The sequence below is a fragment of the Mercenaria mercenaria genome, chromosome 5 (genome assembly GCF_021730395.1).
Source record: "Mercenaria mercenaria strain notata chromosome 5, MADL_Memer_1, whole genome shotgun sequence".
NCBI lineage: Eukaryota > Metazoa > Mollusca > Bivalvia > Venerida > Veneridae > Mercenaria > Mercenaria mercenaria.
In genome coordinates this window covers 21,295,209-21,367,297 of record NC_069365.1, presented here as the reverse complement: position 1 = coordinate 21,367,297, position 72,089 = coordinate 21,295,209, and the positions used below count along the sequence as shown (strand labels likewise).

Sequence of the window (72,089 nt, the reverse complement as noted above, 5' to 3'; positions counted from 1 at the left end):
TCTACAACCATTGATAGAATCTTTTCTTGCATGTAATGTCTAACAAAAATAGTTCAGATCGAATCCAACAAATCATTTACTTACAGTACTACTTTCCTTACATTAGTGAATTAAAGCGATTAAACTTTAGGTTCGTAAACAGGTAGTAGGTAATGTCGTTGCAGAGACAAAAACGACGCAATAGTTGCGGTTTTTGTTTGCCATTTACAGTGAAATGTTATGATTCATTTGTAAATTTACCTTCTGTGAATTGAGAAATATATTATAAGGGACAAAGAAGAGCTATCAAGGTATTTGGTTAGTATCCAATTTTACGTATAAAATAATGCACGAAATTATTTTTTAAACGTCATTTACAGCATGATAGCCATCTTATAGCCCATAGTGTAATATGGAGTTTTCCAGCACTGGCAAAATCTATGGAAATTCCAGTCCGGTATGTAAGAAACTACTGTCTGTAGCGTTTTCTGTGAGTTGGCTTTTCTAAGACAACCCATACCGACCTCCAAAAACACACAGAACGTGTAATTAGGTAAACGTTCTTAAAGATTTCGTACATAATATGCCATATACATTTGCTTCTTGTGTATCAAAAAAAATTATAAGAAGATATTTTGGGAACAAAGAATGCAACAAAAAATGAAAGCAGACTTGGTTTGACCGAATCTGTTCATGACAGGCAATGGAAAGTGAAAGTGCTTTTAGAGGAATTTTATTACAAAGATACTAAATAGACTCCATGATCACAAAGGATCCGAAAACATAAAAGCACTAAATCCAAGTATGGGGAGACATTTTACGGCTTCAACTTGTAACTTAAGAGACTGTTGTTGTGATCATTAATATAATATATTAAACGATCCTTTGGAAGCATAAATTGCTACCAAGAAAATATTGGTGGATTTGGTTTAATTGAGTCTATTGATTAGATGTAATAGAAAGTGCTACACGTAAGAAATAGAATCACATGACCATACAGTCAGTGTTGATGGTATCATTGTTTGGACATCTAATTATACAAAAAAGCCGACGTCGCCTTCACACAATGAAATGCTGTGTGATTTATAAAAAGGAAGATGAATACCATAAACGTGTTATTGAATTGCATAGGGATCATGTAAGATCTTTCTGTCAAACTTGATGCAAAAAGTAAGATTTTCGCCATCTTCGGACAGGCTTTGATAATCCAAGAAAAATACAATTTCAATTGGTTAAAGTATCAGAATTTCTCATTTATGTAAGCAACAGTAGGCAAAAAGAGTGGGCTTTCTTTTAAGTAATAGGGAATTATCATTGAAAGATTGATTCCAGTTAATAATAAACCAGAAATAGTCATTTGAATTGATACCGTCGAATCTTTGCTAGGTACAAATATTTGAAAAAGTTGATTCCAAAATTTTACAAAAGTGATATCAAATTTCCGAATGGTTCAAGCGGCTAGGGTATTTCAACACTTTTATGAAAATGAATTTGGATCAACACATCAAAATTCAGAAAAACTAGAAATGAATTAAGAAATACGTTTACCTGTAAAATAGTTACTGGGTCTTTACTCCAAAATAAATCATCAATGTAAGTTACATTCAAATACTGAAATATTTCAAATACTATATGAAGCAGATTAGATAATTTTCTCATTTGAGATAAATGTGTTACTTTAGAATGGGCACGGCTGCATACCAGGTGATTGCCTTGTTGATATCAATATACAATTCATAGATAACAAAGGAGGTCAACAGTGTTTTTAAATAAGAGCGTTGCATGCAAATACTAATCCCCAATGATAACGTGATTCCCGCCGAAACGCGAGGACGAGTCTAAATCATGATAACTGATGAAATAACCATTCATAATGCTTGCACATTACTTGACAAGCAAATATTAGTATTTCTTTCATTTCAAATATCCACTAAGTATATGGCAACATAGCTCAGTTGGCTAAAATGCAGACAATAATTGGGTGTAAGCAGATCGTTTCGTGGGTTCGAATCCTCACAAGGGTTGTTCTTTTTTCCATATTTTTTTTTTGTTTTCCCTATTCGTTTTTATTTTTGCTTCCGTATTTTTGTTTCTTTCTTTGATGGTTTGTTGTCGAGCACGCTTGCGGTGAGCTCGATATAGTCGCCACTTTCGGTGTATGTGCGTGCGTGCGTGCGTCCGATTTTGCCCGGACCATAACTTTGACATGCATGGGCCAATCTTGTTTATATTTCGCATTAATGTTTAACTCAATGAGAAGGCGTGTCATGCACAAACCCCATGTTCCTATCTCAAAGGTCAAATTGAAGTTTGTCCGGAGCATTTCTCCTTCATGCATGGTAGGATTTTGATGTAACTTGGCATGAATGTTCACCATTATAAGACGGAGTGTCATGCGTAAGAAGCAGGTCCCTAGGTTCAAGGTCAAGGTCACACTTAGAGGTCAAAGGTGCTGTTAGGCTCGACATTCTGCTCGTGGGCATACTTGTATTTGTATATATGTCTTTTATATAACACACTGGTATGTTCATTATTTGCATGGCTAAGTGCATGCATTTAATCAATATCATCTTTGTTATGTAATAAACTATTCTGATCTGCCATATCGCCTTTAGATACCTCTCTGTTGTGTTGTCACGGAGCTCATGAAAGAATCTTGATTTTTATGCAATTTAAAGTGAAATAAAAATTAAAAGAAAAATTAAATGTCGATGCCGAGTTTCGAACCCACACGGCAAAAGATCTGTTGAACTTGGACTGTATGCTTTACCACTGAGCTAATTCGTAATTAGTATAAAACTTGGAAATATTTAGATTGTAACATGTTAGGAAAATGTTGAATTCCCTATGTTCCATTATAATCTATTTATAGTCATGTTTGTAAATATCAAGTTATCGTTGGGGCATAGTACTTTAACAATCTTTACATTTTGCGGGCCGTTGGTTCGAATCGAGACAAGTGTTTTTTTCCAGTTTCTCTTCAGGGTAACCACCATAATCATTCATTTTTCCTGGAATATATTAATACATTTAGATAGAAATATTATTAAATTAATTTCTGTTTAAAGATGACTAGGCATCAACTCTATGTAAACACATCGTATTATGAATGCATAGTCACGAAAACACTCCGAAATTTCGTGCAGGTTAAATTCCTCTCTGGTATATTGCAAGTATTAGTGTTGTCAACATGTCCGAGTCGTCCACGTCTTTTATTGCAAAGAAAACATCGTTCAGTATAAGAATGATGCTAAATGCGTACTACAAAATGTTCTGAAGGTTATATCAAGCATCATCATTTTTCCATATTTCAGTTCGTTATTGTATACCGTAGTGCTATTGCTAGTAGTATTATTGCATTTCGATTATTTTCAATTGTCTTTGAAAAAAATGTAATTAAAACATACAGAAAAAAAAACAAAGATTTAAAATGTTTAAATCACGGTGGGAATCGAACCAACGCGACAATGGAAATAAAAATATCGCACATGTAAGGCTAACGCTCTAAGGCTAGTACTAATCTTCTACTTCAAAGTGCGCGTTCCTACGGTGGTATGTTTAGGACATGCAATTGTTTTTTTTTTTTAGGATTAAATTATCTTGAGCGATCAACATCTTATCTTGTGCGTACGACATCTTATCTCGAGCGATCAACATATTATCTTGAGCGATCAACATCTTATCTCGACCGATCAACATCTTATCTCGAGCGATCAACATATTATATCGAGCGATCAACATATTATCTTAAGCGATCAACATCTTATCTCGAGCCATCAACATCTTATTTCGTGCACACAACATCTTATCTTGAGCGATCAACATCGTATCTCGAGCAATCAACATATTATCTTGAGCGATCAACATCTTATCTCGAGCAATCAACACATTATCTTGAGCGATCAACATCTTATCTCGTGCGCACGACATCTTATCTTGAGCAAGCAACAATTACATCTTACCTTGAGCGATCAACATATTATCTTGAGCGATCACAATCTTATCTCGAGCGATCAACATCTTATTTCGTGCGCACGACATCTTATCTCGAGCGATCAACATATCATCTTGAGCGATCAACATAAAAATTATTATCTTGAGCGAGCAACATATTACCTTGAGCGATCAACATATTATCTCGAACGATCACCATCTTATCTCGAGCGATCAACATATTATCTTGAGCGATCAACATCTTATCTCGAGCGATCAACATCTATTTCGTGCGCACGACATCTTATCTTGGGCGATCATCATATTATCTTGAGCGATCAACATCTTATCTTGAGCGATCAACATCATGTCTCGAGCGATCAACATATTATCTTGAGCGATCGACATATTATTTTCAACGATTAACATCTTACCGTTTCACATGTTTCCAGGTTTAGAAATTTAAATGCACAAACTGATAAAAAGGCAGCAAAAAATCAGTGATGACGCAAAGAAATAAATTTAAGTCCTTGACAAAAAAAAATTAGTATGTAGGCTTCGCCTATATATTAAAGAATTTCCTTGTTTTCATTTAATTCATGCAGGCAACTTTTCTGCGTGAATTTATCAATCGAACTGAAATTTGTTGCTTTTCTAACATGCAGTATGTATCATTGGTTATGTTCATTTGATTTGGAAGGAAGGATGACCAATTATATGCATTGCTCTCCCAAATGATGTGATAAACTTGTACATATACTTGTGGGAGGTTTAAATAACAGCGAAATAGGCGGGACCTTAATTAACAACGTGTCCGTATGTTTTACTGATGACCTTATATATACAAGATGTCGTGCGCTCAAAATAAGATGTTGATCGCACATGATAAGATGTTGATCGCTCAAGATAATATGTCGATCGCTCGTGATAATATGTTGATCGCTCGAGATAATATGTTGATTGCTCGAGATAAGATGTTGATCGCTCAAGATAATATGTTGATCGCTCAAGATAATATGTTGATCGCTCCAGATAAGATGTTGATCGCTCGAGATAATATGTTGATTGCTAAAGATAATATGTTGATCGCTCGAGATAAGATGTTGATCGCTCAAAATAAGATGTTGATTGCTCGAGATAAGATGTTGATCGCTCAAGATAGTATGTTGATCGCTCGAGATAAGATGTTGATCCCTCAAGATAACATGTCGTACGCACGAGATAAGATGTTGATCGCTCAAGATAAGATGTCGTACGCACGAGATAATTTAATCTTAAACAAAAAATAACATATGTCCTAACACATACCACCGTACGTTCCAGTTAGTAGTATAATATAAAAGTGTGTACTTAGATAATGATAATTATCGATTACCCTCCTGACTTGGACTCGTCCAAATAGTCACTCCGAAGATATCAGACACGGACTATACATATATTTAATTGGTGTTTGTTGCAAAATTATTGGAGCGTGTCGAACTTAATTGATTTAAGCAATTCTGCATGTAAAACATGTATACATTGACTTATTTTGTAAATATGCGTGTTAAGGTGATGTCACTTTTTGAATTTCCGGTGAATAACAAAAAACCAAAAAATATTCAGTTCTTTCCAAAACCTGTTATATTATGATTCAACAAAATAGTTTCCATTGTCTACCAGAAAGGAACAATTCTTATATCTTAATATTGAGATTTGATACCTTTATAACAGACAGTAAACTAAAACAATAGACATTCATATGTGACGTCGGTGAGCTCAACAAAGCAATTTCAAGCACAAATATTAATGTGGAATGTAAAGTAAGTTACACACTACAATATCCGTCCAAGATACTTTCAAAAACAATGCATTTGCAGAATTGAGAGATAAAAGTAATTTTGACAGCTCGTGAAAACTAATGACAAATTTTGACAGGTATGTGATGACTCGTGACCTAATTAATTTTTTTCTGTTATTTCTAAATTCCAGTTTGATTTTCATAAAATGGGTATTCTTTATTGTAGCTTACAACTCGTACATTAAAACAATAAAAGAATATATTGTTACCTCACTGTCGTTTTGTCTATCCATCTCTCGTACGAATTCCTATTGTTTCAGTCATTTGTCAGTAATTAGAGCAACTCACAGTGTTGCAATCATACAAAACACATCCCTTATTTTCACATAGATATTGAGGATTTATCTAATGAGCACATGTATTGGAAACACAATTTCAATACCGACTGTGTATTGTAATAATGCTAAACTATCTCAGCCGTGACATCTCCTTAAGTACAAGGTTGAAGCCCTGACAACAATACAAAAGTGGATAGAATGCCCAAGTAAACAGGTAGATTTTTCTTAAACAATTATAGTTGACGATTTCATTCCAGTTTTCTCATACAATGTTTTGAAGCTTATGGCAGAAAACGCTGGACCGTAACAAATTGTATTCATTGCTTATATGCTCGTATTCATTTGTAAATACTTTTTAAAACATGCAGATGTTAGCCAGTAAGACGTTCATATGAAATAAGGCAAAGCGTCAGAACGAATTTGTTGCAACGAAACTATTTACTTCTCAAAAGAAGTTGGGAGATTCGTGAGAAAGTATTTAAATAAGGAACGAAGGTAGTAATTCAGTGATCATGCCTCTTAGTCACACTGAAAGTAGTCCATATCAGTATACAATATATCATCATGCTATTTTCCCGCCTAGTAAAGGTCATTGTCTTGCCATATATAAGCTTTATTGATACTTTAATGAAAAGAAGATTTTTGTGTATGTTTTTAAAGCTTCATAATGTTATATCATTCCAAGTTTGTGTAGAACCAGCTGGGTATCCCAGTCACGTGACCATGGTTTCACTGATTACTGAAATCCTAATGTATTTTGTTATTTATTGATTTTCTATAGACAGACCTATAATAGGAATAAGAAAACATCGGTCGAAAATAAGTTCCCATTATTTGCGAAAATTCGTGTAGAACGAGTGCTTTAATCACATTTCCTTCACTGCTAGAATACATTCTGCATGAAATGGGACGGTTTTCATGTTTGTAAACCCCAGATGACAAGTTTTGCAAATCGAAACTGTAAATGGGTGTTTATTGTGCGAACAAGACCAACTATGCACCATTTTGGGGTAATACGCCACAACTGACTGGCATTTCACTAGGAACTATTCAACCCCCTATTTTCTTTGCATTTTTCGTTTATTTATGACAGAACTTTCATGAAAACTAGGTGTAGGAAAAAGTGATGTTCTCTGAAGGTATGTAAAGACGACCTGAAGTTGTCGTTTTTTTATATGAAACAAAGAAGGATTTGAATTACTGACCTTTAACCTTCAAGACAAAGACTATCTCGCAAGAAGTTAAAGGCTGGAGATGCTTTGCATTGCCATTTTACATTGAAAATAGTGGTACCGTTCTGTCCATTTTTTTTGCTAAACCGCTGACAATCGACTTATGTACAATAATTTACTGTAACCAAAATTTTAATGATATTTAAACCTTTGGCATTTCTTGCAGGTACGAATGTAGTAATTTTCTAGATATGCCTCTGAAGAGCCGATTACACCGTGACGTTATCTGCCTTACTTCGTGTTTGCTTAAGAATATTACTGGCATGAATTTTCAATTTTTTTCAAGATTTTTTCTTTACAAATGTTTTCATTTTTCCCATCTAGCTGGAAACATTTCTTTAGGGTCTTATAATTTATAAGTAACTTAGAGCAACCGGATGACGTTCTCTCTTCACTGCAAAGAAAACACTTTCTCAACGATAGCTGCTGCTTTCTATCTTTCAGTGAAAGTTTTAAAATGAAAGTTTTCATATTACTCATTGTTCTCTGTTAAATGCATTACTTCTCAGATGACACAGACCTTTTTTCTGTCAACAAAAAGAAACACTAAAATTGTGTTCATCTACAAAGTTTATAGAATATTAAAATAGTTGATATAGAAATTATTTGATATTAAAGTATCTAATGTGTCATTGTTTTCAAAATTGGTGACATGACCTTTGACGTGGAAAGAACAAAATCGTATTACAACGGCTCTAAGCAACCATAAAATCAAATTTCAAACGTTACAACGCGATTATATTGTACGCATGTAGATCGATAGAGAAATGTTTCAACATCTTTTTTATAATAAAACCTTTCAGAGTTTGCGATTGCGGATACTACAAGGTTATTTTTGTCTTTGACTCCCGATTAACTTGAATCTGAAACGTTACGTGTATAATATTGTTTTATTGTATGGTTAAATCTTAATAAAATAATGTTGTCCTGTAAATAATAAGCTTACATTAACGGAACATCTTAAAGCTTACGAAATGATAAAAGCTTATAGCTGATAATTATGATTATATAACTCATTGACCTTTAATCACATCTGACCTGGACCTGTTCTTTATTCTGAAGAAAACTGTTGGATATTTCTGTACTGTCAAATGAAATGATAATTACGCAAATTTAAACAAATATGAAATAACGGTGCGGAAGACAAGAATCTGATAAATGTGTTAGGACATTTACACGTATAGTGAGGACTGAAAGACGGACTGAAATATTGAACAAGAGCTCGTCGAGTCGAGGAGCACTAAATGCGCCCCATCTCCATTGCTTTAACCAAAAACAAAAAGAAAAAAATTCTTACAAGGTACAGATATGTCAAAATACACCTAAAAAATTGGAGGTACCATCAATGTTGTACCACAGAAGAGTGGTCTCAGTTTTTCCCTACGGCCAATAATAAAAAAGTTACTAAATAAGCTATTTATAGTAACATAAAAGGGAAGTAATAAAAAAAACTATTGTAAGCAAACAAAAGAAGGATCTGCCAAATAAAAACAAGAGCACTGCAATGCAACGCAAATGCAGAGCAATATTCACATAAGACATAGTCATATGACCTTTGACCCCTAAGTGTGACCTTGACATTGAATTTAGCCATCCGAAACATGCGTTCTGCACATCCTTTCAATGAGTGAACACTTGTGTCAGGTTTCTTTGAAATCCATCAAGGGGTTCAAGAGTTACAGAGCGGAAGGGAAATTGCTAACCAACACACAGACAGACAGACGGACACCGAGGCATAATACATCCCTGGGGCGTATAAAAAGAATCGAGATCTTATGGTGATACAGGCTGTGTGCAAGTCTGGTTAAAATCAAATCATAAATGAAGCTGCTATTGTGCAGACAAGGTCAAAATAGCCAATTTTGGCCCTTTCAGGGGCCATAACTATGGAACCCATTATGGGATCGGGCCAGTTCAAGAAAAGAACCAAGATCTTATAGTGACACAAGTTTTGTGCAAGTTTGGTTAAAATTAAATCATAAATGAAACTGCAATTGTGCAGACAAGGTCAAAATAGCTAATTTTGACCTTTTCAGGGGCCATCACTCTGGAACCCATTAAGGGATCTGGCCGGTTCAAGAAAGGAATCTAGATCTTATGGTGACACAAGTTTTGTGCAAGTTTGATAAAATTCAAATCATAAATGAAGCTGCTATTGTGCAGACAAGGTCAAAATAGCTAATTCTGACCCTTTCAGGGGCCATCACTCTGGAACCCATAATGAGATCTGGCCAGTTCAAGAAATGAATCAAGATCTTATGGTTATATAGGTTGTGTGCAAGTCTAGTTAATATAAAATCATAAATGAAGCTGCTATTGTGCAGACATGTCAAAATAGGTAATTTTGGCCCTTTCAGGGGCCGTAACTCTGGAACCCGTTATGGAATCTGGCCAGTTTAAGAAAGAATCAAGATCTTTTGGTGATACAAGTTGTGTGCAAGTTTGGTAACAAGAGGACCATGATGGTCCTGAATCGCTCACCTCTTCCCACATGACCCAGTATTGAGTATGACGTCGTTTTTTCTATTATTTGACATAGTGACCTAGTTTTTGAGCTCATGTGACCCAGTTTTGAACTTGACCTAGATATTATCAAGATAAAAATTCTGACCAATTTTCAAGAAGATCCATTGAAAAATATGGTCTGTAGAGAGGTCACAAGGTTTTTCTATTATTTGACCTACTGACCTAGTTTTCGAAGGTACGTGACCCTGTATTGAATTTTACCTAGATATCATCAAGGTGAACATTCTCACTAATTTTCATGAAGATCTCATGAAAAATATGGCCTCTAGAGAGGTCACAAGGTTTTTCTATTTTTATACCTACTGGCCTAGTTTTGACCGCACGTGACCCAGTTTCGAACCTGACCTAGATATCATCAAGGTGAACATTCAGATCAATTTTCATGAAGATCCATTGAAAAATATGGCCTCTAGAGAGGTCAAAAGATCTTAATAATTTTAGACCTACTGACCTAGTTTTTGACCGCAGTTGACCCAGTTTCAAACTTGATCTAGATATGATCAAGATGAACATTCAGACCAACTTTCATACAGATCCCATGAAAAGTATGGCCTCTAGAGAGGTCACAAGGTCTTTTTATTATTTAACCTACTGACCTAGTTTTTGACCGCACATGACCCTGTTTCGAACTTGACCTAGATATCATCAAGGTGAACATTCTGACCAATTTTTATGGAGATCAATTCACAAGTATGGCCTCTAGAGAGGTCACAAGGTTTTTCTATTTTTAGACCTACTGACCTAGTTTTTGACCGCACATGACCCTGTTTCGAACTTGGCCTAGATATCATTAAGATGAACATTCAGACCAACTTTCATACAGATCCCATGAAAAATATTGCCTTAGGAGAGGTCACAACGTTTTTCTATTATTTGACCTACTGACCTAGTTTTTGACGGCACCTGACCCACTTTCGAAACTGACCTAGATATCATCAAGATGAACATTCAGACCAACTTTCATACAGATCCCATGAAAAATATGGCCTCTAGAGAGGTCACAAGGTTTTTCTATTATTTGACCTACTGACCTAGTTTTTGAAGGCACGTGACCCACTTTCAAACTTGACCTAGATATCATCAAGGTGAACATTCTGACCAATTTTCATGAAGATCTCATGAAATATATGGCCTTTAGAGAGGTCTCAAGGTTTTTCTATTTTTAGACCTACTGACCTAGTTTTTGACCGCACATGACCCTGTTTCGAACTTGACCTAGATATCATCAAGATGAACATTTAGACCAATTTTCATACAGATCCCATAAAAAATATGGCCTTAAGAGAGGTCACAAGGTTTTTCTATTATTTGACCTACTGACCTAGTTTTTGAGGACACATGACCCACTTTCGAAACTGACCTAGATATCATCAAGATGAACATTCAGACCAACTTTCATACAGATCCCACGAAAAATATGGCCTCTAGAGAGGTCACAAGGTTTTTCTATTATTTGACCTACTGACCTAGTTTTTGAAGGCACGTGACCCAGTTTCGAACTTGACCTAGATATCATCAAGATGAACGTTCTGACCAATTTTCATGAAGATCTTGTGAAATATATGGCCTCTAGAGAGGTCACAAGGTTTTTCTATTTTTAGACCTACTGACCTAGTTTTTGAAGGCACGTGACCCAGTTTCGAACTTGACCTAGATATCTTCAAGGTGAGCATTCTGACCAATTTTCATTAAGATCTTGTGAAATATATGGCCTCTAGAGAGGTCACAAGGTTTTTCTATTTTTAGACCTACTAACCTAGTTTTTGAAGGCACGTGACCCAGTTTCGAACCTGACCTACATATCATCAAGATGAACATTCTGACCAACTTTCATAAAGATCCCATGAAAAATGTGACCTCTAGAGTGGTCACAAGCAAAAGTTTACGGATGCACGGACGCACAGACGACGGACACCGCGCGATCACAAAAGCTCACCTTGTCACTTTGTGACAGGTGAGCTAAAAATTAAATCATAAATAATGCTGCTATTGTGCAGACAAGGTCAAAATAGCTAATTTTGGCCCTTTCAGGGGCCACATCTCTATAACCCATAATGGGACTTGGCCAGTTCAACAAAGGAACCAAGATCTTATGGTGTTACAAGTTGTGTGAAAGTTTGGTTAAAATAAAATCATAAATGAAACCACTATCGTGCAGACAAGAAATTGTGGATGGACAACGGACGAAGGACAGTCACAAAAGCTCACCCTGTCACTATGTGACAGGTGAGGTAAAAGGTAGGTCAGTAGGTCATGATTAAGACTATTCAAGATGAGTTTTGAAATCTGTATTAAACATTATACTTTTTGTCAAAATTTCTTTGTAGTTGCTTCAAAATCAAATGCCTATGTAAAACAATAGACCTCACGGGTGAGCTAAACAACTGACTGAGGCTAAACATTACATAAAGAATAGACAGACGGACACAAAGACAATGCCCACTTTTGCAGGGATACAAATCAAAGACAAAAAAACATTAAATACATATGAGCCGTGCCATGGGAAAACTAACATAGTGGGTGTGCGACCAGCATGGATCCAGACCAGCCTGCGCATCCACGCAGTCTGGTCAGGCTCCATGCTGTTCGCTTTTAAAGCCTATTGGAATTGGAGAAACTGTTAGCGAACAGCATGGATCCTGACCAGACTGCGCGGATGCGCAGGCTGGTCTGGATCCATGCTGGTCGCACACCCACTATGCTGGTTTTCCCATGGCACGGCTCATATATATGAAGCGTTCCATGAGGAAATCTGTTTTAGTGACATGATAATTATAATTACTGCCTAATTAGTAGTTCAAAATACTGGAAAATTATTGTTTTTCTTATGTTCATACAGAAACTAGAAACAGGTATATTGTAATAGAGCTATCTAAGGCAAATCAAATTCTACCATGTTTTACAAATAAATGTAATTTATGTTGTCATAGCAAAGGAAATTCCAGAGCACCCATGCATCTTGAAAATATAGAGGTGTATCGGGATATTATTAAAGCCCGTGATGAATCCAAAAATATACGGTCAAGTTATTTTTCAGTAAAAGTTCATAAATATTCAAATACATTTTGATTACCGGTAGTAAGTGATAATAATTTGTTGCATTAATTAATGACTTGAAAAATACATGTCATGCACGACGTCATACAGCTTTCATGACGTTCTTAATGTCATGTCTCAAAATGCCTTCGATGACCTACTTAAAAGCATTGTAACTCTTGAAATAGTGAAAGTAATTACATCAAATTTTAAGATTTGAAAAGAAAAAGAATGTTTTTCATGAATATTTTGTAATCTTAATTTTGAATTTTTTGTCACTAATACAGGTTTTCTCACGGAACAGCCCATATATATATATTGACTGCATTTCAATTATTTGTAGATTTCTGGTATTTCCACGTAAATGCTTGTTTGATAAGAACATATCTTATCATTTAAATAATCAAGTGTCCACTTCATACCGCAAATCACTGAGGTTCAGAACTGATTAAAAGACTATATTATACACAAAAGGTTATTCAAATATGAATCCATCCATTAATTTACAAAACTTTTAATACAATGAATCAATTGTATGGCACGGGCACCATGGAATATCTTATTATCAGACTGGAGAGAAAAAATAATAAGTATGAGATAAACATACTATTTTATTTCTTTTATATTACATTTCTTAGAAAATGTGTTGAGCAAAATCTTTTTTTTTACTGGAATTGTAAAGTGAAAAAAATGGAAATTATATGTAGGAAGTCTTTAAAATAATGTAAACTCAAACTTGTAAAACAAATAAATCTTTTGTACTATCTTATAGCAATAGGTACAAAGTTTGGTTGAAATCTAACAAGTGATCAATGAAAATGTCTAAAGTTCCATACAGATAAATCAATCTGAATTAAAGGCTTTTTTTCTGTCAAAAGTATTAATGTCCAACTTTCATTTGATGAGTCATGTTGACACTATTTTTATATGAGGGACTGCAAAGAAATGAACTAAAAATGTATTTGTCTGTTTCCTTCACTATGGAGAGATACAATTTCAAAAAAGTTTTTTTTTAAAGTGTAAGTGTTAAAGATTATTCTTTCCTGTATTTTTTCTTTGTCACTTCAATCACTCATTCTGTATTAGGATATACCTTTGTCAGTTCTGTATTCATTAAAAGATAATGCATAATCATAATCCTTGAAAACTAACACATCCAGTCACATATGTTATAAACGCCTGCAGGAGTGGAACACCTTCACCATTCACTGAGCTGCAATGAAGAAACAAAATCTACAGGAATCTCCTTTGGAAACATGTAAGTGGACTTGGTTAGCAGGTGCTGTTGATTAAGAAATAATAAGTTCCCAAAACATGGTTTATCGTAGAATAACCTGTGTTTTGAGTTCTTATGCATAAGAATATATCACAAAGTCCATAAGCCTGAGTGATATATTATTTTGCATAAAACAAAAAACTCGAGTTATTCTACGATAAAACACACTTGGGAACTCGTTATTTCAATTCTAACACGACATACTAGTTTCAACAGTTAGAAAACAAGAGCTGTCACTAATGGTGACAAATGCCCCCACAGTGCCTTGACCTTTAACCTAGTGACCTTGACATTTGACCTGGTGACCCCAAAGTCAGTCGGGGTTGTGTACTCAATAAGTACTATCAGCATGCGAAGTTTGAAGGTCCTGGGTGCAGTGGTCCGCGAGTAAAGTGCCTTCATGCAAAAAGTTAACGATGGCCCCTGTGACCTTGACCTTTGACCAGGTGACCCCAAAGTCAGTAGAGGTCGTGTACTCAATAAGTACTATCAGCATGTGAAGTTTGAAGGTCCTGGGTGCAGTGGTTCGCGAGTAAAGTGCCTTCATGCAAAAAGTTAACGTTGGCCCCTGTGACCTTGACCTTTGACCTGGTGACCCCAAAGTCAGTAGGGGTCGTGTACTCAATAAGTACTATCAGCATGTGAAGTTTGAAGGTCCTGGGTGCAGTGGTTCGCGAGTAAAGTGCCTTCATGCAAAAAGTTAACATTGTGACAAACAAACGAACTAACGGACGGACAGTTGAAAACTAATATGTCTCCCTTTGGGGGCATAAAAATAGTAACTGCTTTTTACGACCATGCTACGCCCCTGGATCGGATGACGTCATTGCCACGAGTGGTTTATTGCAGAATAACCCGAGATAGATTTTGCTCTACATGTATGTAGGTTATTTGCTGGTCGTGTTAGAATGAGAGGTAATGACTTGGATGCACAAATAAAGTGTAACAGATTCTTTCATTCTTTTCCACTGTTTCAATTACATTTTCAGAATTTTCAATATGATGTAATAAAATACCAATATTATATTTCTTTCTAATGAAATTAATAAGGGTTAAAAGAAACCTTTATACTTATCAGTTTGAATGATCAAGAATAATTCATTCTAAAGGAATATTTTTCAACATTAATTTTAGGACTGCATTTTTGGTGTTCTCTTTAATTTTGACTTACATGTACATGTACTAAGAAAGAATATGGAGTAAGACATCATACACACCTGACAAGAAAAGGCTGTGGAAAACAGTGATGCGTTTTATTTCTGTATTTTAAAACTGTCATAAAGCTCTTCAACAGCGTGCCTGGTTTAGCTTTATCAATCTTTGTCATTACAATCTAAAACAAGCAATAAACACAACATGGCTTTATGTTAACATCTTACCACAGTGATATTGAGTTGTCCCTCATCAAAATATAGTAATGATCTCCCAAAGAAGCCCTGCATATTGCAGGTGTAAAACATTTGTTTTTATTGCTTTCATATTGGATTTATCTTCTATTATTAGAAACATTTTACTAAAATTTAGTAAGGCCTTAAAATACTCATGAAATATTTTCTTTGAATGAAGGTGTTCAACTTGACAGCCTAGGAAACTGCCATGTAAGGAAACATTGTCATAATTTACATACACAATAATCTATATTCATGGAGTTAATCATTTCAAATCTTTCTGCATCTACTGTGTTTGGCCCATAACCATCAATGAGTAAGAATGTCATCTTCAAACTAAAATGAAAATGCAAAACAACTGTTTGGACAAAAATAAACCTTTTCCTTTACCACTAGCAGATCTAGGTGGCAAAATATATGCAGTATTACTGTTTTCTAAACAATCTTTAAATAAACTTTAAATAAACATCCTAAACATTTTGTCATTTCACTTTAAAATTGCAGTACTTAGAACTGCCAGTGCCAGGCACTACTTTTTTTAAAGGTTACACAAACTGCACATACAGCCCTGGATCTACCGTGATGAAAGCCCAGTATGGCTTTTTCATACTTGGAGTACCACAAAGTCTGACCATAGTTCTCCACTAGTCTTAGAGCTATATGAAACTGCATTGATCAATCTATTATTAATTTTTCAAAAATCCAGTTATACTTTGGAGCAGAAACATTTTTGCATGCCATATTTTCACCTGTGGGAAAAGGAAGTTTTGATTCAAAGTGATGAAACACAAATACAGTGTAACTTCCGAAAACCGAACAACCTCCGGACCAGCCTAAAAGTTCGGTTTTTGGAAGTTTCCGGAATTCAGAAGTTTGAAAGTTTGTAGGCAAAGTGGACGTGGTGCATAAGAGTTATGTTTTCTTACACATAGGATGAAGGATATTTTTATCCTTTTTAATTTTACAATTTCATATTAATTAATTAGATAATTAATCAATTATTTACAAACATTAAGGATAATAAATACATAAATAACAAGTATAAAAAGAAACAACAGAACTTTACATTAACGCAAACATTTTCCATTTACATTTTACCATCTTTGGAGTCCCGAGTTCGTCAGCATTAAATTTTAATTAATGTTGATATTGCATAGTTTAATCGATGTAACTAATCATTTAAAAATCTATCTTTCTTTAGTTCAAACATTAAGAAAGTTTTTAACACATGAGATATTTAATTCATCACATTTTCATAAATTGAATACAAATGAAAGTAATCGCTAATTACTTCCTTACTTTTGCATCAAATGATCATTGTGATTATATAGCGTGTCAAAATAAACGCGCACCGCTAATAAATAAACAAAAGAACATGTTGACAGCGTTTCTGGATTATCAGGTTGTACTTTTAATCCAGCAAATATTTTGCTGTTCGGTTTTCAGAAGTCAATTTTAGTGTTGAAATATAAACGGAGCTTCAAAAATCGTCCGGTTTTCAGAATTCGGAAGTTCCTGTTTTCAGAGGTTAAAAATATATAGAAATAAGAACAAAATAAAACGGGACATTGGCTTTCATGCGGTTTTCAAAGGTTTCCGGTTTTTAGGCGGTCCGGTTTTCGGAAGTTACACTGTACTGTGAAATCATTATTTTCTGTGGTGGGGACTATTCTTTGTGGTGGGGACTATTTTTTGTGGATTTTATTGCTACATCAATCCACAAAAATAAATCCCAACAAACAAGTAAGGTTCCCCCTTCTTTTACCTGTTAATGGGAAATCAATCAATTCAGATCTCAATGAAATAGCTGTTTGGAGTAAAACAACCGTGCAGTTTCATATTCCTGTTTCTAAAATCAGTTCCCTAAGTCTAGATAACACATTATGTGGTACTCAAAGCACTTTCAAAATATCATGGCCCATTTATAAACTCACAACATAAGGTATATGAAATTCTTCCAGCATATTCAGTCCAATCACATCAGTTTCTGTTACCCCAACAGTACTATCTACCAAGATGAATGTCCGACTCAGTCTGAATAAAACAAAATCTAACTCAGTTACAATGTAAATATTTAGGCTTTTGTTTACTTGGCATGCAGATGCATTCTAAAGACAGTAAGCTGTTAAAAGAAGACAAATCACAGTAAGCCATTAAAAGAAGACAAATCATACATTTGTCACAGCCCAAAAAATGTTTCTGCTGGCATGTTGTAATTTCATGTTTGCACAGATAAAGGCTAAGGTGGCCTATTTTAAAACTGAGACTGGTCCGTGTACATGTACTCGAGTAGTCTTAAATTACTCTAAAATCATAAATTTTTGTGGTGGAATATTTTTTGTGAATTTCGTTGTTGCAATAATCCATGAATAAGTAAATTTTCCATTTGTTTCATCTTCAAAATTTGAAATCCCACATTCATGTCTCTATAAAATTGTTGTTTTTGTTGAACTTTGCCCACAAAATTAAATTTCATGCTCATGAAATGCAAAATGATTTCAGTTTAACATGTAACAGGATTATTTATAACAATGATAGCACTATTGATAGATCTTACTTTCAAAATTCCATAACTGATAACCCAAGTAAGTAGTTTGGGGATGAGGAGGTATATCTTAAAAGATGTTTAATTTCCAAATGTACAAGAGGACAGTGCAGTAGTTTGTTGGTTCCTAGTTTTTACATAATTATTGGGAAAAGTCTGCTCTATAGTGATCTATAAGTTTCATGAAGATCCATCAATTGATTACTTTGTCTTCTAGGACTTTTGGAATTTTAAAACAATTAAAGGGAAATAACTCAGCAGTCATTGAAGAAAGAAACGCATGTACCATTGCCCTAAAGTTATCCATACTTGTTCTAAATTTCAAGACGATCCAACAGGGTTTACATGTACTTTGTTATGTGGGAATTTATGGATTGTAAAGTAAAATCAAAGGCCTGAAGGGCCTGAGTCGGCTAATGATTGATGTACTGACAGTATAGTCTACCAGTTTCAGTTTGTTTTTAGTTTTTTTCTTAAAATTTCATAACACAGCTCGATATTTACCCAAAATATTATATCCGGATACGATTACACTTTTCTCCAGTTTCAACAATATATTTTACAAATTGTGATGATACGAAGACATTTAGCAGCAATTGGCAGTATCTGACATTGAAGTTTATGGTTAGATTACCTCTTATTTAAATCTTTTCATAAAAAAGTTGTTTCGTTTCATGAAAGCACCCTTACAGAAGCAAGCCTCTGTGGCGTACATGCTGCGTATTTGCTGTGTATATGCCGCGAACAAAGTAGTACGCCAGAGGAGTACATTTTACATACACCGCATGCCGCGTACATGCCGCATACTATTTCGACGAGTACACAACATGTACGCAGGAGGTCACTAGTACACTTCAAGTACGCAGCACAGACTCTGAAAATTTAAGGAGTACACTGCATGTACGCAGGAGGGACTTGTACAAGAAAATAGTACACTGCATGTACACCTCAGATACTTTGAAATTTGTGCAGTACACTTCATATACGCGGGAAAGACTTGTACAATTTCTTTTGGCATTTATACTCAGTTTTTTTTTTATAAGTTAAAGTCTGAAGTAAACTTCATATATGCGGGAGGGACTTGTTCATTTTCTTTTGGTGTTTATACTTTGAATTTTTTTAGGTAAAAATCTGAAGTACACTTCATGCAGGAAGGATTTGGACATTTTTTTTTTTTTTTGGAAGCAAGAACTTGATTTCCGAGTAACTTTTATCTTAATAGCATAGAATAGTTCAGATTACCGGTATTCTGAACAATGAAAATTTGCCATTTACTATTTGCAATGTTCATTTGTGAAGCTTACATCTTAGTGATTTCTGAGCTGCACCTTGCATGCAGTGTAAAAATGTATATTCTTTTTCATTTTGAATTAATCCTGGAGCTTTCTAACTTGGATAATTGAAAAGCCTTATTTGAACTTCATTGCATTACAATTTGTAATACATGAAATAATTACCAAGATAATGCCTCAACAGCGCCCGAATGAGAAGAATTAATAGCTCTCACTGTTATTTGAATACTCTTAAGCAAAACACCATTCTATCATGTTTTATAAAGGCTTTAATGCTCATTATGTTAACTCATTAAGGCCTCACCAGATTAAAAAGTTGTTCATCGGATTTGCCGCTCGTATATTTTCAGAACGTTTTTGGCTAATTGCGCTCGCCCCATTGAAAAAAATCAATCCAAAATTTTTTGGTGCGCTACTTTTTACGGACGTAAAAGTGTATAAATGCTTATATAATTCCAGTCCTAGATTGTTCTCAGATGGATTTTAATCAAAATAAATACATACTACGCACACATCGTCTATAATAAATCATAACACTTATATTTAGTTGCATTAAAGTTGTTTCCCCTTGATGCAGTTACGCCATTTTCTTCAAATGTTTACCAAATTACATGCTACAAAAATTGATTTATTTCATTGAAAAGTGGATGAAGAAAAGCATACTAATTTATTTGATAACATCAATCTACATTATTTTGGTAAGGGTAAATACTTATTGAAGCATGTCACTTATCTTTTTTCTGTTTTTTTCTGTCCAAATGATCAGCATTTGCATACAAAAGTTGGTGGGGTAAGGAATTTACATTATCACAGCAGTTTCGCCACAAGAGTACACAGCATGTATGCAGCAGGAGTACACAGCATGTACGCCGCAGGACTCTGGCCAGGAGTACACAGCATGTACACCGCAGGAGTACACAGCATGTACGCCACAGGAGTACACAGCATGTACGCCGCAGGGGTAGTACACCGCAGGCTCATTTGCATGTGAAAAGTGTATGTGCCACGTACATTTGCGTACTATTTCCCGCATACTAAAATCCTCCAGCATACATCCTGTGTACTATGTAGTCCACAGCATGTACGCAGCAAGTAGTACGCGGCAGAGCTCATTTGCATGTCAAAAGTGTACTACAAACGTACAATCGGTGTATGTGCGGTGTATATCCTGCGTACTATTTAAAGCCCTTGATTTCAGTACACATCATGTATGCATCATATACGCTGTATGTACACAGCAAGAGTACGCAGCAGGCCTTTTTCTTCTGTAAGGGCAGCCAAACATAGACGATCCACTTTCGATTTCAAAAACTACAAGAAAATACAATTTAAAGTTTCGCCGATCTGTTTATTTCTCGAAAAATAAGAATTAAAATCATTTTTAATATCAGTAGTAACTAAACAAACCAGTAAGAGCTTCTTCTTCCGATAATTTATCCGTTTAATGACTGCAAAATTCAACCCACGCAAAGTTTATAGAAATCATACGATGCGTGTTTACGTTCAATGTGGGAGAATTAAGGCTGATGGGCTATGTTACCTAACGCATCCGGACGATTCAGATTTTGTTTTTAAAAAAGCACTGTGTGCGTCTCTGTAATTTTATATACGTTTTTACACGCTTAGAAATTATTAGACATGCGTATTTGCATTATTTCTATACGTAATTTACGCTAATACACATCTTATCTGGAGCCCTGTGGAACTATTTTTTGTCTTTCGCTGGATGTTACCCAAGCTTTGTAAGCCTGCGCAATTCTTGAAATGCACATTTATGCTTAATGAGTTACATTCAAGTATTGCACAATTACAAGTCATAAATATGACAGATTACATCGTATATTGGTCATAGCAAAGGGAATTGACACAACTTAACTTCATTCATGCAGTGAACTGTTTGAAGTTTGAGAAATCTAATGGAACTACATCCCTTCACATGTTATTCAGTCCATTTAGAGAATCGCTGAACAGCAAGGACTCGTCAAAAGGCTTTCAGCCTTTAGCCGACTCAAAAAGGGCAAAAAAGAAGAGATCCTGATGAAAATATATGTGCATGTATGCCCTATAGTGGTCTATATTTATGTAGTTTCATGAAGATCCATCAATAGATTACTTAGATACAGTCAAAAATCCGTATCTTTACCAAATCAAAGGGGAAGCTCTGCTTTTAATTGGTAAAGAGGGATAATACTACATGTGAGCAAATGTCAGGGCATCAAACTTTATTAAAGTATTTGTAAAATCTGCATTTTGAGTATCTTCAAGGACATTAAACTGTATAAAAGTCTTTGTAAAATCTTTTCACTAGACAACTATAATCCGTCTTTTCAGTTTTTAAGTATTTCATGACATTATCTGGTGTGTGTGTTTTAGGGGGCCTTTTTCAATCTCCAAAAAGTGTTTCCCCCCCATTTTTGACAAAAATTCCCCTCCAAAAGAGTTTATCCTCTTTTTACATTTTGAAACCAAACCTATTACCAGGTAGAATATATGTAAACCATACCATTTAAAACAAAAACAATGAACTTTAAAGCCATTTTCATCTTATTATATATAAGTGTAACATATTTAAGATAAATACTATTTTCATTACAACATGAATTTTCCACTTTTTTAATCGTTAAGGCACGATTTCCCCTCCAAAGAGCCCATCAACCATTACCCAAGAACTGGAAAAACAAGAGCTGTCACTAATGGTGACATATGCCCCTGCAGCGCCTTGACCTTTGACCTGGTGACCTTGACCTTTGATCTGGTGACCCCAAAGTCAATAGGGGCCGTGTGTACTCATTAAGTACTATCAGCATGTGAAGTCTGAAGGTCCTGGGTGCAGTGGTTCGCGAGTAAGTGCCTTCATGCAAAAAGTTAACGTTGTGACAAACGAACTAACGAACGGACGGACAGTTGAAAACTAATATGCCTCCCTTCGGGGGCATAAAAAACACACTGACATTGTTTACTTATATGCAAAGATTCCCCTATTTGACAAATAGCTGAAAGTGTGCACCTTCAATATTCAAACAAGATACAAACTTTTTTCTTGTTGAGAGGAAATTTTCAACAGATGATGCGTAGTGCTCTGGCATATTGTATCCATACCCAGGCATATCAACTAGCGTAAACCTCTTCCCAACTTGGAAAAAGTTCAGTAACTTTGTGCTGCCCTGAAAAAAAAACATACAAAGGTAATACATCATTTAAAATTATCAAAAACAAACATTTTTAAGAATCTCTCCCATTTACAAGTTAAATGGTAATTCCTATGTAACAGTTCCTTAACTGTAAGTGCAAATTAAACTTACTTTGATGTAAAAAAATATTTAGGGTGAAGTTTTAGTCATTCACTTGGAAAAGTTTATCTCATGTCTATAAGTGCCTTGTTCTAGGTGAATCATTTTAAAGGACAAAAATTGAGCTGCAAGAACAGTGTGATTTTAGTAAACATTTAAGAAGCAAAGTAGCAGCAGAGAATATGACAGCTATCTCAATGATCATGGGTCAAAATCTAATCACAAGTGAAGTTTAAAAATAATTCTATGGTCCTCCCCTGACTAAGGTATTCATTTGAAGGAAACAACATCAAATTCTATGTTGGAGATCTTACTCAACAGTGGTATCGTGTGAAATAAATTGGAAATCAAGAAACCATCAAGTAAACATCTGTGGCAGACCAATTCATGGTTGCACCAATCAACTAAACTGAATCACACAGAAAATAAAACTCCGATTCATTTTCTGTTCAAATCTTAAATTCCACAAATTCCTATCTCCACAAAATAATGTAAAAGCACTATTTTGACTGTGTCAAAATTTTGCGAATTTGAAATTTTTAATATGTTCACGAGGCCTAATATTTGCCAAATAGTAACAAGAGCTCAACACTCGACTATTAAACTGCCTTGTCAGATGAATGAAGACAAAAGTTGAAAAAGGGGAATAATTTTGTAAAATTATAAAACAGGGTTATGGAACCTGTAAAAATGCATATTAGTTCATGACAGTGGACAACTGTGTTAAGTTTCAATCCATTCCCATTTGTGGGTACTATTTGTTTGTTTTTGGGTTTAATGCCATTTTTCAACAGTATTTCAGTCATGTAACGGCAGGCAGTTAACCTAGCCAGTGTTTCATGATTCTGTACCAGTACAAACCTGTTCTCTGCAAGTAACTGCCAGCTTCCCCACATGAAATATCAGAGGTGGAGGACAAATGATTTCAGACACAATGTCTTTTATCAAATCGTCACAGATAACATACACCCCGCCCCGGGATCAAACTCGCGACCCCATGATCTGTAGACCAATGCTCTCCCTACTGAGCTAAGCGGGTGGGCTCTTGTGTGTACTGAGATACCAGCTTACATACAAAAACTTAACCAAAATTGCTAAGTCGAAAAAGGGGCATAACTCTGTAAAAATGCTAAGCAGAGTTATGAAACCTGTGCACGGCATGTCAGATCATGACAGTGAACAAGTGTGTGAAGTTTCAATCCATTCTCATTAGTGAGTACTGAGATACCAGTTTACATACAAAAACCTAAACAAACACAGCTGTTGAAAAAAGGGGCATAATTTTGTAAAAAAGCAAAACAGTGTTATGGAATCTGTGCAATATAAGTCAGTTTATCACAGTGCGTAAGTGTGTGAAGTTTCAATCCATTCCCATTAGTGGTTACTAAGATACCAGCTTACATACAAAAACCTAATCAAATCGGGACGCTGAGGCTGATGCGGACACGGACACTGATGCCGACCCATGAGTGAGTCCAATAGCTCTACCTACTCTTTGAATAGTGGAGCTAAAAATAGTATCCTACTTTAATTGAATATTACTAATGGGGAATATTTATGCTAGGATTAGTTTTCACGACATGTAGGGCCTCGTGTATATAGCGAATCCCCGCGAAAAATTCTGCTTTTACAGTAGTCAGTCTGAACAAAGCCAGAAAAATGACACACCCACAAAATTAAACAATTTCATAGTAATTGTTGATAACAACAAACTTACAGGTTTTTTGGAGACCCTGACCAGAGCATCCGTATGACTTAGCAGCATTTGTATCAAAGATGATTTTCCGACATTGCTTCTGCCAATAAATGCCACCTGAAAAGCATAGGTTTCTAAATCTAATTGCTAGGAGATCAAACAAGAATTTAAGATCATGGAAAAAGATAAGTTATGTGAAATGACGTAACAAGTACTATATGGCAGGTTTGTTTCTTGAACACTTAATACAAGGTCTTAAAAGTCCTAAACTGTAACTATGGCAAATTATATCAGGCTTCAAGAAACTGATAGACAGCCACCAGACTTTTGGTCAGAGAAACTTAAAATCATTATCTGTTTCGGACTGAAACTGATCTGACAGACATTTTCATGATTTAAAAAAATGTATTTGAAATACAGTAGTATTATAGTATTGGACGCTTAACAGCAACTGATAGGTCATCAAAATATTTTTGCACTTCTTGTCCTGGTAAACCACTCTTCAACAATTTTGAACTAAATGACTGATTGTGTATGTGTCCGACATCTGGTATGAAACAGATGTTAGTTTTGCCTGCTTTGTTGGCAAATAAAACACGTTTTTTCGTTCACCTTCGGCCTTTGTGATTAGATTACTATATATATATGCATCTGAACTAAAAACCATGTTTTATTGCAAACAAAACACGCAAAACTAAAATCTGTTTCCCAAATTTAACATTTTAAAATGTAGACTTGAATTCAAAAATGAATGGAGGTAGGGAGACTGTTTCCAATATGAAGTACAATCGCTCTTTAATACAATTGTTTCCAGACTGTAATCTAAAAATAGATGATAAGTCATTCATAAGATTTATGCAACTGCATTTCAACGAAGCTGAAAAAAAAATCCACATGTGGTGTAAGGGGTTTCTACCTTAAGTAGCTGTTCTACCAATTTCCACAATTAGCTGCTTCAAACATGTTTGACTGTGCAATTCATAAACAAAATTCATGCAATATATTTAAGTGAAATGAAACAATTTAAAGCTGATTTCTCTAAATAAACCTCCACTTGAATGGTTGCCATGTAGTCTAACCTTTCATGTTTTTACTGCTCCTTTTTTGTAAGTCAGAATTAAAAGGCTATTTGAGAAGGAACAAATACCACAAAATCAATTTCTTACCTCTGGAAGTTCATAATCTGGCAGATGTTCCTCAAACACTGCAGACTTCAGGAACTTTATATCATGTTTGGGGCCAGATATAAACAACTGCTGTGCTTCAGCTACCTCCTCTTCCGATGGTCTAAACATGTAATCCTTCTCTGGCAGTAGAGGTACAGCTGTAATAAGGTATTGTATATATCAAACAAAATGTTAAAAAAAGAAAAAAAGTTTACATCTGAGTTAATTTGAAGGCTTAAATCTTAATGGGATGGCTTTCCCCTTGATTACTGTACAGGGTATCATCTCGATTACAATGAATGCTTTAATCTTGATTACAGGATGGCTTTAATCTTGGTTATGGCAAAGGCTTTAATCTTGATTACAGACTAATGAGATATATTTTCCAAAAGAAAGACTGTGTCTGAATTAAGTAGTGGACCCACACTGACACTAGGCAAGTTATGTATTATCTCTGCACCATTTTGGCATTCTCTGGTTTTCACAGACAGCCATGTGCATGTTGAGCTACTATACATCCAAAGAGTATCAAACTGCGTAACAATAGTACATTTATAATTCAACAAAAATTGCCCATTGGCATTGTATTACCAGTCCATTATCCGCAGAGAAAACTGTAACATTTTTTTTTTTTCAAAAATGGTCTAATTTACAAATAGTTGGCTTTAGAATGACTGTTATAAAGAATAATTAAATGCTTTTTGCAAGACAGACTGCCTTATTTTGGGCAGTACTTTTGTAAAGTATTATTAATACTCTCTTGACAGATGGCAGAGTTGTGGACTGGACAAGAAAGCATACACTGACTGACTGATTGACAGTAAGAGACCGAGGGACAGTAGGGAACTACTAATTAATATTTACTAAGTATTCAGTCTGATAAAGAGAACAAGTATATTTTTAGTTAAGGCTAACTGATACTAGAATGAAAGTTTCCTTACCAACAAACTGCTGGAGCCTGTCTATAGGGTTAAGAATTTCATCAACAGTCTGGCCTACTTTATCACGTCCGCTTTTCATTCCTCGACTCTCCATGTGCTGCCATACTGAACTATTTCCACAACTAAGCAAATCTGCTGAACAATATTTCCTACACTGTCCATGATATGTGTAGTTATTTAGCCATCTATTCTGAACTTTGTTCAATTCTTTCACCCCTGTATGTTGGCAATGAACTCTTCTATTAATGATAACAGAGTGATCTTTATATGAAAGAAGGGATGAATCAGTAAACAATTTTGATGAATGTTCATGCAGGTTTCGTCTATGTATATTTAAATCCTGAGAATATAGTTCTGAAACTGGAGTCCTTCTTCTGCATAAAGAGCTATAACATTTCTGACACAGTGATCTCCTTTGACAAAGCTCTGATACCCGCCTTGCATTAACAGTTAAGTATCCTATGGCTTGGAAAACTGACTTCAGTCTCAAGTCTAGGCAACTTTTCTGTAGCAAGTTCATACTTGGTCCTGAGAATCTGAATCTAAATAATCCAATCCATTATTTTAATATTTTCATTTCAAAGTTTAGAAAGCTGTAATTTTAAAATTTGTTCATCATAACCATGCCAAAGAGTTGAGAAAAGTGATATTGGCAGAGAGATTATTTGTGTAATGTTTCTGTGAAGAATTTTTTTTTTTTAGAAAACACGATTTATAGGATCTTTCAAAACTTAATCACTGGCAAAATGAAATTCTACAACGTGTTTCGCTATGATTTTATCCAAGAATTCAATAAATTATTCATAAACGACAAATCTACTGAAAATTTAACAGAAGCCAATGAAAAATAGCTTTCAGAAGGTTAAAAATTGCCTGGTACAGGAGTACTTAAAAAAAAAAAAACACTAATACTTTGTTTAACTTTTAAATTAACTATATATGCAAAAAGGAGACTGATGGGACCTTTTAATTAAACAGTTCATGAACTAAATCAACAAGAGATACAGAAATTCTATGAAAATTAAGGAAGGGGGTTAAACATTTTCTCTATATATTTTTCATAACAGTGGCCTTGACTTAACAGTGACCTTGTCCATAAGTGGCTACAAAGACAGACCCACAAACTTTCTGGTCTATTAAAGGCGTACGCTAGAATTCAATGTATATGAGATGGGCGAAAATTTTCCCCAATAACAGAATTTCTTTAAACTTTGGATATTGAAGGACAATCATCTAAGAAATAAAAACAAGAGCTGTCAGAGGACAGCAACGCTCTACTATTCAACAGCCTTGTCGATTGAATGAATACGAGTCGAAAAAGGGACATAATTTAGTAAAAAAGCAAAATAGGGTTATGGAACCTGCATAGTGCTTATCAGCTCAGGACAGTGGACAAGTGTGTGAAGTTTCAATCCATTCCCATTAGTGGATACTGAGATACCAGCTTACATACAAAAACTTAACCAAAAATTTCTATGTTGAAAAAGGGGCATAATTTTGAAAAAAAGCAAAATAAAGTCATGGGACCTGCTTTGTGCATGTCAGATCATGACAGTGAACAAGTGTGTGAAGTTTCAATCCATTCCAATTAGTGAGTACTGAGATACCAGCTTACATACAAAACCTTCACCAAAAAATTCTAAGTCGAAAAAGGGGCATAATTTTGTAAAAAAGCAAAATAGAGTTATGGAACCTGTGCAATGTAAGTCAGTTTATCACAGTAAATAAGTTTGTGAAGTTTCAATCCATTCCCACAAGTGGTTACTGAGATACCAGCTTACATACAAAACCTTAACCAAAAATTTCTAAGTCGAAAAAGGGGCATAATTATGTAAAAAAGCATAATAGAGTTATGGAACCTGTGCAATGTAGGTCAGTTTATCACAGAGAATAAGTGTGTGAAGTTTCAATCCATTCCCACAAGTGGTTGCTGAGATACCAGCTTACATACAAAAACTTAACCAAATCGGGACGCGGACGCAGACGCCGACGCAGACGCCGACGCGGACGCCGACGCATGGGCGAGTCCAATAGCTCTACTATTCTATGAATAGTCGAGCTAAAAATGCAATAAAAATCATAGGTCACCGGATTCGAAAAAGAGTTATCTGCCCTTGAAAACGTCATTTTTGGGGGAAATGCCGTTTTCACGGGCAGATAACTCTTTTTGATACCAGTGACCTATGTTTTTTATTGCATTTTTTTGTTTCTTAGATGATTGTCCTTCAATAGCCAAAGTTTGAAGAAATTCTGTTATTGGGAAAATTTTCGCACCAAATTCTAACATACGTCCTTAAATTACCTTGCTTACATCATTCCAAGTTCCACCGCAATACATAGAGGATATTTGTTTGTTTTGAGTGAATATGGAATATATCTTACTGCGAAGTGAGAAAATTTCAAATATTTTCATGCGCGCGTAGCCCTAGTGAAAATGTTCTCATTTTGAGGTGAGTTATTCTATATTCACAAAAAACAAACAAACTTTCTTTTTATTTTATGCTTAAATACATTAAGATATGCATTTTGTAACAAATTTTAATCTCACTGCAGGAAATAGACGCACATAAACAAACATGAAGTCAGACGTGCTGAGACATTAAAAAGACACACACGACATAAAGTTCCATTTTATTTTATTTATCGCTGCATAACATTAAGAAATCCTCATTAAGTAACATAATTTGAATCGAGAAATATATATAAACAAGCAAATTCAAGGAATTGGTATCCCCCGCTGAAAGGGTCTGTGGTGAGCAACGGCAAAAATATATCCAGCAAAAACTTACAAAACTTTACATGTTGATTATAAATACTGATGGAAAATTAAAAATCTAAAAAAAATCTAAAAAAAAAAATTGGGGGTAGGGGGAGGGGGGTGACCAAGGCAAGGTTGCGACCAGGTGTGGGTACACAATTTCACATGTTTAAAATACATGTTCATGGAAAAGAATGAAAAAAGTTTAATGAAATTCTTCCAATTGGTTGGTTTGTTATGTACAAATCTGTGGATTTTTAAACAATTAAAAGGCAATAACTGTATGGAAAATTGACCAATACAAAAAGAAAACGACAAGCATCATCAAAGTATGTTGGTTCATATTTATTTCAAGTTTCATGAAATTCTACAAACTTGTTACTGAGAAATGGCTGCAGACGTGTATTTTTCAATAAATCAAGGGCTATAACTCTAAAGGAAATTGACTAATCAAAAAAAAAAGTTAACGGGCATCATTGCAGAATGTTGGCTAATGTTCATTTCAAGTTTGATGAAATTCTACCTGCTAGTTACTGAGAAATGGCGGCGGACGGACATTTTTGTGCATTTTTCATTAAATCATGGGCAATAACTCAAAAGGAAATTAACCAATCTAAACAATAACTTGAAGGGCATCATTGCAGTATCTTGGTTCATGTCTGTTTCAAGTTTGATGAAATTCTACCTGCTAGTTACTGAGAAATGGCTGAGGACAGACATTTTTCATTAAATCAAGGGCAATAACTCTAAGAGAAATTGACCAATCAAAAAAATAACTTATCAGGCATCATCGCAGTATGTCGGTTCATGTTTACTTCAAGTTTCATGAAATTCTATCCAGTAGTTACTGAGAAATGGCTGCGGACGGACAACGCCATTTCAATACCCCCCTCCCGATTTCATCGGCGGGGGATAATTAACAAAAGGCAACTATAATTTTCATCCTGTTTTAAGCAAATAGTTTTAATTTATACACAATGTACAAGTAGATCGGCAATGCTATATCACTTACAGTGAGTGATATGGATTATATCTCACTGATAAAATACAGTATTTCATCAGTCAGCATAAAATAAATTTATCTCTTTCCTAACTTGAGTTATTGACAGAAATCATTTTTCTGTTTTCAGTAACAGCAATCCTAAATATAACCAGATGCTAATTTTTTATACAAGCTGACAATATGTAAACCCTAACTGAAGCTGAAAATAGGAAACCACCTTTCTGATGACCCCTGTGGAAAAACTTTTTTTAACTGTGACCTTTACCCTACTGACTCTTTATTTATTTATTTATTTATTTATTTATTTATTCAGCTGCCCTCCTAACTTTTTGCATTCAGACATTGCCTTACAACACTGTGCCACTGTGAACCTTGCTCTTGCAATATGCTACCAAAAAGTTTGCAATATATATCCAGCCAAACTGAAGTTATTGAGCAATTATTTTAACTTGATTCCACTTGCCCACAAAGCAATCCCAACTTTGTTATTACTATAAGCTACTTACATGCCAAGATTCATATAAGTGTCTTTACCCTAACTTAAGTTATTCACACAAGAAATGAAAAACTTGATGCAGCCAAGCCATCCAAACACCCACCCTCCCAATTTAATTACTGGGTTTTCAAGTTTGAAAAGAAAGACCAGTAATAAGGTCCTTTAGAAGCATAGAATGCTCTTAAGCAAAAACACATTGCAAACATGTTTGACTGAGTCTGTTAATGAGAGGTAATGAAAAGTGAAACACCCCTCACATCCACTGGCACCAGTTGCTTTAAGACTTTTGTTGTGCTAGTTAACTAAACTAGTCAGAATATCCTCTGAAAACATATAATGTAACCAAGCAGAATCCCTAACATAAAAATTGAAAGCGTACAATGATGACAACAGCTCAATACATATAATACAACCCTTCTGGTCAAACAAGCAGTGTAACCTAAATGTGAACAAGAGTGGCAGACTGTCACAAAATACGCCCGTCATCGAATTTGGTCTAATTCTAGGGCAATAATTCAAGAGTGCCTGGGGCAGATTTGGCTGGTTATCGAACTTGGCCAAGATATTTTACCCAAAAACATTGTCAGCAAATTTGGTGAAGATCGGATGAAAACTATTCAACTTAGAGAATGGACAAGACTAAATTCACAGATTTCGAGTAATTCAAGGGCCATAATCCAAGATTATGCCTGGGGTGATTTGGCTGATTATGGAACCTGGCTGATATATTTAGCCGACAAACATGCAAGTTTGTGAAGATTGAACGAAAACTGTTATACTCAGAGTGCGGGCAAGGCTAATTTCGTAGTTTTCTGAGTAATTCAAGGGCCATAATCCAAGACTGTCTGGGGCGGATCTGGCAGGTTATTGAACTTGGCCAAGATATTATGCCCACAAACATTGTCATCAAGTTTGGTGAAGATCGGATGAAAACTGTTTGACTTAGCGGGCAGACAAGGCTAAATTTGCAGATTTTCTAGTAATTCAAGGGCCATAAATCAAGAGTGCCTGGGGGATTTTGCTGGTTATCGAACTTGGCCAAGATATTATGCCCACAAACATTGTTACCAAGCTTGGTAAAAATCGGATAAAAAATGTTTGACTTAGAGGGCGGACAAGGCTAAATTTGCAGATTTTGAGTAATTCAAGGACCATAACTCTACAGCACCTGGAGCGATTTTGCTGGTTATCGAACTTGGTGGAATATGTTTAAAATTGTCATCAAGGGTCATTTTTTGTCTCTAATTTGCGTTCAATGGGCTCTATTTAAATGAGTAAAATCTAAAACTTTTCGGGGTAGGCCCCCGCCAAACCCCCAGCAGTTGCCCCTCCCACACCTACCCCAACCTCAGCTTATGTCGAGCGTTGATGCCTTATCTGCGTAATGATGAAATCACTCCAGTAACGCACCTGGATTATCGATCACAAATACAAAACAATCTGACTGTCGAAATTATTTTGATTACAGTATTTTGTCCAAATAATTGTACTCAAGAGATGAATATCATTATATTTTTGACAGGTCAACAACTTAAATATCGAATGTAAAGTCAGTCTTCCCAAGATCTATTACACTTCAGGTAACACTGTAATCAGAGATTGTGTATAACGGGGACAGATGGATGAACAGACACACAGACAATGGAAGAGCTTCATTTTTTAGATAATACCTGATGCTATAGTACACCTTCCCGATAAGTCGAATAAGTCAAGCTGCACCTAGGACAGACAGCTTTAATAATAGGCTACATATCCGAAATACCATCCACTACTGCATAGTAAAACCAAGGTAATAATAACCTTGTCAAACAATTTAATAAATTAACAATTTGATGAGTTCCTAACTTCATAGATCATCTAGATATTAAACTGCAATTTCATAGCATAATGCATAAAATAAAACACTACTGTATAAGCAAAATATACCAAGCAAGTAGGAGATGACAACGATGCGGGCAGATGGCTATGGGTTAGAGACCACCAATTGTTTTCCAATTGTTTTCTTTGTATTTCATCATTGTAAATGTTGATGCCCATATGGGCCAAACATAAGAAAATAAGCTTGAAACTTGAAACTTAGACTTCCATTATTTCGTGTACGGCCTTCAATAATTCGAAAACTGTATATCTTATCACATGTCTTTCAAGAACTATCTTATTTCCATCAAAATATTGGATGCAAAAATATAGGAAGTGTCTAGGGGCGGTCCTGCAATATACCACTAAGGACCACTAAGGACCGCTAAGGACCACTAAGGAGGCACAAAGGACCACTAAGGACCTCTAAGTGAGCACTAAGGACCACTAAGGGGTGACTTAGGGTACAATAAGGAGTGACCCTTAAGAAAAATCTAAGAAATAAATGTTAAAAAGCCTGTTATGGGTTTTCTAGGGGTACGGACCTCCTTTTTCTAGAGATTTAGGGTTATTTACATCTTAAATTTTGTTGAAAATGAAATAACAAATAAAACTTAACTAGTGTTTACTTAAAACTTGGATTTAAATGATGTACAGATACCAGCGTTCACCCGATTGTTTATCTTCTCTTTCAAAACCTAAATAACCGAGGAACTCCAAATGAATACACTGTTCCATGCGGATTAGTTGGTTGATAACAGATAAATGAGTGAATCTAACCGCTGGATAAATTATATATGAACTTCAGCAGAAAAAAAATTAGGATAATAATAATTATTATTAGGCCTATGCACCTATTTATTTTGTTTCTTTTATTTTGTTATTTAACAAGATATAATGATAATCGGCACGGAACTGATTGTTTTATAATCAATATTAAGTAAAAGAAATTGTTTGTGAAAACGTCCCTTGTATCTCGTAACGGCTACCAAATGTGTGGAAAACATAAATACCCTAAGAGTTAATTATCATTAAAAACAGTTTTTTTTTTCAAACATACTTAATATTTTTTAAAATAATTTTAATACCTTTTTTCTGCCAGTTCAAATCCTCATGATTTATTTGGTGTTCCTCGGTTATTTACGTTTCGAAGGAAAATGTAACAAATCGGATGAACGTTGTTATCTGTAAACCACTTAGATCCAAGTTTAAGGTGAATACTGATGAAGTCTTATTTTTTCTTTCATTTTCAATAAAATTTTAAATGTAAATGACACTTAACCTCTAGAAAAACGGAGGTCCGTACCCCTAGAAAATACCTAACAGTCTTGTCTAGAGGTATGGATCCGTACCTCTAGAATCAGATTCTAGAGGTACGGATCCATACCCCTAGACACTTCCATAAATATATAAATAGCGATACTTTATTTAAGTAATTTTCGTGCAAATGAGATGACACAATGTTTGAATCATTGGGACGACGGAAAACATTCGTTTGATGTAACTTTTTGTAGCATATTTTGTCAAAACATATAATGAAATACTGTAAATGCAGTAAAAAAGTCAATTTTGAAAAAGAAAAATCTTATCTATAGTTTGTTTACATGACTGACCAATCAGAACGGACAAACATGACCTTATTCCCAAGCATACACATAACTAATGCCCACTAAGTTACCTGTACATTTTTTAATTGATGGTCTCTGACCTAGTGGTCCGGTAGGTTATATATTAGAGACTACCACTTGTTTTCCCATTGAATTCCATTATAAAATTATGGCGTGCACGGCCTTCTATAAATTGAAACGTGTCTATCGGATCACTTTTTTTCCAACAACTGTATTAGTTCCACCAAAATACCTATGAATAGTGATACTTAAGTATGATTTTTATGTTAATGAGATGACTACTTGCTTACATCGTTAGTATTGCACGACAATGTATTTAATATGAAAAAAAAAAACAATACACATAAAATGTAGCAAATTTTATCAAAGGCAGTGGCTAGGTAGCCGGTTCTGGCTACCTAGACTAAAGGTCTAGGTAGCTTGCTCTATATATAGATATCGTATATGAACATGTAAGTCAAGGTAGCCGGATTTAATAAACTGTATTATAAAGAATCATAATATTAGTTTAACGAATTACATTTCTTGTAATTCATTATTTATTATTTGTGTTTAACCGGTATATTTCGTATTTACACGCTCATATCATATCGAGCGACATTTTCAATTTGTTATGTTAAAACGTACTCGATACATATATGAGATACTGTGATTCATTCTTAAAACAAAACAAAACAAACAGTAATAAAGGGCAAAACAAAGAGCATCAATGTACATTAAATGATGAGGCTCAACTGAACATTCTGGCGTTTGATCCTTTCTTGCTCCGTTTAAGTGATAATTGTAGGTGATCACCACTTTCGCACCTCTATGATTTTGCGTCTTTAATTAATTAACTACTACAAAATTTCTCCGCCAATTTGTTATTAGTCAATAATCTTGATTGGTTCTAATTGTTTGTTTGAACATATGAGCTCTTTATCTAAGGCAGCATAATATTCTAAATACGAAAGATAATAACTAATGACCTAATGCTAAAGAATCGCCGTCAGTTGACATCATCTATCAAAAATGTTTTTCAATATATAACAAACTACAAAAAAAATGATTAAAAGATATTTTAAGAATTTATAAACGCGCCATTTAAACACTCCAGTGACAAAAACGACATGATAACATAACAAAGTATCAACAGATATGATATAAGTGCGTAAATACGGCGAAATAAACAAGTAAGTCACAAATTATAAATAATAAATCACAAGAAATGTAATTTATTTAACTAATATAATGATCCTTTATAATACAGTTTATCAAAACCGGCTACCTTGACCTTACATGTACATATACGTTATGTATATATAGAACCGGCTACCTAGACCTTTAGTCTCGGTAGCCGGAACCGGCTATGTAGACTAAAGGTCTAGGTAGCCGGAACCGGCTACCTAGCCACTGCCTTTATCAAAAGGTATAATAAAATACTGTAAACACAGAAGAAAGCATCAATTTTGAAACAAATAATCACCAGATAAATCCATAATATGTTTCACTATACTGTAGAAAATCCTGAAAGTGTTTCTTTGTAGACTAAAACTAAAAAGCATTGATGATTTAATAGGGTTTGTTTAGAATTCAACTGACCGTTTCTCGACCTCACTTACATTCGTGTATTTTTAGGAAGCTCCTCCTACAACTTGGGTGTAGGGCCTACACCAGACTGACCTTTTAATAAGGTATCACTATTAATGTGTTTTCGTACGATATTTCGGTAGAGCCAAGATAGTTCTTGAAAAACATGTTATTAGATATACATGTTTCGATTTATAGAAGGCCATACACGCGATAATGTTATATGGGGAAACAATTGGTGGTCTCTTACCATTAACAAAAACTGGAATGGTAATTAAAGAGTTTTCTCCCCTTAAAGAAACACGCCCATTTGCACTATTCATCTGGAGGTTGCAGACGTTTAAAAGGCGATTAAAGTCACCAGGTTTAAGGTTTACATGTCAAGTCGTGTTGTTTATTAGTCTTTTTTTTTACTCTGTCCTGCATACCTATTCAAAGTCCCTGATATAAAAAATGTGAGGTCGCGACGGTATCCAGACGTTCCCCCCCCAGACAGTGCCTCCCAAGACGTTTCCTCCCTTGGAAGTAGTCCTAAATATAAGACCTGACATAACTCATATCACTTTATAAGTTCATTTTAATTGATATTTTACATTTTTTATTTTCCATGTTATGTCAGGTCTTAACGTTTAACTGAGATACAGTGCTTTAGGGTATACTGGTTTCGAAGCATTTTCCGTCGGCTAGTAGTATCTGTCAACGCATTATTTTACGTTTCGTGACGTTCTTCACAATGAAGTCGATATTGTTTCCATAATGCTACCCTGCAATCCAGAGCTCTGTGAAATTTCAGCAACAAAGGGTAAAAACTTTCCAAGAAAACTCGAATTGTTCATTCCATAATTGTTTTGTTTACATTCCGCACATGGGGTATTTCACGTGCAACTAATGGGCATGCGCAAAGAATAACTCCGTAATCCCCAATTAAGTTGAAAGTTCCTCCTTTTGGCAGTCGAAACCTGATGATTTACCAAAAATACATAATAAAGATAAAAATGAGTCATTTTTGTGCATCGCCAATATTTTTTTTTCTCGGTTAAGAAAGCAAAAACCAATATGAAATATAGATGATTAGGTTACCCCTGCCAGATTTTTCTTATCCAAGTGGGCCGGGGTAACTGGTCACATACTATGCGCCATACAAAATGACGTTTGTATCCCTTACGTAGTATATGTGTATTTAAGCTATATAAATTGTCGCCATGATGTCAACTGGCCGTGTAGCTCAATCAGTAGAACATTGGCTTCACAAGCATGAGATCGCGAGTTCGAGTCTGAGGTTTTGCTTTTTTTTTTACCTCCTATATTCAACAAGCCTAATTTAACACCTGAACCTTCAAACTTCTTAAAATTGTATTAAAAATTTTACCAGAAAGATTAAAAAAAACACGGATGGTGCTTTTCTAGTCGTATTCACTGTAAAAAAGTACATAAATATTAAAACAAAAATTGATGACGGAAACTGCTTCTGTAGTCAACCGATTCAGCTCTATTTATTCACCCCTTTTGGAGCCCCTATGTGTGTTATCACGTGCGCTAGACACTATTGATATTTATGTTTTCGTAAAGCAGAAGAGCTAAGGTGTTCTCTTTGGGAGCATTTTACGGAACTGAAATGTTCAAGAAAAAAGATATTTGAAAAACCTTCATTTTATGACGGAAACTGCTTTGAAACCAGTAGCGGATTTTAGGGTATAGAGGATAGATTGACAAATTTTATATTTAGACTTGAATTATTGTATAAATTGTCATATCATTCTTTAACTTGCATGCAAACAGATATTCTGACATACATTTTAAATATTTGCTTCTTGTGTTATTTTTCATAAGTCATCAAATGTTAAATAAAGCTATCCCCTATAGACTAAATTGGTGTATATGTGAAAATCGTCCGTGAATGAAAAGTATTTGATAGAAATTTAAAAATCTGAATGTTTTTGAAAAGAGAATACATTATTATTCTGATTTATATTAAAGAAATTTTGGAAAGTTTGTTAAGATGTGGATTTTAAACTAATAATGTAAAAAAATGACCAAAGCTATCCTGTACACCCTAAATCAGCACATATGTAAACAATGGCGTGGAGAGAAAAAAGATATGAATTTCTATGAAAAGCTGGCTGTTTTAAGAAGAATAGATGTTTTCAGTCTGATATACTGAATAAAAACTACAAAAGTTCATTTCTTTGAATTGGAATGCAAGAAAAATTAGTTAGCTATCCACTATACCCTAAAGCACTGTATGTTTTTTAAAAAATGTGTTTATAAGAAAAATACCAAAATTTGTTGTTATTTATCAGCAAAATAAAGGAAAATAATAATAAAGATCAATAATAACTGCCATTGATGTTTAAAAGAGAAAGAAAAATAAAAAAGACTTAGTTTGTTAAAATTATCCAATATTAATTAGTATGAATTGGGAAAAAATACCAATTACTTATTATTTAGCCCATGATGGTTGTGAGTTACCTTAAATAGATATATATTATATATGTTTTGCACTCTATTAAAAGATACGTTTTAATGCTAAGGTGGCAGGGGAGCGGTTTCGTAGTTTGGCCCCGGTCGATTTTCTGTATAAACAGGACAGGGGCGATATAAAGGCATATCTATCTTACTGGTTATTTATCATTATTAATTCTTTAATATATCTGGGGAATGAGGAACGGTTAATGATTCTACATGGCGGGTGTTTTAAAATTCCTAGCTCCGTACTTTCGGTTGAGGCTAAAACATAAACATCAGAACAAAAAGTCGGCCAGACGCTCGGCTGTCATCCATCCACTTTTTTTCAAGTGAAAATTAGGGAAATAAAGTGGTGGTTGGGAGACACATTCCACACCACCTGGGTATGCATCTATGTTCGCACTATACATATATGCTATGAAATTGGATTTAAAAATACAAAATGGATGAATGGCAGAGTTCGAAGTGAGGCCCGGTTAGGCTTATTTTGGTCTATAAAATTTGGGTGATTTGGCCAATTTTCACTACATCTGGCATGGAAAGCGACAGGTGCATAGGACCGGAGAGTCGTCTTTATGTAGTCTATAGTATCTGCAATAGTCCATAGTAGTTTCAAAGAAAAATAAGCAAAAACGAGATTTCTATGGATATTTCAACACTGGTACCCACACGTCAATGTGGAATTCGCAAATCTGCACTCCCCTGCCACCTAAGTTTAAAACAAAAATGGGTTCAATGGCTTTCTAATGCTCTAAATTATTGCGCTAGTACATGAATGTATACATTTTACTGTGCTCTCACTTACAACACAATATGAATAGTGTTTCCTGCAGACTCTAAAAGGGGCATGGTGCTTCCCTTGAAAAAGGGCACTTTTATTGCGCGGTTTGGCACTGAAAGGGCATTGTCCAAGTACGCTTGCTGGCATCATTTTACAGACACCATTTTACATATTATTTTCACATTGCATTTGAGAATTTTTCATATCTCAGATATGGGGTAGATATTTTGTATTATTCCTTAGATAATGTTTACCATACTTTCAAACATTTTTATTTTGTTACCAACATGAAGTGCTGGCTTGCATTTTCAGAGACAGATATCTGGTGATAATTTAATAAGTAACAAGTTTTATTGAACAACTATCAATGCCCAACTTTATTTTGTCAATCATCACATACCATTTCACCATTGAATTACGTTAAGAGCATAGGCAGTTCGTCAAATCTACATGTAATCAATGACTGTGTACCTAAATCGCTGATTAAACCCATTGTTCTTCGTTGTCAGTAAGATTTAGAAGACAAATCTACATGGAAAGTTACGTTTTTCTTTTGTTTTGGGCATACGAAAACGAAAGTAGAATGCTACGTAAAAAGTACATGCTGTGAAATTTGCTAGATTAGATCGTCTGCCACTATTTTTATCAAGTTTCTGCGATACAGGCTGAACACCACTAAATCCAGCTGTTCTTTATTTCATATAAAATCCACTCACTTCATAACGGTGTTTCGACATTTTCTAGCATATCAGATTTTCAGACACTTATATTCCCATAAAGAACTAGACCGCTACTTTAGAAAAACAAAAAGAAAAGTGGGTGTTAACTTTTATATAAGAAAACTACAGTTTGTTACAACCCGCTAAATTTACTATTTTTCGCTTCTTTCAATTTCTCTTTTCGTGACATTAAATTCTTACGCCGCCATTTTTATCTAGCATGCGATAGGAACATGCCGATTTCATTAGAATGCAAAGTGATACATACTGAAACGCGGTAGTGTAAAAGTAAGCACGTTGCTGCCGAGAAAATGCACTAGGAAAGGAAAAAAGATTAGTACTATTTATATTTGGACTACTTGTGACTAGACCTGCGGAGGCTTACATTCTATTTGGTAGTGATCAGCCTACATACACTAGTTTGAATCAATGATTGACTAAGAATCTGGTTTTTTTTTCTATCTAATCATACAGTATTTAGTAAAATAAACATACATGTGAATACCTATGGTTCATTGCGAATAATAATTCAAAATTTCGGCTTGCTTGAATGCGGCCGTGCACTTTCAACTTAAATTTCAGCCTTATAAAATTATTTTGACAAATTATTTACTAAAACAAAACTAGGGCCTTGCATTTTTAGTTTATTCATTTAAATCTCGATCAGGTTTTATAACTTAATCGCTAGGTTATCGGTTATTTTCATACCGATGTACGTTTTCAAATTTTCAAGATGGTGGCGACTTCTGCGTCGGCGCGTCATGAATGTGCTTTTGAAAGTACTACTTCATAATTATTAAACAAGACATTTGTCGATTTTAATGAATTTGGTATCATTCTGAAGCTTAAATGTTTATCTTGTATTATTTTTATAAATGATACCCGTGAAGGAATAAAATATATCTTGTAGATAAAATCGATGTAAAACATTTTGAGTCTGGTAATTTTTCATGGGTTGGTCGGCGATCGGCAAAGGGCATTCAACATTTTATTTTTAAAGGCCTAATGAGCGCATCAAAAATAAGCGACAATCAATCTACATTTTAACTGATTACAACCTTTTAAAATAATTATCCTTTAATCATGTGTTAACTGACTGTTTTCAATCATCTCTTTCGTAAAAAGGCTAAATGTAGCTTCTCCGCCGACGTGCTAAAAACAACAAATTTTCATCTACTGTTTCCAATTAAAGAATCATAAAACAGTAATTGATTGCATAATCCTGTCAGTTCTTAATCAGGGTCATTCACGGTTGATGCACCCACGTGTCGACCTGTTGATCAAAGCCGCTAATTGACGGTACAATACACGGAACATGCCCCGCGGACATTGGCTATCCAGGCTGGTTTTGAAAGGGCACTTTTCAAGATAAATACAAAAGCCTGATAAAATAAAAGGGCACATGGCGCAAACGGGCAGCTTGAAGGGCACCTTGGCGGCACTTCAAAGGGGGCATGGCGCTGCGCCATGTTAAAAAGGCCTGCAGGAAACACTAATGAACATTATAGAGTAATGTTAGTTGTAAAAAAATTGTTCATACATCTGCACTAGAAACAAAGTATTAACTCTAGATATATTGAAAAAAGGTATTGGCGCACAAGTTTGGAGCAATAGAAAGCCATTGAACCCTTTTCTGTTTTAAACACTACATAAAAATCTGAAAAAGGGAAGTAATTTTAACAAAACTGAAGGCAACAAAGTTATTTCTGTCTTAACATGTATTGTATGTTATGCTTAATAAATGGACCAAGTTTGAATGAAATATTTTCATCATTTTTAGCTCATCTGAATTTTTGAAAAAAAATGATGAGTTATTGTCATCATTTGAGCGGTTGTCGGCGTTGACGTCGGCTGGTTAAGTTTTATGTTTAGGTCAGCTTTTCTCCTAAGCTACTAAAGCTATTGCTTTGAAACTTGGAGCACTTGTTCACCATCATAAACTGTCCCTGTTTAGCAAAAAACATAACTCCATCCTGCCTTTTGCAAGATTTATGGCCCCTTTTGTACTTAAAAAATATCAGATTTCTTGGTTAAGTTTTAGGTTTAGGTCAACTTTTCTCCTAAACTATCAGAGCTATTGCTTTGAAACTTGCAACACTTGTTCACCATCATAACCTGACCCTGTACGTCAAGAAACATAACTCCTCCTGCTTTTTGCAATAATTATTGCCCCTTTTGGACTTAGAAAATCAGTTTTCTTGGTTGAGTTTTATGTTTAGGTCAGCTTTTCTCCTAAACTATCAAAGCTATTGCCTTAAAACTTGCAACACTTGTTCACCAGCATAAGCTGACCCTGTACAGCATGAAACATAACTCCATCCTGCTTTTTGCAAGATTTATGGCCCCTTTTGGAGTTAAAAATATCAGATTTCTTGATTAAGTTTTATGTTTAGGTCAACTTTTTCTCTTATACTATCAAAGCTATTGCTTTGAACGTTGCAACACTTGTTCACCATCATAAGCTGACCCTGTACAGCAAGAGCCAAGCAACATAACTCCATCCTGCATTTTGCAATAATTATTGCCCCTTTTGGACTTGAAAATCATGTTCTTGGTTGAGTATTATGTTTATATCAACTTTTCTCATAAACTATCGAAGCTATTGGTTTAAAACTTGCAACAGTTTATCACCATCATAAGCGGACGCTATACATCAAGAAACATAACTCTATCCTGCTTTTTGCAAGAATGGTGGCCCTTTTTAGATTTAGAAAATCATGGGTAGGACAATATTTCTATTATACAAAATAATCAGATGAGCGTCAGCACCGGCAAGGCGGTGCTCTTGTTCAAGAAATATTAAGTTTATATGTCGAAAGCCCGATTGGGTATTGTTACTAGCCTGATTACGGGGCCCCAATATTAAAGCGCTTATTTTGGAAAAGAATTTCCTAATCAGAACAGGTTCCCGATTCTTTAGACTAAAGATAGAAGATTATGAAGATGACGTCTTTTCCATAAAATGTTTGGGAAATCTTCGAAGAGATGGCAGATGCCCAAGAAAAGAATCACTCTGTGTGCCATATATGGCCAAATTAATCAAATTGGTATTTTTGTGGGAAATTGATCATTTTACATAAAGAGTGCGCTTAATACTCGTATGATTGCACGTACATATTTTGATCATTTTTCAGACCAAGTAATTTTTGGCTATGGGAGGTAATCCGCCATTCCGTGATGCTTACTTGGCAGGTGCCCGGTATATTTTGGCCTCATTGTCTTGGTAATTATCCCTGTAGATGTACATCTATGTTACCAGTTTAATGCTTTCCATCTGTCCGAGTGTGCAAATGGTTGCAAATGTCGGGTCAAAAACTAGGTCACAGGGTCAGATCAAAGGAAAATCTAGTTAACTCTTCAGAGGCAACATTTATGACCATATCTTAATGAAACTTAAGAATGTTTATCTTGATGATCTATAGGTCATGTTCAAATCTGGGTCAGGTGGGGTCAAAAACTAGGTCACTAGGTCAAATCAGAGAAAAAACTTGTTAACACTAGAGGCCAAATTTTTGACTGTATCTTCATGAAACTTAGTCAAAATGTTAAACTTTATGATCTTTAAAGTTTAGGTCAAGTTCAAATCTGGGTCATGTCAGGTTAAAAATTAGGTCACAGGGTCAAATCAAAGGAAAAGCTTGTTAACACTTTAGAGGCAACATTTATGACCATATCTTAATGAAACTTGGTCAGAATGTTAATCTTGATATCTTTAGATAAATAGGTCAGGTTAGCGATACAGGGCCTTCATGGCCTTCTTGTTTGTTAATATACTATATACATAGTCTGCATATGCAGTCTTGTACACACCTAATCTCCCGAATCTTTGCACACAATTTAATAAAACTTTACACATGTAAGTGATCAGTGGGATCGATCCCTCTATAGAAACATGCAATATACCGAATGAGATATATACTATTGAATTAAAAAAATGTGTCTTTCCATGTTGTCATTAGACAGTTCTTTTCAAGTGTTATGAGATGAGCTAAAGTCAGATAGATTCCTGATTGAAGCAGTGCCTTATTTTATATTATTATTTATTATTATACCAGATTTATATAGTGTCCTTTTCATGATAGGGGCTTCTTGAACATTTCTTAAACATAAGAATACAATTTCAAAAGGGGAGGATAACAGGTTGACAATTTAGATCCTTCCCTGAATTAATGTGTTTTAACAATTTCATTATTCTGCAAATTTATTCAGTCAATCTATAAAATCTGTTAAAAACATAGATAAATAAGAATCTTACACTGTAAAAACAAAGTTTGGTCTAAACTTAATACACCAAATACTATGCATACTGTTGTATTCATTCAATACAATGCTTAGACATTAAAGGTCCATTACTAGAACCTGAACGAGTATTATATGAAAACCAGAGTTTGTAGCTGAGACTTCCTATTTACTGAAAATACGGCTCACTGCATCGGATCTGACCAAATAGTCATAAATATGTTCAAGAATAACTAACAAATAAACAAAAATGTTGCCTATGTCAAACCGAAAGTATGTTTTCCAACTGCTTACGAACCCGTCAAGCATCTTCGGACTTTTTCGGAAGAATCCTCCGAAACGAGGCTATAATTTACAAATAGATGCAAAATATATTATATGCCCAAATGATAACGTGATTTTTACAAACTTAGCACATGGAATTCAACAATTTTGTAACTCACAAAACCTTCATGAAAAACATTCTTATAATACAGGTAATAAACTGCTATGCTACAAGTTTGTGGGAGGACAATTCAGGCCCTTCCCGAATAAAAGTGTTTTTACAACTTTGTCTGCAAACTTTTTCAGTTAATCTCTTTTCAGTATAGTTTTAAGAATATAAATGAATAACTGTCTTACACTGCCGAAACGAAATGTGATTGAAATTTACCTAAATACACTGATTTATGTACATATGGCTACATTAATTTAATAAGATTTTAGACATTAAACACATTGTCTTGGCCTAATATATGTCACTGTCAATTTTAAACATAAATTTTGTACATTTCATATTTTTCGTGCAAGTCGTGTATAATTACCATCATTGAAATACAGTTATTTTGCCGCGCGTCTTTAAACGGATATTCGTTTGAAACAGTTTTAAGATCACATGATGAATTTCCGAAGAATTTCCGACCGATTACGGAAAAACGATAAACATGAAAGTAGGACAAAATGACCACCCATGTCAGTCTAAGAAAATACAGAAACAATCATTTGTTTCTGTGTTCTCGTGTTGATTTCAAGGGAACATGCACGGCTATCATAATGTTTAGTACTATATTACAAAATGTGTAGTCTTTTTTTAAGATTTATGTCTATTCATTTGTCTTTATTTTACACCTTTAAACACATTGTCTTGGTCTAATAAATGTCACTCTCAATTTATAATGTAAAACTTGTATTTCTCAATTTATTCAGGCCATGTATAATTACCATCATAGAAATATAGAAGAATACAGATATTCTGTGAATCTTGTACCTCTAGTCATAATAGGGTACTAACATTTATGGATTTTTAAGAGAAATCAGTTTTCACCTAAAGTGTGTGGGTTAGTCCTTTTAATAATACATGTGGCTGACCTCAGGTTTATTTTGTACCCAAAATACTAAATTTTCAGTTGCAACTGCAAGAATTTTGAAAATATTTAAAAGTTTTGTTTTTAGCTCGACTTTTCGAAGAATAAGGGAGCTATCCTACTCACCCCGACATCAGCGAGAGCGTGAGCATCACACAGATGTTAAAGTTTTTGACCACCTCAAATATTTTCAAAGTCCATTGAGATATTGCTTTCATATTTTGCATACTTGTTTACCATCATGACCCCAGTCTGTAAAAAGGAGGAGGCAACTCTATCAAGCATTTTGAATGAATTATGGCCCCTTTTCGACTTAGAATAAATGTTAAAGTTTGTGTACCACCCCAAATATTTTCAAAGCCTATTGAGATATTGCTTTCATATTTTGCATACTTGTTTACCATCAAGACCCCAGTCTGTAAAAAGGAGGCAACTCTATCAAGCATTTTGACTGAATTATGGCCCCTTTTCGAATTAAAATATGCTTCTTGTAATGTTTAAGTTTTACTCATTGTTTATATTATACTATCAAGTACTGACAATAGTTGAGCCCGCTGTCCACTGACAGCTCTTGTTGCATCTAGATTGAGATAATTGCCACATTTTGAACACTTAATGATTTAAACAAGTATTCTTTCAACATTTTATGTCCCATAGTTTGGAGCTAAGGGTGATTTTTAATTTTTATGTAAAAATTGTGTGTATTTGGTAGAATCAGTAAAACTTACACAATGTTTTTTCCTTTTTTGCTCAGAAGGGGCCATATTGGACACATCCAAACGCTAAAGCCGAACCACTTAGCGCAATAGGGAGAGCACTGATCTACGAATCGCGAGTTGGGGAGTTTTATCCTTATGTTCTGCATGATGATTTGATAAAAGACATTATGTCTTGTGTCTGAAAACATTTGTCCTCCACCTCTGATTCATATGGGAAGTTGGCAGTTACTTGCAGAGAACAGGTTTGTACTAGTACATAATCCAGGAACACTGGTTAGGTTAATTGCCCATACATACAGTAACTGAAATAGTGTTGAAAAACAATGTTTAACCCAACAGAAACACTATGAAAGATCCAAGCATATGTCTACTGATGTAGTAACCATACAGTGACAATAGTACATTTATAATCAGGCCAGAGTTTTTTTATTTTTCGTTTTACGGGAGCGCCGGTCCTAAATATTGCAAAAATGGAATAAAATTAAAATTCATTTTCCCGAGTTTTATTTTATTTTTTCCGCCGGTCGGTTGTTTACAGCCCCAAAGAAAATAAAATTAGTGTATTTTCACCTGGACGTAATTTCACAGGAAGGGAGTTTAACGCGTGTTTCGTGTTTTGCCGTACATTTATCGGCATTAACAGGGTGTAAAATTCCACTCGCCTGCTCGCATTGGCGAGTTAAGTCTGAGTAGGACGAGTGGACCTCGCTGTGTACTCGACCGATCGGGCGAGTGGTTTTTTACGTCCTTACTTTACCAAAATTCAGAAATTACATCTACAATACGTCAACAAACTTTGAGATGGTTCAGTCGCTACCTGGATTGACTGGAATTTACCCGCGAATCGTAAAGATATCAAAACGTCATGCCGGTAATTTTCCATTCCCCAAGCACGTGTGACCTATCGTAACATCTAATTTACATCGACACAGACACAAAAACCGTGCGTAGTGCATTCATTTTTTAATATTTTCGCTTCAAGTTTTCAACACCCCTTGAGAAATAATACTTTTTGAATTCTATAATGATTTTAATAAGATATCGACAGAAATGTAGGCAAAATTCTATAAAAACGGTCGAATTTTCATATAATCATTTGTAAAAATTCAAACAGCGCGATCTTAGTTACTTATTTCTTTCTAAAAGTAAATAAATGATGAATACTTTGGGCTTAAAATTCAGACTTTTGACCAGAAAGTACAAAAAACAGAATAAAAAAATCTTAAATAATGAAAAAGCGGCAGTGATTACAATACATGGAGTAAGACCATTTTTGGCAAACAGATCAGAATAGGTTACGTGACCTCGTGAACGTAACTAGAAATGCGATTATAAAATAAAGCAATGTGATGTCACTGCGGTTTTTAATAAGTTTTAAATGAATCTTTGTACATGTATTTTTTGACCAACAATTTAAATGTTTTTCTTGTCAAACAATAATGTAAATTCCTTGAGGGCAAATAGGTCACAGATGTAGGATATCCACTATAGTAACTATCGTTTGAGACATTTACCTTTTATACGGGATATAGCACATTCGCTTTTGATAACAAATTAAAGAAGAAATTTTTTATTGATTCTATTTCTCAGCAATTTTAAGAACCGATGCGGTACGATCAGACAGTGATGTGTCACATGGCATAAAGCAGCTGGTAGTGTTGGCAAAATCTCAGACAGATGGTCCATTTCTTTTGTAACTTCAATAGAATTCATAAGTGTATAAAGAATAATAAAGAATACTTTTTATTGGAGACAATATTTTGACAAAAAGTGATGCAACTTCAGTACTTGAACTAAGTGTAGTATAAAAAGGTGCAAATTACAGAAGCAACTTCAGTACTTGAACTAAGTGTATTATAAAAAGGTGCAAATAACAGAGTTAAATGAGGTAAATTTTCAGATTACTTTTTGCAAGATTATCTTTCGTTTTTCATCACTGAAAAAAAATCTTGCCCTCTGCACTGTGACTGTTATTCAAAGTTATTAAATACTTTATTTTGCTGATAAAATCCACTATATTATGAGCTGGCATAAACTGTAAAGTTAGCTCTTAAAGATGATATTGGTGAAAGATACAATAAGTAAATATTATGTATAAAAACCAGAGGTTACAAAGCAGAAGATGCAAGCAAACCAAACCACCAAAACTACTACACTACTAGGCCACTTTATACCAGACCTGTTTAGTCTCTACTTGCTGTCACTGAAATTTACTGTGGCTGTTGTAACAGATAAAATAATTTTTGTCTTCCACTTAAATTAAGTAAAACAAGCTTTCTGAATTTTAAAGACTTGCCAGTGTGAGTTACAGTGCCTGAAGCAGTTTATTCACAAGCATGCATGAAAATTTTATTCAGTGTTCATCCTGTATAAATGGCTTTTATAGTCTTAAAACATAACAATCAATCACAATATTAAATACTGGACACAAGCACAAGTAAACAAAACTTGAAACGAAAGTTCATCAAAATAAAAAAAATCTTAAAAAATTCTATTTTATTTTTATTTTTTTCGGAGATGCTCACTTTCAAGCTTTTTATTTTTATTTTTATTCCCTCCTCCCCCTGCTCATTTTTCAAAAATCTCCCGTAAAACGAAAGATAAAAAAACTCTGGCCTCAGTGACCATCTAAACTTGGTTCAAACTAATTTTATTATGTATTCTGTTATTAAAGCAGCATGATGTCCATCGTCCGTCGTGCGTCAACCATTTGTAAAAAAATCTTCTTGAAAACCACTGGGCAGAATTTCACCAAACTTCATAGCAATGATCCTCGGGTGGCCTCCTTTCAAAATTGTTCAAAGTCAATTCCATGCAGAACTCTGGTTGCCATGGCAACCGGAAGGAAAAATTTTAAAAATCTTCTTCTCAAAAACCAGAAGCCCTAGAGCTTAGATATTTGGTGTAAAGCATTGCCTAATGGACCTCTACCAAGTTTGTTCAAATCATGACCCAGGGATCACTTGATTTAACATAGGAAAATCTTCAAAAAATTTCTAAAAATAAACCAGAAGGCCTAGAGCTTAGATATTTCACATGTAGCATTTCCTAGTGGACCTCTACAAAATGTGTTCCAATCATGACCCCTGAGTTAAAATTGACCCTGCCCCAGGGGTCACTTGATTTTACATAGGAAAAGCTTAAAAAATCTTCTTCTCAAAAACCAGAAGCCCTAGAGCTTAGATATTTGACTTGTAGCATTGCCTAGTGGACCTCTACTAAAATTGTTCAAATCATGACCCCCGGGGTCAAAATTGACCCCGCCCCAGGGGTCACTTGATTTTACATTGAAAAATTTTTCTAAAAATAAACCAGAGGGCCTAGAGCTTAGATATTTGACCTGTAGCATTGCCGGCAGCCTGGAAAACCTGGGATGGGCTCGTGGGATGGGCTCATGGGATGGGATGGGATGGGCTGAAGGTCATGGGTCCAAGGTCAGAGAAATATATAGTGAGGAACATGAATTAAAAGTTCAGCTGGGCAATTAAGAGGTCAGCTAAGGATAACAGGGACACAGCCTGTAATTACAATTCCCAGAATGAGACTCACACTGTATTGGCTGCCAAGAAGGGAATACCAATACTTAGTCCTGTAACTTGTTAGAATGTACTTCTACGGCTCCAATATAAGTGAGGAAAAATTTATGGACTGTATTTTTTATCATAAGTAAAGCAAAAAAGGCACTTATTTTGAACAAAATATAATCATTTATTGTCCACTTGGTGTTAATGTAAACATCATTTTTTTATTATAAGTAAAGCAGAAAAAAGCAATTATTTTGAACAAAATATAATCATTTATTGTCCACTTGGTGTTAATGTATACAGGATATTTGTTTGTTTTAGTGTAAGATCGAAATATATTTCACTGAGTGGACACTTTAATGCAATATTTTCACGAGTGGCGCAGCCACAAGTGAAAATGTAAATTATGGTGTTCACGAGTGAAATATATTTCGATCTTACAATGAAACAAACAAATTTTCTATTCATTTTATGCATTTTTAATGGTTTTAAAAAAATTAGGACTATATTCAGTTTGCCAACAACGTCATGTGCGCCGCATCATAATGTCATAATGTCGTGACATCAGGATGTCTTTGTAGAATAAATAGTTCTATTATTACGTTTCCTGATTTCTTTTACATTTGATTTTGATAAAATGTAAATATGTATGATCCTTTTATCATATTTATACATCTTTACTTTTACTGAAAAATATTTTGTAAGGAATTTCCTATCATTTATAATTCTGCATTCAAATGTAGTTCAGTGACAGTGAAAAATAAAAATGATATTTTCACTGTTTGAAACAGTGAAAATATTAATTTTATTTCACTGATAAATTTCAGTATTTCTCACAGAAGAGCATAAAATAAGAACATCTTTTTTTATGATAAGAAGAACTAAAAAGCAATTATTTGGAACAAAATATGGTCAATTATTGTCCACTTTATGTTAATGTAAACATCAAAATCTATTACCAAATAAATTGAAAATTGCCATATGTTTGAGAATCCCCCTTTTCATATGTTATAATATTTATAGGTTATTAGCTTTGTATCGGGAAATATGCATGAGTTCTTCATTGCGCGACTTTAAGAGCGCAATATTCTTCCGCTGAAGAACGAGTGCATATTTCCAGATGCAAAGATAATAACCTTTTTATTACATATGCATCTACATGTATAAATATAAATGTAAATATCACAAATTTGTTCAATACCCTGAATATGACTGACAATACTGAATAAATAGAAAAAATAGTGCAGCAACACACACTGGATTACGTCACGCACCCGATATGAAATTCAGGCGTCAGTGTACGGAAAAATATTGACGTTTCCGGTACCAGTGTAACTTAACGGGGAATAGAAATGAGTATGTAATAAGTCTAATATATTATAAATTCATTTCTGTCATCTCTTTATCTTGAAATTTGTCAATTATTGTTTTCTTTTTATTTTCAGTAACTTCTTTTCAGAATTGATTTATCATAAGTTCCATTGCATATTTTCTCTCAAAATTAATTTTCATCAAACAAATTAATGTTGTAGGTTCATTCTCTAACTTGGGTTAAAGGTCAACTGCTGAATTCATCATTTTTCTCCCTGTGACATATATACATGTAATTCTACCCTTTATCTTCATAATTCTTCATTATACCGAATTGTTTTGTTTTGACATTCAAATACATTTCTTCCACTACATGTATATTAGTCTACTTTTATTTCAAAAAGGTATCACTTATAAATACACATGCAAGAAGTATATATTTTTTAATTTTCATAATATAACTTTAAAATTATTACTGTTCTACGTGTTTTTATTTTTCATAATATTACTTTAAAATTATTACTGTTTTATTAAGTGTACTACTGACTGGATCAAGAGAATTAACAATAATAATGATAACAATAATAAGAAAATGTAGTTACTGTTATTAGCCTATAAAATAAGACATTAACCCATTTTGTAACTCTCGACCAGATCTTATTGACAGTATGGCATGAATTCCCAGGGGTATGATTTATTTTATAGAGAACTGTTCACCTTAAGAAACCTTCGAGAATCTGAGAAAAATTTAGGGACAAGTAAGTTCAGCCCATGTCCTTGAGCCCATCCCATCCCATCCCATGAGCCCATCCCAGGTTTTCCAGGATCCCAGCATTGCCTAGTAGACCTCTACAAAATTTGTTTAAATTATGACCCCTGGGGTCAAAATTGACCCCTCCCCATGGGTCACTTGATTTTACATAGGAAATCGTCAAAATTTTTCTTAAAATAACCCATTAGGCCTAGAGCCTAGATATTTCACTTGTACCATTGCCTAGTGGAACTCTACAAAATTTGTTCAAACCATATCCCCCGGGGTTAAAATTGACCCCTCCCCAGGGGTCACTTGATTTTACATAGGAAAATCTTTACAAAAATTTCTTAAAATAAACCAGAAGGCCTTGGTCTTAGATATTTAACATGTAGCATTGCCTAGTAGACTTTTACAAAATTTGTTCAAATCATGACCCCAGGGGTGAAATTGACACAGCCCCATGGGGTTACTTGACTGTACATAGAAAAATCTTCAAAAATTTCTAATAATAAACCAGAAGAGCTTTGATATTTGACATGTAGCATTGCCTAGTGGACCTGTACAAAAAAAATTCAAATCTTGACCCCCCCCCCCCCCCAGGGTCAAATTGACCCAGCCCCAGAGGTTACTTTATTTTATGTTACTATAAAAAGCTTATTTAGTAACTTCTTTATTATTGGCCGTAGGGAAAAACCGAGACCACTTTATCTTTTCTTTGGTACAACATGGATGGTACCTCCAATTTTTAGGAGTATTTTGACATATCTGTACCTTTAAGAAAATTTCAACTATATTTACTCATGATTCTTTTGTTTGATCTTGATTATGATTTTTTGACCTTCCTACCCTGAAGTGCAATGATATTAGGTGAGCGATATAGGGCCATTATGGCCCTCTTGTTTTTCAAGATCTCTAAAAAAAATAATTTTTTTGTTGTCGAACGATCTAGAGACATGCTGCTTTAAAATAAGTCATGGTATCTTTAAAAATGGTTTCAAATTTTAAGTTGTGGAGCCACTTTGTTCAAGAGCAATGTAACAGATATTCTTATTTTCAGAAACAATTTCAAACTAGTCTGTTAACAAAACGCGATAACTGTGGCCTTTATTTACTAATACCGGATTAACCCATAACAATGAAATAGGGAATCAAGTGGACACATTATATGACAAATATCTTATACCACAAAACCAATGCAAGTAGCGGCGTGGTCTAGTGGTTAACACGTTTGATTTGTAAGATTACTGTGGTGGTTCGAACACAGGACGAGCTACTTCTTTATTTTTCCAGCATGTTTTTCGTAAGGAATTCATGTAAAACTATTTATATTATGATTTTCTCTTGCAGTTTTACTGAGTATTTATTGACATTCTTCAGACGATCTCATATTAGAATAGACATTGAATCTATAAACATTACAATAATAATTAAACAAATACATAAATAAAAAGAATGAAAGAAAAAATACAAAAGGTGATAAAAACCAAAACCTCCAAAATAGAATAAGTAAAAATCATTTAAAAAGGAAGGGCTCGAACCTGCACCATACAAACATAAAAAGAATAGATGTCGGACACACTATCCACTAGACTACAAATCTGTTATGGAATAACGGATGGTATTTAGACTTAAGAATTCTACAATATATACAAATTAACACCACATCGGATAACACACCTGCTTTACCTGTTTTTGGATTTTACCAAGTACCCTTAAAATAAAATTATCGCGATCCATTAATACCTCATACCATTTATTGAATAATCATATAAGGTTACTTTGAGCTTATCAAAACAGTTTAAATTCATGTTCAGTCAACTGGCACTTTTCTACCAATATTAGTATCTTTATAGTGAAAAGAGCATGCATTTCTTGCTTTTATCATTTTCTTCATCTTGTTTGAATTAGTAAATACAAGAAGGGCAGTTCAATAAGCTCTCATACAGTTATTTTATTCTTTGGCATTTTTGAAACATATGACATTTTATACAGTGTAGAGATATTTTTGTATCATCCCCTTTTCAGTATATTGTATTGTCCAATTTAATTGACCTGTCAAAACATGTTCCCGGCTTTCATGTTAATCTTCATATGGGCTCGAACAGAATATAATGAAAGCCGGGTCCATTTTTTGACAGGTCAAATAAATTGGACAATATTTCATGCAAAGTATGATTTTTCCATTTTTGGCGGGAACATTTGCTATATATATTAATTGAATTTTTTTCCATGTACTTTTGGCATTTCTATAGATGTTCAAGGTAATGTTATGTATATTTGTTGTTGCTAGACTGTTATTTATCCTTCTAAACATTCCTCTCATTTATAATTCAGATTTTAAGTGTATTTCAATAATATGGAGTAAAAACATTATAAGGACAATACAGTATTTGTGTACTCTGAACTGGTTTTTCAAACATGATTCAATTTAATACATTTGAACCTGGGTTTAGAAAACAGGATTGTGACCATACTTTGTCCATCTGTTTCTTCATGAGTAGATTTTTTTTATGTGTCTGACTGTTCTGTTACAGCAGAATTATTTAAATGGAATATTAATATTCATGACGTCCTAAATTATTTTTGTTTTGAATATTACATATTCAGTAGAGTTTGAATAATAATTAGTATTATGGTCATTATATAATTATAATAATGTAAGGTTTAATTGCTGCTACCCCTGGTGTGTTTTGGTTAATTAGTTGGCATGAGCGTCAGTATGGTCAACATGTGTTTATAAGTTACTATTATGCAAATCAGGTTTGAAAGGATGTATCCTGCTGATATAGGTAAACACCAGACAAGATAACAGAGAGATGTGATGTGTGTTTGATGTCAGTCTGAATCTGCAGTGAAAATTCAGTAATTATTACGATTGACAAGCAATAAAGTTTAGATTGATATATTTTGATTGGCTATGTTGATAGGGGTGTGGCACAAGTTGGATTAAGAAGCTGTACTGTCAGCAAGCAGTCATTTAGTAGGGCTAATACTATTGAAAAAGAAAGTTTGGAATTTTTAGAAAATAAGGTTAGATAGTTTTATAGATTTTTATGAACCTCACTTAAAGCAAGTGCAATTTAAATATTATTATTAAAATAATAATTTATGGATATACAAATATATATAGACAGATGGAAGAAGAGGAATAAATTAAATTATGTATTAATGTTAAGAAAATGAGTGATATGCTCCATATCGTAACATAAAGGCTACTTTGCTGTTTGGCATGATAAACACTATATACTACATCACACCTTTTTGTCAAAAAGGTAAGAAATTTTTCGCAATAAAAATTATTTTGAAGAAGATAAATTGGAATTTTTTCATTGAACCAGTTGTTATAAGGAATTGTTATTAAGGACAAGGACAAGTTTCTAAAAGAACAGTTAACTTATGTGTTGAAACTTTCAAGTAATCAGAAGCTTTTATTGTGTTTTCTCGGGACTGATGGATTAAAATGATATTTATTGTAATTGCTGGTGAAGTAATTGCTGGTAAAAATTATGATTAGTTGTCATAAATTGCCTTTATTACGTTTATTTTTGTAAATAATTTATGCATAATTAGCTCTAACTCGGGTTTGATGTATATTGAAACGATTTCCGGTAGTCACCATAATTTTACTGGCAGTAAAACAAATTTAACAAGTCATGAGCAAAATCATTTTATTCATCAGTCTCCAAAAAATACAAGAAAAACAATAAAAACATACTAATTGCTATTAATTATATGTTGAATTTGCGATAGTATTTTTAACGGGATTAAAGATTATAAAGACCTCAGTTTCCTGTGACTAAACCATGAATTTAAACATCGAGAAAAATATAACAAACTTTTGAAATTTGTAGGTAAAATATAGTCTGCTCTTTCAAATACAATTCTCAATACTCATATTGATTACCAGACGTCTAGCCTAACCTGTACGGGTTATCTGGTAACCAGACCCCAAGACTCCGGGTCTAGAGGTCCGGTTTCCGGGCCCCTAGCCACTGCCTTCCCTATTAGGCAGTGGCTACAATTACGGAAGTTCTGAATTCCTAGACACACCTATATGAGGATAGCCTAGGATTCAGAAGTACTTAAGAGGCATTAAATGTATGTTAGGTTAGGGGTTTTTATGCCTGCCCTATTATTTCGTGTTATTGATCAGATATTTCGAGTAAGAATAGGCTTAAATAAAGAGGCGAAATCAACACCTGTATACATAATGTTTTTCTTTCCAAAACTACACTATTTTTCTTTCATTTTTTTTTTTAAATTGACAGACAAACGAAGAATTATATATATTCTTAATAACAGCTCAAAAATATTATTAAAGATATTCATTACTTAAATTTTTTATGTTTTGATTTTGCCTATCACTTTAAATTTCCACGCATATAGAATCGGGCGAAATCAACACCCGTATACGTTTTTGTGTTTCGTTTTAGCTATTTTATGTGAAAAAAACTAAGTTCACATCATCATTTATGCATGTCTTAACATATATTTGATGCCGCTTAAATACTTCCGTAATTCTTGTCTATCCTCATAGGTGTGTCTAGGAATACGGAACTTCCGTAATCCTAGAATCGGAGGCTAGGATTACGGTACCGTAATCGTAGCCACTTCCTTCCTATTATTGTCATATTTACAACAAACTTCAATGTCAGAGAGATTTTGCATAAAATTCCATCTCCAAGTACTGCTGTCAATTTTTTGTCACACTGTCATGACATTTTTTCATTTATTTCCTTCCACTTGTTAAGTGATAGGAGATGTATGTTTTCATGAAAAACAGTCTCTAATTTAATTAACATATTGTTTCAGTTTTGTTACAGAGGGCCAGAGATGACACTTAGGTCATGGCTTTGGCTAGAAAAAGGAGAGTGGTTCAAAACACAAAGAAGATGGGTTTCCTCTCAAAATTATTATAAGAAGAATTATGAAATTCACACATTACAAGGTTAGTATGATCAGATAGCTTTAGCTCAAGGAGTCAAAGGGGTATTAGTCAGCTTCAGAGATAGCATTAGTTTTACAAAGAAAATTAGGTTTAAGTTCACATGCTTGTTTTTATCAATGTTCTCATTGCCATAATAACATTTCAAATTGTAATGAAATAACTATTTACTGAAGTCTTGCCAAGTTATGGCCCTTGTTTGGCTTAGAAACCTCTTATAGTTCCCCCTTTACCATATAATACATAGGTTGCCAGCATACCTGGCTATTATTATTCTTCAAAGAGGTATGAAAGTTGTTTCTCATAAATTAATCATGCCTTTTAAGTCATTATGATGAACTTGATTCAGTGTTAAAAGCTAGATATAACTCCTGCTAAGACATTTTTTTAAAAACAAAATATTAAAAATAATTGAACAGAAAAGTTACTATAACAGTAACTTTTTCTTAAGTATTTAGATATGCTCTTGTAGAATTTTTTGTAAACAAGTTTTCAGTATAGAGGAATTGTGCTACAGCTACTAAAATATAACTATTATTTCTTATTATATGTTATCAACATCAGTATGCTTAGGCATTTGCTCATTTATTTAATTTGAATTGTCACTTGGCATATGTGTGCAGAAAGTTGGAAACATGAATTGGTAAATAGAAAATATACATAACCAGTCATGACTGATTAGTGATAAATTTGTAACTTAACTAATGTATAAGAATGTAACAGTATTAAGGAATCCTTTATCTACTTTAGAGACTTGATCTTTATCATATTCATTCATTTAGTCATTAAATGACAGCTGTTGTTAATTGCACATGTAGTGGCAAGCAAAGGAAATGACAATCAGGAACACCCGCTGTGTGCTGCCAGATATTACATGAATTACTAATTGGTGGGATCTGACTTTCGATAAAAGATAAGATTAACTTTTATGACATTCATTCTAAAACATATACAAAACTATTTTTATTCTTAAAGGGGGATGTTCATTTCCCAGGGAAACATATTAGCACTTCAGCATGTCAATAACTAATAGTCATCTGCATATTGGATACTCAGTTAGTGGTCAGCCAGATATATTTATCTTGCATATTAATTACCATCACAATCATGTGTTTTATGGTTTGGCTAGGTGTTATCAGTATTTTCTTTTTTCAAGATAAAAAAAGAGATTGTGAAAACGATGCTTTTTGCTGCTGTAGTATAATTTTTTGCAATGCCAGTCTCGCTATCAATTCTTTAAGGTCGTATAGTCACAGTCAATTTGTCAAACGTATATAATTACTGAAACAAAATGCACGCACCAAGTTAGTTATAGTTCAATTTATTATGGATGCATTTCATAAAAATAGCATGATGTAATCAATGATTAATTATATCAATTAATTATGAGATTACTATATGTATACGCTGGTCAATATCAAATCGTAAATGGTATGTGCATTGTCTGAAAATGTTCTGTATATACGACTTTTTAAGTTAAATTAAATTTCGTACTAGATCGTAAGTTGACATACACTTTTAAGGATGAGACGGGGCAGTTCAACCTTTGAACTGGAATCACGCCGATTGGTAGACATTTGATTCCGTGTCCATGTTAATAATTCAACATTACTTGGTATTCCCTTTTATAATATTATGACGGCACATTTTGTATCTTTATAATTAAATGAGTTCTTATGAATCTTATTTTAGAATAAATTTGCAGTATAAATCCTCACAATATAATCCATAGAATGATTTCAATACATTGTACACTCAAAGTGGAAACCATGTAATGTGTTGGTATGAAACTTAAAAAAAAGTGGCCCGGGGTTATAAAAAATACTTTCATTCAACACTCAAATTTCAGATATACAAAATTCGCTATTATTTGTCTAAGATTGCAAATGTAGATACGAAAGACCTATGGAAATGTTGTAAGTGTATTGAAAATAAAATTTGGTACCTTTTTTGGCCTCGTTTACTAGTAATGATGTATCTAGATGTAATTATTTAAACTGAGAGCCACATTCCACACTCAGAGTCTGGTAAATTACAGTTATACTATATAATTAAAATGTACTGAACTATACTTGAAAATGTAAAAGACTAATGTAACAATCACATATTCTTTCTCACAAAATGGTGTCATTATGCACCTCAAAAGAGGAAATTTCACATTTATTCTTGTAGCTGTATTAATTACAGGATTACATGCACTTGATTATTAATGACAACCCTGCCGGTCAATTTTGAATATCATTTTCAAAACAGGGTAATTGAAAAAAAAATGAATAAACAATCAAATAAACAATAATGAGAACAACTATTTCTGATAAAAACCTAACTATTCGTCTCTGTAGAAATTGTTCTTGAAATGCATAAAATAAATATCTGGCATATTAGTGAACAGTGTGGTCCTTGATCACATGCGTTCTGGCTGGGTACATACCGGCTACTTTGACCAGTTAGTATATCAATGTACTTTTGTTTTTCATTGCAAATATATAGTATACATGTATAAATCATATTTCTGACTGATAGATAATCACAGCAGGCCAGATGGTCAAGCTGGAAATGGGTGATCATGTTTGCTTCCAGTAGTCACTGGGTAATAAAACATATGAACCGATGATTCATAATAACCTGATAATAAGCCACATGCTATGACCACCAACCGCTAGCAACATCCCCCAAGAGAGTAAATAAGGTAAAAATTTACAGAATATCTACACAAGAGACAGAAGTGGTCCTTTAATTGTACGTGTTTCATCAGACTTAACTGATATACCCTCTCTATATGTATTTTACCATTGCTAATTTTTCTTGATGTCTCACTTTCTTGAGCTGACAATTGTATATCTTGTAATTCGAGTAATATTTTGCACATGCTTTTAAATTTAAGTTCCTTAATTTCAACGAATATTTTAAAGCAGTCAGCTCTCAGAAATTTCGGTTTGAAAGGAATGTGTAGTTCAGCAACTAGAGTTTCCCATTAAAGCTATTTTATAAGAAAATCTTATTTTTATCCACTCACAAAATATATCGCTAACAGCAGACTGTGAAATGTCCTTCAAATCATTAAACTATAATTTAATTCTTTAGCATTCTGCTGTGGTTACTACAACCAGTGGCACGGCAAATATTTGGCATTATTATTTCAAAATTTTCCTATATTAAAATAATAACATTCCATAACTTTCAGTTTTAACAATTTATAATATATAAGTATGTACAAAGAGCTGTATAAAAACAAATAGATCAGCAACTTGAAAGGCATATAGAGCAAAGCTCGCCAACATCTTGTGGGAACTGAATGAGGTCACGTTTTACCGGTGTATGAAACAGAAAGCAGAAGGATAAATTAAAGTTTTTGTGTTGGAAAAATTGCTATCAGATTGTTTATAATGATAATGGTGTGTTTTTTTTAATGTTATAAGTATTTTCTACACGGGGAAGGAATGAATTTATGATACATGTAGAAAGTCTGAAAAATCAACAGTTGTCATTTGAAAATTGGACCTTATCAAACTTATCAATTTTGTGTACTTGGCGTTATCCCCAAATAAGGGACGTTGAATATACAACTCAAAGCCTCAAGGCATGTCATACGTGACAGGCGATAATAGCCTGGCTAGAAACCTGTAATTTGATCACAATTGATCAAGTTGGCAAAAGGTTCAATAAGATAACGTGCTGACACAAGCTTACGTGGGATTATCTCCTTCTGACATTCTGTGTATTTTATACTTCTTTGGTATTTAGTGTAAATGGTAGTTTTTGGCGGAGCCATCAATGGGTGCGTTTCTCATCAACTAAAATACCTGCATGTGTCAAGTGGCAGATATGTTAATGAAATATTAAAGATTAACCAAAGCGTAGCTGTCAGTTGACTAGTAGTCTGTTACATCGTGAATCCTTTTTTTACAGTTGATATGGTCTTTTCAAACCATGCCAAATCAATCAACGCCAGTTGCTTGGAAGAAGAGTTAGTAGCCTTGGAAGTTTGAAGATAGGACAACATTCAGGACATGTACAGGACCCCCGTAAGTTATGCATGTATTGTAGCTCTTGCTTTTGCAATACAGTACCTTGTTATCCCCCGCCGATGAAATCGGGAGGGGGGTATTGAAATGACGTTGTCCGTCCGTCCGTCAGTCCGCAGCCATTTCTCAGTAACTACTTGGTAGAATTTCATGAAACTTGAAATAAACATGAACCAACATACTGCGATGATGCCCGTCAAGTTTTTTTTTTGATTGGTCAATTTCCCTCAGAGTTATTGCCCTTGATTTAATAAAAAATGTCCGTCTGCAGCTATTTCTCAGTAACTAACAGGTAGAATTTCATCAAATTTGAAATAGACATGAACCAAGATACTGTGCTGATGCCCGTAAAGTTTTTTTTTTTGATAGGTCAATTTCCGTCAGAGTTATTGCCCTTGATTTAATGAAAAATGTCCGTCTGCAGCCATTTCTCAGTTACTAGCAGGTAGAATTTCATCAAACTTGAAACAGACATGAACCAAGATACTGCGACGATGCCCTTCAAGGTTCTTTTTTGATTGGTCAATTTTCCATATAGTTATTGCCCTTTAATTGTTTAAAAATCCACAGATCTGTACATAACAAACCAACCAATTGGAAGAATTTCATTAAACTTCTTTCATTCTTTTCCATGAACATTTATTATAAACATGTGATGTTGTGTACCTACACCTGGTCACCACCTTACCTTGGTTTCCCCCCCACCATTTTTTTTTTTTTTTTTCATTTTTCATTTTCTATCAATATTTATAATCAACATGTAAACTGTTGTATCCTTCCCCCCCCCAGCCCCACCCAAACAAACCATTCATTTTCTTTTAATTTGATTTTGACTAATGAAATTATTTGCTTCTTGGTAACATTCTTAACTTTTTGCTGGATATATTTTTTTGCCGTTCCTCAACTCTGACCCTTTCGGCAGGGGATTCCAATTCATCGAATTTGCTTGTTTTTTTTTTAAGATCAAAGATTTCTTTGTCTGAAATGAACAGGTGTTCTGACTTATGCCAGATTTTGAGTAGCATTATTTTTAGGTCAACTAGTATACTGTCATATTCCGCTGTAGAAAATAGTCCTTGAAATTTCTATGGCAAGGGAAAATACAACTTGAAGGTTACCATTACATAATAAACAGAGAATTACTATACACTTACCTTTTAATTCAGTCCACATACAGTGATATTAAACTATATGAATTGTTTGTTCTATTAATAAATATGTATTATCTTTTGGTGCTGACCAAGATCAAATCCATGCATGCACAGTTCACTATTTAGTCAGTAAATTTTAGGTGACAATGAATAATAAATCTTACTGCCCAAATCTCACCTCATCCCACAAGTGATCATGCAGTAACAACAGTTGTTGTGCATGGGGCATATTAGGTTTTTTTCAGAAAAAAATGCAAAGTTACAGGACTTTTTTTGTTACCTTACTATATACATAGGCACAATCTTGTGCGCACCCTTGATGCAATTTAATGAAACTTCACACAAGTGATCAGTAACAACAGTAGTTGTGCATGGGGCATGTTAGGTTCTTTCAGAAAAAAAATTGCAGAGTTATGGGACTTTGTTTTTGTTACTATACTATATACATAGACACAATCTTGTGCGCACCATCTCTCCTCCCCTTGACACAATTTAATGAAACTTCATACAAGTGATCAGTAACAACAGTAATTGTGCATGGGGCATATTAGGTTCTTTCAGAAAAAAAATTTGCAGAGTTACGGGACTTTGATTTTTGTTACTTAACTATATACATAGACACAATCTTGTGCACACCATTCCTCATCCCTTTGACACAATTTAATGAAACTTCACACAAGTGATCAGTAACAACAGTAGTTGTGCATGGGGCATGTTAGGTTCTTTCAACAACAAAAATTGCAGTGTTATTGGACTTAATTTCTTGTTAACATACTATGTATATACAGTCTGCATATGCAATCTTGTGCGCGCCTAATCTTCGAACCCTTGCGCACAATTTAATGAAACTTCACACAGGTGATCAGTATCAACCCTAGTTGTGCATGGTGCATGTTATGTTCTTTTAGATAAATATTTTGCATAGTTATGGGACTTTGTTTTTTGTTGCTACACTGTATACATACAGTCCACATAATTATGCAATCTTGTGTGCGTCAAATTGCAATGTACTGTGTTAGGGGGTACATTCATCAACTTTAGTGATAGCTCTAGTTTAGTTCAGGTTGGATTGGTCTGTCAATAACCTCACGTTATGTCTATTTTTTGTAAAGTTTGTTTTTCAAAAGAAAATATGTATCCCATATACTTGCAGGTCTAAATGTCGAGGTCATAGTGAGGAACTTCATAGTTTGCTCTTTGTCACAAAAGTTTGTGCATCAAACAGCCTTCTAACAACAAATGCTGATTATGAAAAGAATCGCTGTACTAGATGCTGCCTACAAGACTTCAAGGTATGATGTACAGTGACTTCAGCTATGTGTGTTTACCAGTTGTGGATGAGAACAACAGATTTGTCTATTCTTCAATACTTGAGCTAGAAATAAGTAAGAACACTGTAGGTACTTTTTAAGCAAAGTTTTATGGAAGAAGAGTTTTACCATTGTTATACCTTTACATATGCTTTACAGGCAGTTTATCCTGCAGTCTTTTATGTTAAGCTCACCTGAACACAAAGTGCACAAGGTCAGCTATTGTGATCCTCCTGTGTTCGGCTTCTGGCATGATATGTGGTCCAGTGTCAACAATTTGAGTGTTAACACTCTTAAGAGGTCACAAATTTGGCAAAATCTTAATGAAACTTCGTCAGAATTTTACCTTCGATAAAATCTTGTATAATTTCATAGTCATCTTGGTCAAATACTAGGTCACTGGGCCAATAATAGTAAAAAGCTTAATACTCTAGAGGCCATATTTTCTACCTTGTCAAATAATATAAAAGTCTTGTTAAGCTCTAAAGGCAACATTATTAACCTGATTTTCATAAAACTTTGTTAGAAGATTTATTTTGTCTCTATGAATTCTAGGTTAAGTTCAATACTGGTCTGTCAGAGGTCAAGGTCAAATCATAGAAAAATCTTGTTAACAATGTAGAGGCCACATTTTTGACTTGATCTTCATTGAACTTTGTCTGAATGTATAATCTATGTGGGGTTCAAAACTGGATTATCAGGATAAGTCGAAAACTAGGCCACCAGTGCAAACCATAGAAAGACAATGTTAGCATTTAAAAGGCCACATTTGTACCTGATCAAGTTGAGTATGAAATTATTTATATGTAGTAACAACCTCCAGCCCAAAATACACAACATATTTATGGAAAGTGTTATCAAATCAAATAGTTGTGATTCCACAAAATATTCATCCATTGATAAAGTTGGAATACCCTACAAAGGAGTATTTCTATATTCAGTTTCTACATACAGTAAACTAGCAAGATCTGTTTAGAATAGTTGTATAGGCTGTTGAATATTATATTTAAACAATTTCTACATTATGAAGTTGAGTATAGTCTTCTCAAACATTGTTTTTATCCCAAGATAATCCCAGTGCTGTTTGGTATAATAGTTTTTCATTATCTGATCTTCATGAGACTTGGTTGGAATGTGTGTCTATTTAAAAGCAAGGATACATAAGTGGGTCACATAGGTCAAATCAAAGAAAAAAACTTTAACATTTTAGACTTGATTATCATAAATTTTGTCAGAATGTTTGTCTGTATAAAATCTAGTTCAAGCACAAAAGTTGCTTACATATGTCACTTGTTCAAAAAATTGAAAAGCTTGGATAATGTTCTACCAGATTTACAACAGATTTGGTCAAAATGTTTGTCTATATGAAGTCATTGCCAAGTTAGGTACTAGGTTTATTCTGCATTGCCAAGTTAGGTACTAAGTTTATCCTGCATTGCCAAGTTAGGTACTAAGTTTACCCTACATTGCCAAGTTAGGTACTAGGTTTATCCTGCATTGTCAAGTTAGGTACTAGGTTTACCCTACATTGCCAAGTTAGGTACTAAGTTTATCCTGCATTGCCAAGTTAGGTACTAGGTTTATCCTGCATTGCCAAGTTAGGTACTAGGTTTATCCTGCATTGCCAAGTTAGGTACTAAGTTTATCCTGCATTGCCAAGTTAGGTACTAAGTTTATCCTGCATTGCCAAGTTAGGTACTAAGTTTATCCTGCATTGCCAAGTTAGGTACTAAGTTTATCCTGCATTGCCAAGTTAGGTACTAAGTTTATCCTGCATTGCCAAGTTAGGTACTAAGTTTATCCTGCATTGCCAAGTTAGGTACTAGGTTTATCCTGCATTGCCAAGTTAGGTACTAGGTTTATCCTGCATTGCCAAGTTAGGTACTAGGTTTATCCTGCAGTGCCAAGTTAGGTACTAGGTTTATCCTGCAGTGCCAAGTTAGCTACTAGGTTTATCCTGCAGTGCCAAGTTTGGTACTAGGTTTATCCTGCAGTGCCAAGTTTGGTACTAGGTTTATCCTGCAGTGCCAAGTTAGCTACTAGGTTTATCCTGCAGTGCCAAGTTAGGTACTAAGTTTATCCTGCATTGCCAAGTTAGGTACTAGGTTTATCCTGGGTAAGAGCTATGTCAGATGAGCAATACAGGGCCTTCAGTGCTGTGTTAATTTGTTTTCCTGCCTTTGTATTCCTGAAAGGTAATACATTTTTGTAAATAGTAACAGATGTCGATTTGCTGTCAAGTTCCTACAGCTTGATCTTTATACCTTTCAACTCTGACTAGTAGCAGTGCTATAAATAGAGCCTTGAATATTTGAAATCCGCTGTATGCAGTCCTTTTGCAGCTCTACTGCTGATTCACTGTTTACAAGTGTTCTGGGAGTATCTGACTCACTGTCAGTCATTGGTTTTGGAGTTGCTGACTCACTGCCAGATGTTGTTGTGAGAGTTGCTGACTCACTGTCGTTTGTTGTACCCCTGAACAATGAAGTTGTAAAGGGGTTATACTGGTTTCAGGTTGTCGTCAGTCTGTCGGTAGACACAATCTTGTGCGCACCATCTCTCCTCATCCCCTTGACACTATTTAATGAAACTTCATACAAGTGATCAGTTACAACAGTAGTTGTGCACCATGCATGTTAGGTTCATTCAGAAAAGAAAATTGCAAAGTTACAGGACTTTGTTTTTTGTTACTTTAATATATACATAGATTCTGCATATGCATATGCAATTTTGTGTGCGCTAAAACTCCTGAACCTATGCCCGCTAGTTATGAAATAATGCACAGAGCGGCACCTGGGGTCTTCCTCCACCATCAATAGCTGGAAAGATGCCATATTGTGTTTGTACTACATTAAACCCAACAAAATAAAAACAAATTGTTTTTTGTGACTATACTACATGGAGCCTGCATATGCAATTTTGTGCACACCTAATCTGAACAATTGCACACATTTTAATGAAACTTAACACAAGTGACCAGTACCAACATTACTTGTGCATGGTGCATGTTAGGTTCTTTCAGAAAAATATCCTGCAGAGTTATGGGACTTTGATTTTTGTTTCTATACTATATACATAGAGTCTATAATTATACAGTCCATATATTTATGCAATCTTGTGTTGGTCAAATTGCTATGTACAGTGTCCAGTGCATGCGGGAGGTACATTCATCACTTTCAGTTATAGCTCTAGTTGTTGTGGGACTTGCTCCTCACTGTCAGCCGTTGGTCTGGGAGTTGCTGATTCACTGTTGGTTGCTGGCTTAAACCTTTTGTTGTTGTGAGAGTTGCTGACTCATTGTCAGTTGTTGTTCTTGGAGTTGCTTACTCACTGTCTGTTGTCCTGGGAGTTGCTGACACACTGTTATTTGACTTTTTTTGAACTTGTTTTTGTCACTGAAGAAGTTACACTTACAAAATTGCTGTCTCAAATAAAAATAAAACTAAAAAATGGTTGCTCTGTGTAGGCAGTATTTAAGGCATCCCATCCATATGCTGGAAATGCATCAAAAAGGCCTAAAATGTGTTTGCATGACCAGTTTTGATTTTTGGAAGTCAGTGCAGTTGCATGTAGGTGTCATGTTTAAGAATGCATCAGCATATTCACAGCCAGAATCTGGACTTTTTACTGTGCACAGTTTGTTTGTATGAAACACAAGTCTTCAATTTCAATAGCCTTTTTTTTTAGGGCAGTCTGTCTGAACAATGCTTCACAAATGTCTTGGGCTTATTATAATGTGGAGGGGTTTCTCCAATTAAAACAATATTCATAGGATACATGTAAACAATAAACAAAGTTATTAACAGAAACAGATACACATTGCGAAATATGCAGATAATTGTTTTCCAGATTCAGTACTACATATTTACAACAAAACAAAGTAAACAGTATAATTAACCTAAGAATATTATATAACTTGGAGTTTATTTCACAGTCTTGGGTAGATAGATGTAAATAAACAAAATAATTAAGGTCATGATATCCTGTACATTCTGTCCAAAGGAGAGTGCTGCAGTTTCACCATGTCCAAGATGAAACGTTTGGCACGAAGACAGATGTTAAAGCCGATTGTGCGTTCCTTAGTTCACTGATTATCCTGCATACCAGTACATCCCAGTTATATAGCAGATGACATGGGTAAAACCCATGACTTGTCTGCCACCAAAGTCAAATTGGACATGATTTCCATTACGCCTTTCATTACATTGAAGTTAATTTTGTCCCACATGTTCTCCTATATGCATCACAGCGTAGTCTACTACCCATTCCCATGTACAGAAGTATTTACCTGCCAATCATTAATTTATATCAGTATTTTCAGATGATTCTATTTAACAGTTTTTCCAGAGATAATTTTACTGGAAAATATCTACTCACTAGAATAACCAGTAAGATAATAAAATAATAAATAAGGACATAATGCCTTTTTATATCTTGGTTGTTACTAAATGGATTTAATCACACTTGAAAGGGTTGTTCCACATCATCACTCGCATCATATAACACTTTTTAGCTCACATGTCACAAAGTGACAATGTGAGCTTTTGTGATCACGCAGCGACCGTCGTCTGTCCGTGCGTACGTGTGTCCGCGCGTGCGTAAACTTTTCCTTGTGACCACTCTAGAGGTCACAGTTTTCATGGGATCTTTATGAAAGTTGGTCAGACTGTTTATATTGATGATATCTAGGTCAAGTTCGAAACTGGGTCAACTGCGATCAAAAACTAGGTCAGTAGGTCTAAAAATAGAAAAACCTTGTTACCTCTCTAGAGGCCATACTTTTCAATGGATCTTCATGAAAGTTATATAGAATGTTCACCTTGATGATATCTAGGTCAAGTTCGAAACTGGGTCACGTGCCTTCAAAAACTAGGTCAGTAGGTCAAATAATAAAAAAAGCTTGTGACCTCTCTAGAGGCCATACTTTTCATGGAACTTCATGAAAGTTATTCAGAATGTTCACCTTGATGATATCTAGGTCAAGTTTGAAACTGGGTCACATGCCATCAATAACTAGGTCAGTAGGTCAAATAACAAAAAAACCTTGTGACCTCTCTAGAGGCCATATTTTTCATGGGATCTATATGAAAATTGGTCAGAATTTTTATCTTGATGATATCTAGGTAAAGTTCGAAACTGGTTCAACTGCGGTCAAAAACTAGGTCAGTAGGTCTAAAAATAGAAAAACCTTGTGACCTCTCTAGAGGCCATACTTTTCAATCGATCTTCTTGAAAAGAAGTAAGAATGTTCACCTTGATGATATCTAGGTCTTGTTCGAAAGTTGGTCACGTGTTTTTAATAACTAGGTCAGTAGGTCAAATAACAAAAAAGTCTTGTAACCTCTCTAGAGGCCATATTTTTCATGGGATCTATATGAAAATTGGTCTGAATGTTCATCTTGATGATATCTAGGTCAGGTCTGAAACTGGGTCAACTGCAGTCAGAAACTAGGTCAGTAGGTCTAAAAATAGAAAAACCTTGTGACCTCTCTAGAGGCCATACTTTTGAATGGATCTTCATGAAAATTGGTCAGAAAGTTCACCTTGATGATATCGAGGTCAGTTTTGAAACTGGGTCACGTGCCATCAATAACTAGGTCAGTAGGTCAAATAATAAAAAATCTTGTGACCTCTCTAGAGGCCATATTTTTCAGTAGATCTTCATGAAAATTGGTTAGAATTTTTTTATTTATGATATCTAGGCCAGATTCAACATTGGGTCACATGAGCTCAAAAACTAGGTCACAATGTCAAATAATAGAAAAAATCATACTCGGTTTAAAACTGGGTCATGTGGGGACAGGTGAGCGATTCAGGACCATCATGGTCCTCTTGTTACCAAATCCTTTGCCTCACATGTATTTTCAAATGTGAAGAAAATATCCCACACATCAATGCCTATACACAATGTAAGTGTAATGCTGTCTTCTGTAATAGTTCTGAATGTGATGGCACCACTGCTACTAACAAAACCAAAAAACCAGCTAATTGTAGTGGAGTCCATGGTTCTGACACTCCTAACAAGAAAATCAAGAATCTTTTATTTTCGTGTGCTTGTAACCCCGGCATGAATCATCCATGCTTCCCTTTTTTCTGTCCGGTTTTAACAATCGACGAATTTTCAGAAAATTTTCAATCTGGGTACAGTTTGCCGAAGTCGTTTGATGTTCAATTGATGGAGTGAAAATGCTGCCAACTGCACAAACAGCAGGTGCGCGGCTCTAATTCTTAGGTTCCAGATATTCTTTGATGACAGAAGTGAGGTAACCGAAATCTGTCAAGGATGTTGATGACAGTGTTTCTTGGTCATCTGGTTTGAGGCCTCGGTGAAAAACTGTTTTCATCTTAGCATGATCAACCCCATCTAGACTCTGAAACCAGCTTTTTAGCAACATCCCCTCAGAAACCGTTCCAAACATTGCCCATGCCAAAGATGCCTTGGCAAACAGTACGGGAAGGTACCCTACCTGGAGAAAACCAACAACTAAGATATTGCCAATAGCTTTCCACATTGCTGGTGTGGTGTTTGCATCTGGAGGTGAAGCAGCCTGGTTTCCTTTGAATGCTGCCAACTTTAATACACAGCCCCCAAAATTCTGTTAATGCATGTAGAAATACACCATTCCTATTGACGACATCCTCCCCTACAACCTTAACACGAACCCCTGATGATACCTAGTTGTCGTCTTGAAAAATCATAGTCAGATCCTCTACTACTGCCTGCCATCTTCAAGGTTCATTCACATACCTTCCTACGCTTTTGCAACATGCTAAACTTGAACAAGTAGTTTGTCAATTATTTAACTGAAAATCTAGCCCAGATTCTTTAGAGGTATACGTCTTTTGTCTTTCGTGGATAACTCCCAACAGTCATACAACTTGCTTGACAAACAGCTGATTGTCTCAATATCAGCTACAAATACAATATGTTTAGTTAAACTGTCCAATTAAAGTGAGATAGATCTTATGGCAAATCGACACAAAAGGACCAGAGTCTGATTAGAAATCTATCTAAAACAAGCCAGCATGTTCATATTGAAATGAAATTCTAACAACAAGGTAAAGCGAAAGATAAGTATGAAGGTTTATGATAAGAGTAGTAGGGCTCCAAGTTCCAAACTTATACAAACACTGACAGGACAAGCTTGTATACATGATAAGATTCTCATTTTTTGTAATATCAGACACAGGAGCGGTCAAGAAAGTTGTGTAATTTCTGATAGTTGCACATTTTTGAGGGAAGTATACAAAAGCAGTAACAATATCTTCCAAGTTATTTTAAAGAAATGAATTGAATTACCATATTTGTTGAATACACAAGGGGATACACCTGTTTCTTCCATAATTCCTCACCTTTTTGTTTTTTCTCTAAAAGCAAGAAAATCAAAATGCAAGTAACAATCTACTAAAATTCTGTTTTTAATGGGTATAATTTCAATTTTCAACTAGTCTAGATATCCTTTTAATTTTTCAGAAGTTTTTGAACCTGTAATGGCCTAGATTTCAGAGTTTAGTGGGTTAATGACTCTGGCCCCTTTTTTGTTATTAAAGTAATATTAACATAATTTCATACTACAATTCATACTACAATAAAGTATATACTGGTAATACCGAAGTTTATAATATTTGGGATCTTCCTGTGTAAAGAATTCCCAGAGATATTACCTTGTATTACTTAGGCTGTCAAAAGATATTGTCAACAGGTCCTTGGAAAATCAATATGGCTGACCTTTAGATGACCATATACTTCTTGACTTGCCTGACTTTTGACCTTTGTACTTTGCCTGTCATCAATACTTCCCCTTTTTCGAATTTCTTCACTAATTCAACACTCCCAAAATACTTGTTTTTATTTCGATTTTTTTTTCATGAATGATAAAAAGAGTGTCCAAAGGCCTAGGTTCAGATTCAATGTATAACTTTTGTTTGAGTTGTTTAACCAGCCTGGATTTTGTCATTCTCTTGTACTTGTCTTTAATTCATCTTTCTTCCTTCACATTCTGCTTAATTATCCCTTTCTTTAATTTTTTACAGCTTTGTTCTTCCATTTCCTTACTGGTCTGTAAAAAACAATAGAAAGAATTTGTCGTTTTCACCATTCTTGCTCTTCATCATGACTTAATGGTTTGTTGGCTCAGTTTTTATAAGTCAGTAAACAAAACCTACAGACAGCATTGCACAATCAAATTTAAATTAGCATAACAATTGTTTTTCATGTAAACACAATTGCAATTATAAGTAATTCCATGTTTACAGTATGTTATAACTGATGTCCATATAATATAATCTGCTTTGTTGAGGGACATTTTTGAAGATTTTAAAGTAAACTTACTTCTACAAATAATGTACAATAAAATTCTTTCACTCTGATTGATAATGAAATTAAAACGCCCCTAGAACCAAACAAATTTTCATAAAAGAAAGATGAGTGTAATTTTCACAATGTGTTATTTTCAAAATGCACAAGTTTTGGCGGAAATATTGTTGCTCTTCCTTTATATTGTTCATAATATTTGCAGATGCTAGATGGTGCTGTGCCATTTCATTTTCTAGGTGTTTGAAATGGGCATCAGCTATATGTTCAAGTTTTGCTATTTTTTCGCAGCAGCATGTTTGATGTCCTCTTTCTCTTCCACATGTGGAGTGGATGTCAACAGTTTCCTTTTTAGAATGTTGGGTTGTAATGGAGGAAAATCTTCCTTATCAATGGAACTCTTGAGTTTGATGTTCAGAGTTAGCCCCAGACAGCTAAACCACTGTGTACATGAGATGGTTAGTGAAGGTGGGTAGCTCAAAGTCATCATCACCCACATCATATGACAAAAAATGCGTAACTCTGGCACAATTTTTCATGAATTATTCCCCTTTTTACTTAGAATTTCAGGTTAAAGTTTTATGCACTTTCGCTATATCTCTGTTATTACTTAATGGATCTGATTCAAACTTAAACAATTGATCAACGTCATTACCCTTATCATATGACACAAGGTGCATAACTCTGGGACCAATTTTTCATGAATTATTTCCCCTTTTTACTTAGAATTTTAGGTTAAAGTTTTGATGCACTTTCATT

The 72,089-nt window shown here is 34.5% G+C and overlaps 2 protein-coding genes and 1 long non-coding RNA gene across 8 annotated transcripts in view; 1 reads left to right on the top strand and 2 right to left on the bottom strand.

Moving 5' to 3' along the window:
* The window catches only part of LOC123556601 (heat shock 70 kDa protein 12A-like), a 13,437-nt gene extending 11,785 nt beyond the window's left edge, over nt 1-1,652 (bottom strand). Inside the window, exon 1 of the mRNA XM_045347443.2 lies at nt 1,528-1,652. The gene's annotated coding sequence lies outside the window, so the exon portion shown is untranslated. The remainder of the gene's footprint in view (nt 1-1,527) is intronic.
* Nucleotides 1,653-13,457: 11,805 nt separating this feature from the next.
* On the bottom strand, nt 13,458-39,588 carry LOC123556598 (GTP-binding protein 8-like). Of its 6 annotated transcripts, none has more exons than XM_045347439.2 (8): nt 32,476-32,540; nt 26,419-26,960; nt 25,478-25,635; nt 24,333-24,428; nt 22,359-22,489; nt 15,728-15,824; nt 15,318-15,433; nt 13,458-14,037 (listed from the first exon to the last, which is right to left on the bottom strand). In XM_045347439.2, exons 1-8 carry the CDS (start codon nt 32,523-32,525, stop codon nt 13,956-13,958), a joined length of 1,272 nt encoding a protein of 423 aa, XP_045203374.2. In that variant the 5' UTR covers nt 32,526-32,540; the 3' UTR covers nt 13,458-13,955. The 6 variants fall into 6 exon arrangements, 5 of the variants coding, with proteins under 5 accessions (XP_045203374.2, XP_045203373.2, XP_053398845.1 ...); XM_045347438.2 differs by lacking the exon at nt 15,728-15,824 and adding an exon at nt 17,423-17,522 and having other exon boundaries at nt 13,459-14,037; XM_053542870.1 differs by lacking the exons at nt 15,728-15,824; nt 32,476-32,540 and adding exons at nt 17,423-17,522; nt 39,448-39,588 and having other exon boundaries at nt 13,460-14,037.
* A 16,825-nt stretch (nt 39,589-56,413) lies between these two features.
* Nucleotides 56,414-63,490, top strand: LOC123558812 (uncharacterized). Its single transcript, XR_006687811.2, has 3 exons — nt 56,414-56,533; nt 60,440-60,555; nt 62,860-63,490. It is a non-coding gene; the product is annotated as an uncharacterized LOC123558812 (long non-coding RNA).
* Nucleotides 63,491-72,089: the final 8,599 nt, after the last annotated feature.

Coding starts and splice junctions, on each gene's coding strand:
- LOC123556598 (XM_045347438.2), bottom strand. CDS start 32,525: ATGAAGTTAGGAACTCATCAAATTGTTAATTTATTAAATTGTTTGACA. Junction 24,429..25,477: donor CAGATTATGAACTTCCAGAG/GTAAGAAATTGA, acceptor TATGCTTTTCAG/GTGGCATTTATTGGCAGAAG. Junction 14,038..15,317: donor CCACAGCCTTTTCTTGTCAG/GTGTGTATGATG, acceptor TCTTCATTGCAG/CTCAGTGAATGGTGAAGGTG.